Below are 72089 nucleotides of genomic sequence, written 5' to 3'. Positions count from 1 at the left end.
TATTTTTCAGCAGAATATTCCAACTCAGCCCTAACTCATTAAACGTTTTGAGTTTTTTGTTTTTACCCTAGGCATATAAAAAAAAAAAAACCCTAACCACGTTTTTAGAGTTGCTCCAATTGAGTTGTTGCTGATACTTTGCTGTTTTGTGTAAATCTCTTGTGAGATCTAGAGGAGCTTTCCTTTACAAAAAGCTTAGGATTTTCAAGGTAGAGATTACTTCAACATCTTGATGATCAACTCGGTTGCTACCATTGAAACTTAAAGAATATCAAGCATGAGTGCTTGTAGCTAATTGGAGAATCCAAGAAAGAAGGAGTCCGTGGATTCGGAGCTTGCACATGGTCGTGTCAGTAAGTTCTACTGGTTGGTAGTATTAGGAAGTCAAGCGGGGAGCTTGTAAGTCTTTTTGTATGAACTTCGATTCTTTCAGTGGATTCAGGTTTGCCTTGAGGATAGGTGGGTTTTTATAGTGGATTCAGGTTTGATCACCCAGGTTTTTACTGTGTAGTTTTCTGGGTGATCATATCATTGTGTCTTTTATATTTTCGCTGCTTTATATTCTTGATATGATTATATGTTTACGATAACCTAGAACTGCATAATTTGACTAAGTTAATCACTTGGCTAATTAACTAGGTTAATCTGATTGGTTTAAGGAGTCTAAATTTCTAACAAGTTGTATCAGAGCGAGTAGCTCTTTGTCTGTAGATCTTTTGATCTCTAAGCTGATCCTTGACTTCTGTTATCATGAATAATTTAAAGTGTCTCTCTGCTCATGTTTGTGATGATTTGAATAAAAAGAACACTATTGTTTCTGTTGATTTTTTTGATGCTTTTGAAACTCTTCTTAAGGAATTATCTAAATCTTTGAAAATTTCTAAGAAATTCAAGGAAGAGTTAAAATTGGCTAATCTTACAAAAGAGGAATTGATTGTGAGATTGGATGAGTCTAATAAAAAGAATGAATTTTTGAGAAATCAAATTTCCTCTCAAGATGAAAAGATGAAAAGCTTGGAACAAGAGTTAGTTGAATCTAAAGCTAAAATTGAAACTTTGACTAGTACCAAGCCTGCTGTTGATAACATAAGTGTTTCTGTTTCTCTTAAGTCTAAAACTAAGAAAGTTTATATCTCTCCTTTTAAGAGGAATAATAAAGAGAATGCTTATTTTGCTAAGTTAGACAAAGGTAAAAGTTCTGATGTAGACGCTGAAGTTTCTAAACCTAAGTCTAAACCTATTGTTAGAGAGCACAATAAATCTGTTTTTGTGCCTACTTGTCACCTTTGTGGTATTGTTGGTCATATTAGACCAAATTGTTCTTTGTTGAGGCAAAAACCAAAATCTGAGACTAGATTTGCTGTTAGGAATACTGATGTTCCTAAATTTGTTCCTGTCTGTCACTTTTGTGGTGTCCATGGTCACATTCGTCCTAATTGTCATAAATTAAAATTTAAGCATTCTGTGTTTCAATCTAGGATATGTGATGATATTTCTCCTACCATAAGTCCAAATAAATTATTTCATATGCTTTTGAAAAATTTGAGCTTGTTGGCTTATGAAAGAAATTTGTAGGATTTTAGTCTTTCTCAGAAGATTGGTGTAATTCCTTAAATACACTCTGCTTCTTATGGATTTTCACCTACAAAGTCGAAGACTCGTGCTAAATGGGTGAGAAAAGATTCTCTAAGGTGAGTGTTGCTGACTTGTCCTTGATTTAATTCTTTCAATTATTTGTGGACATGTCTTGTTTCTGTTTTTGGTTGTTTTATTTTTTAAGTTTTTGTTTTTATTTTTAAAAAAAAATCCAAAAACATTGAAAATTTTTCAAAAAAACAAAAATATTTTATTTTGTGTCTAGTTTTTCCTTTTGAGGATTACATGAATTATGATATCTCTCTCTTGATTTAGACCATGCTTGACATTGTGGAGAAACTTGAATAGTATACTAAGCTATTTTTGATTTTGTGTGAGTATGTACTAGTTTGTACATGTACTCAAGGGTTAATTAAGAAATTGATATTTCTTATTTGTGTACCATCTATAGCTTAGTTAAGCATTGTTATGCATTGCATTTGCATTTTTAATCATTGAGCATAATGTATGTTTTTCGTTTTTTGTCATAAAATTTGTTTTTAAACCAAAAAGATTTTTGTGTTTTGTATTACATATCATAGATTTGAAATCAAGGTTGGTCACCTTATCTTAACATAACAAGTTTATGTACCTTGTTTAGTTTTGATGAGCTTATTTATTGCACTTGACTAGTTGAAACTTTGTAGTGCATGTTGTGTGAAAAGATATTTATGGTATTTATCACTTTGTCTTAATCTTGAAGTCACATGTTATTTGACTGTCGGACTTGATTCTTTTGAGAAATACATAAATAAGCATTTCACCACTGTTCACTAGCCAATCATGAACACCTTAGTGTATATCATAAAATTTTGTGCTCGAGAAAGTGTAGCACATGCACAAAAAGAACATAAGGTGTAGCCTCGGTTTAATTGCTAAATGCTTAAAATTGGTGTGTACTATTAGGCTTGATGCCAAATCACATAAATTAAAATTGGTGTGTATATTATGAGGCAAAATTTAAGAAACTTACATGATTGCAAGCTTATGTTTTAGGAGATGTGGGAGTTGTATGATGTAACTCTTTAGGTGATAGTCTCTTTTAAATTCTATGTGATGAATTTTGTAGACTTTGTGATTAATTGCTATTCACATATCACCTCACATGTATCTCAAGTTTTTGCTAGTTGCACACACTACACAAGTTACTCTTTGCTAAATTTGGTACATTATATTGTGTGTGATTTTATTGTGGTCATCCAAGATTAAAAGTTTCTTGATTTTAATGCAAAATGTGTTTAATGTTTGTGCTTTGAGGACAAATTGATTGAAAATCATGATTTTGGAAGATCTTGATTGAATTCAAGTATTTTTGAAAAACTTTTCGTCTCATACTTATACATTTTTATTAAAAAATGTGCTTTGAGGAGTTTCTGCATTAAAATGCTCTGTTTTTCAAAAATCTAATTTTTCCAAACTTTTTATCAATCAAACCTATTTTTCAATCAATCAAAATTGCGATTAAAATTTTTTGTATGAGTCTACCTGACTCGATTGATGTTCGATTGATTCTCAATCGATCGAAACTGAAAAATTTTCAGTTTCTATGTTTTTGACTAAAATTTTTTTCATGCATCATTTGTGTTTAGGATTCACATACATTGCATTGTTTTTGTATCCATCTTGCAGTTTTGCAATCATATCTCTCATTGTTTTCACACATAGCATGCATACACTTTGCTAAATTGGGTACTCAACTTGATTTAAAAATTGATTGATTAATTTTTTAGTTTTGTACAGTCTAGTATATACTATTTCTTATGTGTGAATTGTAGAAAATATTTTTCTTAAGAGATATGATGGATAATCAATGTGCAAATATTTTTCTCTACTCATGCAACTATTTATGGGTCACAGAGTGCCATGTTTGCATTTTATTGAAAGAGAGAATATTTTTTTCTTCATGTGTATCCTCAACTTCGTTTTTTTTTTAAACTTAGTTTGTGTCTTTTTATTTATCCCCACCCCCTTTTATTTTTCCCCAAAACTGTTTTTCCTAAAACTTGTTTTGTTTTTCCTATTTTTATAGGGGGAGAAATTTTTTTTAACCTTTGTGGTTCTTAGGGGGATTTGTTGCTCTCCTTAGGGGGAGTTGTCTCTATTTTCTCTTACTCTGTTGCGTATATTTTCTATTTACCTTCTGATTAGGTAGTCTTTGTCAATACGTGACAAAAAAGGGGAGACATAGATGACTTGTTTGTTTTGTTTAGGGGGAGAATATAAAAACTTTTTGTTGTATCTAACTTAAGGGGAGAGTTAGTTTACTTATGTTTTTATTTCTGTTTCTTGTTCACTGCTCATTGATTTATATTTATGAGTTATTCATAATATATGTCTTTGTTTTGTGTTTTGTGAAGTCAAGAATTTATTTGTTGATTTATTGTTTTCTGTCACACATGCGTTTATGCGTTTTGTTTAGTGTTTCAGGAAATAAATAGGTTGATTCAATTGAGCTACTGTCTACACTTGCAACTAATGGATAGTAGTTAGGATTGAATTTTGCTTTTATGGGCATTATTTTTGTAAAGGGCTTTTTAATTGTAAAATTTGAGCTTAGTGTTTGTGTTTTGTCACGGATTGCCAAAGGGGGAGTTTGTTAGGCTCTAAAGATTTAGGAGTTTATGTATTTAGAACTCTAATTTGTATTGTTGACAAACCATGATCAAAACAGGTTGTTTAGTTTTGTTTAGGCTTGCTCAAAGTTGGGTCTTTCATGTAAAGTTGGAATCGAGAAGCTGCAGATGTATTGGTGCATTTCGGCCTGGCTCAATCGATTGAAAGAAAGACTCGATCGATCGAATCTCGGGCAGAATGTTTTTCTGCACAATATTCCAGCTTAGCCCTAATTCATTAAACGTTTTGGGTTTTCTGCTTTTACATTAGGCATATAAAGAAAAACCCTAGCCACGTTTTTAAAGTTGCTCCAGTTGAGTTGTTGCTCATACTTTGCTGTTTTGTGTAAATCTCTTATGAGATCTAGAGGAACTTTCCTTTACACAAAGTTTAGGGTTTTCAAGGTACAGATTACTTCAACATCTTGGTGATCAACTCAGTAGCTACCATTGAAACTTAAAGAATATCAAGCATGGATGCTTGTAGCTGATTGGAGAATCTAAGAAAGAAGGAGTCCATGGATTCGGAGCTTGCACGTGGTCGTGTCAGTAAGTTCTACTGATTGGTAGCATTAGGAAGTCAAGCGGGGAGCTTGTAAGTCCTTTTGTATGAACTTCGATTCTTTCACAGTGGATTCAGGTTTGCCTTGAGGATAAGTGGGTCATATCCTCCCCAGATTTTTACCGTGTGGTTTTTTGAGTGATCATATCATTGTGTCTTTTATATTTCCGCTGCTTTATATTTTTGATATGATTATATGTTTGTGATAACCTAGAACTGCATAATTTGACTAAGTTAATCACTTGGTTAATTAACTAAGTTAATCTGATTGGTTTAAAGGGTCTAAATTTCTAACAGTTATTATTATTATTTGGTTTAAATAAAGTAACTCATACATAGGGGCGGAGCCACCTTATGGGGTGGGGGCCAAAATTTTGAAAAAAATACGTTTATTATTTCTTATAAAAATTCATTGTAAATTTTACATTCTTAGCTCCCCCCACGGGGGAAAAAAAATTATATGAGCTTACTTTCAAAATAAAAAATGTGTTAATTTTTTTTTAAAAAAGAGGTTGCAGCAAATGTGATATCAAATATGAGAATAATACTATAAATATAAGTATAACATAGATACAATGTAAATGTATAATTTTCATTCTTTTTTTTTTTTTTTTGTAAAAAACGATAATATTCATTCTTACGCCTATAAGTTGGTAGATATTTGTCTAAATTTTATTATATGCTTGTTAGGGAGATATAAGACTTTGGGAGACTCTAATTGAAGTTTTAATATAATATATAAGAATGCAACTTAACTCAAAAGCTTAAATCTATATGTTTAGGCCAAAATCTCTTTCAAATGTGAATCATTGCTTTTTATTGTGTAGTTCAAGACCTATCCATTTGTACCACGAACAAGTCTTATTAGTTCCTCCTTATTTATGGGAACCTCATGTTGCATCAATCTTCTTTGGTTTAGCACTATTGGCAATACTATTTTGTTGAATAATTTTCCAAGATAATTTGTATGGCCTTTGTGGGCTTACATTGTGTGATACACACTTGTGTGGGATCAAAGAGAATTAACATTGGGTATGCAAAACCCAAAATTTTTATTCACCTCTTTTTGTGAGCAAAATATGAATTGAATGGAAGAGAAAATAACAAATTTTTATAGTAAATAAAATAGGAAGAAGAAAAGTCAAAATAAAAGGAAGATTAATAGATGAAGGAATTGTAAGGAAAAAATTGCTAAATGCCCTTTTTGGGCAAACTAAGCAGCGTTTTGCCCTATTTTTCAAACTAATTAGGAAAATTCCTCTCTTTTGAAACTCGATTTTCTCAAAATAGAGTTATAAAAAAATAAAAAAAAATTATGGAGCCCTATAGCGGCGTTTTTAAGGACCTATAGTGACGTTTTCAGGACCTATAGTGATGTTTTGTAACTCGACTTCCATTAAATCGAGTTATAGGCAATTTTTTTAATTTTTTTTACCTATAACTCTATTTCATATAAATTGAGTTACAAAACACCACTATAGGTCCTGAAAACGTCACTATAAGCTCCTTAAAAACGCCGCTATAGGGCCTAACTCGATTTTGAGAAAATCGATTTTCAAAACAGGGGCATTTCCCTAATTAGTTTGAAAAATAGGGCAAAACACTGCTTAGTTTGCCCAAAAAGGGCATTTGACAATTTTTTTTCCGGAATTGTAAGGTTAAGATATAGAATAGTGGGGTAAAAAAGTAAAAGTGAGGAATGTTAGAAAAAGTGTAATTGTTAGGCGAAAATTAATAAGGAGAAAAATAATTAAAAATGATTGAGAAAATGTTGGAAATTGGTTGATGATGTGGCACTGATGTGGCTTAATAGAAGTATAGCAATAATAAATGCTACATTTCAACTTTTAGATATTTATAGATATAGATTTGTACAATTTGACTTTTTTTTTTTTTTTTTTAAATACACACACACACACTAGCCACTCTTTTTTTTTTATAAAGGACAAAAAATTTTCATGTATACTAATTCGGGGTGGTTTAGAGAGTGATTAGATGTAGCACAAATAATTATTTCACTCACAAACACATAAATCTCTTACTCCCCTAGGTTTTAGGTTTAGTGTCATAATTTTTCATTCACTACCATGAATGATGTAGAACAGACAGCACATGCCTTCCTTGAACAGCAGGAGCGCAGGAAGTCACAACGCAAGATCAAAGGGGGGGTGCCAGTAGGGGGCATCGGAGTAACAGTGTCAGAATTGCATGAAATTTGGCAGGTTGAAGGAAAACGACGTTCTGATCCATATTCATGACAACTGCCATGAACGTCGCCAAAATTTAGGCGAATTCCTTCATTAAGGCCCCGATAACAGTGTTTTTGCTATTTATAGTAATATTTGTTTTTCCTTAATAACTTTTAGTTTAAAAGTCAGAATAAGGTCCCGTCTGTTTTGGGACGACCTTTAAGGTCAGTAGTTTATGATTCTGCAGTTAACTCAATTTTGCCATTTTTGGTAAAATTCGGTAATTTTGTCCCCTAATCGCTTAATTAGCGCGAATTAGGGTTTTAAAACGTTTTTTCTTAGTATTTATATGTTTTGTAGCCGTCAGAGGCAAAATAGACTATTATCAATAAACACAGACTTTTGTCAAATTTTCTTCTGGTGGATTCCAGTTTTATCTCCTTGTGGATTCAGGGAAACCCCTCGTGGATTCGAGGTTTACTACCAGAAACTAACAGTTTAGTTTCTGTCCATCAAGAGAGCATCGTGTGTGCTTCTCTTCAGGCTTCCGTGACATCAGTTGGTATCAGAACCTTGACTTACCCTGGTCTGATGGCTAACCGGCGAGACGGTAACCACCACACAGATCCTCCATGGGGCTTGTGGAACTGGCAAAGGCATGTATAAACCAGTATTCTGAGATTGACCCTTAGCAGTTTGGCAGATTGGACACTTCCTCACATGATTTCCAACATCCCTCTTGAGTTGTGGCCAATAATACCTCTCTTCCACCAGTGCTATAGTCTTATCTCTGCCCATATGTCCACCCAAACCTCCACCGTGCAGCTCCCTAATAATCTGCTCCCTCAATGAACTTTTAGGGATGCATAATTGGTTACCCGAAAGAGGAAACCATCCTGGATGTACATACTATTGACAGCAGTATAAGTTTGTTGACACTTACCCCAAATATCACCGAAATCCTCATCATTCTCATACAGCTCCTTGAGGCAATCAAACCCTACAACTTCAGTACGTAGGGTGGTCAACAAAGATGCTCGCCTGCTGAGTGCGTCAGCCACCTTATTAGTGACACCAGACTTGTGCTTCAATGTGAAATGGAAGCGCTGAATATAAGCTACCCACCGAGCATGCATCCTGTTAATGCTAACTTGACTGTTAATGTGCTTCAATGCCTGATGATCTGTAAATAATACAAACTCCCTCTGAATCAGGTAGTGCTCCCAATGCTTAAGAGTCCGTACTACAGCAAAGAACTCTAGCTCATAGGCTGACCATTTACTTCGAGCTTCACAAACTTTCTCACTGAAGAATGCTACTGGTCTGTTGTCTTGTGAAAGAACAGCGCCTATCCCGACCACAGATGCATCACACTCCACCTGAAACACCTTATCAAAGTTGGGCAATGCCAAAACCGGGGCTGTGCTCAACTTTTCCTTGATCAAGGCAAAGCTTTGTTCTGCCTCTTTTCCCCAGAGAACCTCCCCTTCTTCAGACACTCAGTGATAGGGGCGACTATGCTACTGAAATCTCGAACAAACCTCCGATAGAAGGTTGCTAGCCCATGGAAACTTCGCACATCACTCACTGTCTTTGGGGTTGGCCATTCTCTGACTGCACGGACCTTGTCCTCATCAACATGAATCCCATCCGCACTGACCACATACCCTAAGAACAGCAACTTATCAGTCAAGAAGCTGCACTTCTTCAAGTTGATATACAACTCATTGGCTGCAACACCGCTAATACTTCTCGCACATGATTATAGTGGGCTGCTTCTGTCTTACTGTAAATCAGGATATCGTCAAAATAAACTACCACAAACTTTCCAATAAATGGTTTCAATACCTGATTCATAAGTCTCATGAAAGTCTGGGAGCATTGGACAATCCGAAAGGCATTACCATCCACTCATACAACCCCTCCTTTGTCTTAAAAGCTGTCTTCCACTCATCTCCAGGTCGGATCCGAATCTGGTGATACCCACTCTTGAGATCCAGCTTGGTGTAACACTTGGACCCACTCACATATCAAACATGTCATCTAGTCGGGGAATAGGAAATCGATACCTGACTGTGATCTTGTTGATGGCTCGACTATCCACACACATACGCCAGCTCCCATCCTTCTTTGGTGTTAGCAGTGCTGGTACTGCACATGGACTCATACTCTCCCTGATCTGCCCCTTGCTCAAAAGCTCATCCACCTGCCCCTGTAGAATCTGACCCTCTTGAGGATTCATCCTGTAATGGGTAGATTAGGTAGACTAGCTCCAGGAACTAAATCAATGCAATGCTGGATGTCACGCATTGGTGGTAAACCTGCAGGCAGCTCTTCTGGAAAAAGCTCTTCAAACTCCTTGATCAATGGTTGAATTGCCTCAGGTATCTCAGTAACCTTCTTTGGCTCACCATCTGTCACCACTACAGCATATACCTGTTTCAATTCCTTACACTCCCTGTCAAATCATCTTCATTGTTCACTATGAGGAGTGCTGGCTTCCCCTCCACTTTAGAAGCTTTGGGTATACTGCCTTCCTTAACAGGACCAAGGACAATTTTTCTGCCATTCTTAAAAAACACATACACATTATCCTTACACTTATGAGTAGCATCTACATCATACTGCCAAGGTCTACCCAGTATTAAATGACATGCATCCATTTCAACAACATCACAAACTACTTCATCTACATAACATTTACCCATAGAAAAAGTAACACGACATTGTTGAGTAACAAGAGTTTCCGTACCTTTCTTGATCCAACCTATCTTATACGGAGAGGGATGCTTTTCTGTTTTCAGTCCTAACTTGGTAACCAAACTCTTCGACGCAATGTTCTCTACACTGCCACTGTCAATGATCAAATCACAGACCCTCTTACTGATGGTGCATCGTGCTCGGAAGATCTCATTCCGCTGATCACTGTATTCCACCCTTGGTGTGAGCAACAACCTCTGAATCACCAAAGACCGCCCTAGTGGCACGCCTTCCTCATCCTCTTGGACCTCATTGGGATCATAGGCATACGGATCCGCTTCATTATACACCTCTTCACCCTCCTGTTCACCTTCTACCTCACCCTCTTCTGCCACCACCAAATTCACTGCGGCTCGTTTAGGGCAAGTACTGGATCGATGTCCTGGTTCTCCGCACCTGTAGCACTTATTCCCAGTTGGCCTAGCATAGGGGTTGGCATTTGCTATCGGCTGGGCTGCGGAACCTGCTACTGCCACTGTGGATTGGTTGACACCACTATTCTCCCTAACCATGGGTTGTGACCGTGGTGTAAACATGGGCTGTTTACCTTTGTTGGCAATGGAACTAGAGGACTCCGAACTGCGATTGGAAAACTTCGAACCTGTCCTGAGATGCTGAAATTCTATTTTCTTGGATAAGGTTACAGCCTCATTCAAAGTATATAGGGTTTGTAAGGATACCTGATCTCGAATGGAAACTCGTAACCCGTGTACAAATTTGGATATCCGTTGGTCTTCAGTTTCCTCCAAATCATTGCGATTCGCCAACCTGTCAAACTCCTCCATGTACTCATTAACTGTCCGAGTACCCTGCCTACAATCCTGGTACTGTCTGAACAACTCCTGCTGGTAATCGGGTGGTAAGAACCGATCTGCCATTAACCTTTTCATCCTCCTCCATGACCGTATTGGAAGCTTTCGTTCCCGAGTACGGTTTAATTGAACACGATCCCACCAGGCAGATGCTCCTCCCTTCAATTTGTAGGCCACCAAACACACCTGTTTGTCTTCTGCTGTACCCATATAGTCGAAAAACTTTTCAACCTCACTGACCCAATCCAGATACTCTTCAATGGAGACATTACCATTAAAAGATGGTAACTCTATCTTCATCCGATAGTCCCTCTGCTCCTGATAATCTCGACCATTATCCCTTGCGGGACCACGATGATTTCCAAGGACTCTCTCTGCATACTCCTCATCTTCACTATCTTCTTCGTTGTAGTCTTGCTGCCTGTTCCGATTTGGACCCCGATAGGGAGGGCCACGCACTCGGTTATCACGTCGCTCTTCATTAACGCGATTAGGGTTTCGGTTAAGCAAAGTGGCAAGTGCTTCTTGAATCTGGTCCAGAGTTTGCTGGGTTGAATCACGAAATTGTTGATGTTCATCACGAAATTGTTGAGTTTCATCACGAAAATCAAGGAACTCAGCCCTAGTGAGGACTGGGTTGTTGACGTCGTCACCGCCGTCATTGTCNCTTGTACTTGGCATTTGTAGCTTCAAGTTTCTGCCTCACCTCCTCTTGCATGGCTTGAATACGATTAGCCATATTTTTTGCTGCTTGACTCACTCCTGGAAGCTCAGGTAAAGGTACCAAGTCCAAAGCGTGTTTTGGGGCACGCAGTAGACGATGGCAAATGGAGACTTACCAGTGCTTCTACTGACTGAGCTATTATATGCAAACTCTGCTTGGGACAATGCAAGATCCCACTGCTTGGGCTTCTCGCCTGAGATACACCGGATCAGATTCCCCAAAGTGCGATTAACCACTTCTGTCTGGCCATCAGTCTGTGGATGACTGGTGCTGCTGTAATTCAAGGAAGTGTCAAAACGCTTCCACAAAGTCCGCCAGAAGTGACTAATGAACTTGGTATCCCGGTCAGAGGTGATGGACTTTGGCACTCATGCAAACGCACAACTTCTTTAAAGAACAGATTGGCCACTCGAGTAGCATCTGAAGTTTTCTTGCATGCTATGACTGGAAGCTACAAATGCCAAGTACAAGGAAGCTGCTGATAAGAAGAGGCGTGAGAAGATCTTCAATGTTGGGGATTTAGTGCTGGTCTATCTCAGAAAGGAGAGATTTCCTGTTGGCACCTACAACAAATTGAAGGACAAGAAGTATGGACCATTTCAGATTACTAAGAAGATCAACAACAATGCTTATGTGGTTGCTCTTCCTCCAGACATGAGCATTTCTTCTACCTTCAATGTTGCAGACTTGTATGATTATCATCCTCCTGATGAACCAGATAGTGGGAACTCGGGGTCGAGTTCTTTTCAAGTGGGGGGGACTGATGTAGAACAGACAGCACATGCCTTCCTTGAACAGCAGGAGCGCAGGAAGTCACAACGCAAGATCAAAGGGGGGGTGCCAGTAGGGGGCATCGGAGTAACAGTGTCAGAATTGCATGAAATTTGGCAGGTTGAAGGAAAACGACGTTCTGATCCAGATTCATGACAACTGCCATGAACGTCGCCAAAATTTAGGCGAATTCCTTCATTAAGGCCCCGATAACAGTGTTTTTGCTATTTATAGTAATATTTGTTTTTCCTTAATAACTTTTAGTTTAAAAGTCAGAATAAGGTCCCGTCTGTTTTGGGACGACCTTTAAGGTCAGTAGTTTATGATTCTGCAGTTAACTCAATTTTGCCATTTTTGGTAAAATTCGATAATTTTGTCCCCTAATCGCTTAATTAGCGCGAATTAGGGTTTTAAAACGTTTTTTCTTAGTATTTATATGTTTTGTAGCCGTCAGAGGCAAAATAGACTATTATCAATAAACACAGACTTTTGTCAAATTTTCTTCTGGTGGATTCCAGTTTTATCTCCTTGTGGATTCAGGGAAACCCCTCGTGGATTCGAGGTTTACTACCAGAAACTAACAGTTTAGTTTCTGTCCATCAAGAGAGCATCGTGTGTGCTTCTCTTCAGGCTTCCGCGACATCAATGAATGATAAACCAATAAATGTATAAATCTCATAACGCTTCCAGGTTTTTTGATAATTAAAAAATGCATAAATTCAGAATAGAGATAAAAATAAAAAATAAATAAATAAAGTAATATTAAAAAAAAAATAGAAAAGCTTTATTTATGGTTACCATGACAACAGCCCAAAGAAGCTAGAAACACAATTGCATCACAAAGCTTTCTGCTAATTACTGGAATGTTTATCCATAATACATCATAAACAAATTAATATCATCAATTTAAATTAGTACACTGATATAAAACTTTAAATATCAAATGACCCCATTAAAGCAAATGAAATTTGCTTCTTATATGTCACCTGATCTTCCATATTGTCTCTCTCTCTTTTTATTTATTTTTATTTTTTACAGCAATGTTTGCTACCAATTTTTGAAGGGACGGCAAATGCAAACTAGTTAGGTATAAGAGTGTGAGCATCTATCGACTTCCTTGTTCCACTTTATGATCCCTGCAAACATAGAGCCAAAATATTTACAGGACATCAAACATCAAGATGAAGTTAGAGCCAGAACTTCAATTTGAAAATTTCCATTTTAAGCTGTATTTTCACTCTCTTTGTTGAATTCTATTGTGTTCATATTCTTGGGGATTGGAAGTCTATGACTCACAAACTAGTTTTGCCTAAAAGGTAATACTTGTTGATCCAAACCTTAGGTACTAAAATCTTGTTAATCTTCCAATTATATAGTATTGTTATTTATCTTTCTGATATGCTAGTAAGGTTAGGCATCAATATATACAATTCAATTTTGAATCCACAAATGTATTCTTGGTGCTTCGACTGAAATTGTCTTTAGCTTGATTTGTGGCATGGCTACTGAAAATGAAACCTTCATCATTTTTTTTTTTTTATTGGGGTGTCTTAGTCATTTTGATTCAAATCTATGAATTTGTACCTGATTTGTTGTATTTACCATTGAGTAAAAACTGAAATGGCACATTATGACTCCAAATAGTAAAACCAGCCATATATAAATGGCCAATACAATTTCGGGCCCTCAGAAGCGGTATTTTTACAAAATAAGCATATTCAAGTTTCAACCAACCATCCTTGCTGAATGTGGGGCCTTCAATAAACTTTGCACTTCGCAGTTGGGGGCTTGCTCTTCCAATTCATGGCATAGCAGAAAAATTTTGATTAGCAAATTGGCCATTAGTAGATGCTTGATAATGATATTAAGAATCTAAATGGCTGGCTGGTACTTTACATAAAATAAAAAATAAACAATAAAAAAAAATAAAAATAAAAAAAGGATGATGTGAACTATTGATTCAACTGATGCTTTGTGAATTCTACTTGTGGGGTATTAAGCAGCAAATAAACGGTTGGTGCAAATACAATGGTAATAGAAATAACACGAAGAGAAACTAAAAATACTTTTGAATATTATTAATGTAAAGAGAAATTACACAACACTATTTGGACTGAGGCGCGGCACTCGCTCTCTTTACACAAAGTGTTGAGGCTGATTCATTTCCAATTTTGATACCTCCACTCTTCACCTCCCCCTTGGGCACGTATCTAGCCCAATATCTGAGTCAATACATTTTAGCCCATTAATCACCACAATTAAAAAGAATAAAAAATTCTCTCTCCTTTTCAATGTGGGATTAAACATTTTTTACTAACTCCTCATCTCTCACATCTTTACATTTATTTATTTTAATCATTCAATATTAAAATGCTCCAACAATCCCCCACTCATTTTAATATTATATTTTTTAGTTAAAGAGAGATTACCAGGCAAAGACGGGTCATTATGCATCATGAAGGTGTGCTCTGTATTGAACCTTCACTTAGTAAAACAACGATCTCAACTCCAGAGTCGTAGTGATCTCCGACTTGAACTAGGACTGTTTTAGGGAAATTAAGTGTAACTGCTTACACATAATAACCCAGGTGTTGACATGAGCTTTTATAGCTAGCACTTTACGGCCGTGTGCTGATCCCGGTTTCATAAATGTGTTTGAGACTAAGTCCAAATCTCATAGGGAGCGGCCCTACCCCCACACTCACATAGGTGAAATTTTGTCAAGGGTGCTCCTGTAATTCTAACACCCCACTCATACGAGCTACAAATTTCATTAAGAGTTTTTTAACTCATCCTCTCCACATTACAGGATAAATACACTTACATCATAAGGATGAACAATTAAAAAAATTATTTACAAAATAAATAATTAAGAAAAATAAATTGTGCATTTCTTACGACCATTGTATGATTCGTTTTTCCCATTGAACCCAATTCTCAAGATTTCTGGTCCTTGGGTTGGGTATCCTCATACATGGCTCATGATTCTATGGACTTTAGTCCCATCCCCCTCGTTGTATCATGATTCTATGGACTTTAGTCTCATCCCCCTCATACATGGCTCATGATTCTTCTTATAGGTCTGGATTTACCGTTGTAGTAAAAGTTTTTAACTCTACCAATTGCAGCAGTACTATCACAATGAATTAATATAGGTGGAATTGGCTTTTCCCAAAGTGGAATTTCATATAACAAATCTCTAAGCCAATTTGCCTCTTCACTAGCTGAAGCTAATGCTATTAATTCAGCTTCCATTGTTGAATTAGCAATTATTGTTTGCTTTTTGGATTTCCAACAAATAGCACCACTACCTAAAGTAAAAATATAACCAGTGATAGAGAGAGAATCACCTGACAAAGTATTCCAATCAGCATCACTAAAACCTTCAATCACGACAGGGTACTTTTTATAAAATAAGCCATAGTTTTGGGTACCAATTAAATATCTCATGACTCGCTCAATAGTTAGCTAATGATCTTTACTAGGCTTGTTAGTAAATCTGCTAAGCACTCCTACTGCATATGCAATGTCAGGTCTAGTACAATCAGTAGCAAAACACAAACTACCAATGATACTAGCATAATTCTTTTGATTAAAAATCTCATCATCATTATTCACAGGAAATAAATGAACACTAAAATCAAAAGGAGTAGCTACACTTTTGTGATCATGAAAATTATATTTTCTCAATATTTTCTCAACATAATGTGATTGATCAAGATATACTCCATCACATGCTTTTGTAATTTTCATGCCCAAAATAAAATTAGCCTCATCAAGATTTTTCATATCAAAATGGCTTTTAAGAATATTTTTTGTTTCATTTATAACATGCATATTTGAGCCAAAAATCAACATATCATCCACATAGAGGCTAATAATAACATGTAAATTATTCCATGATTTAGAATAAATACATTTATCACATTCATTTGATTTATAACCATTCTCAATTATGCAAGAATCAAACTTTTCATGCCACTACTTAGGTGCTTGTTTTAAGCCATATAGGGATTTAGTTAGCTTACATACCTTGCTTTCTTGTCCAGGCTCTACAAAGCCTTCGGGTTGATCCATATAAATCTCTTCCTCTAGGTTCCCATTTAGAAAAGCAGTTTTTACATCTATTTGATGAATTTTCAAATCAAAAATTGCAGCAATAGCAATTAACAATCTAATAGATGTAATTCTTGTTACCGGAGAAAAAGTATCAAAGAAATCAAGATCAGCTTTTTGTTTAAAACCTTTTGCGACAAGTCTAGCTTTAAACTTATTTATTGATCCATTCGGTTTCAACTTTTTTCTAAGGACCCATTTACAACCTATGGTCTTACAACCCGGGGGAAGATCTACTAATTTCCAAGTTCTATTAGAAATTAAAGATTCCATCTCATCATTTACAGCCTCTTTCCAAAATATAGCATCAGGTGCCGTTAAAGCCTCTTTTAAATTTTGGGGACTTTCCTCAATGTTAAAAACATAATAATCAGGACCAAAATCCTTTTCGACTCTAGCTCTTTTACTCCTTCTAGGTTTCATTTCAAAATTTTCTTGATTTTGTAAATGTGAAGTAGAAGAACTAGGTTGTGACAAAATATTTTCTTCACCCCCACTATTTTTCAATTTAAAAGGAAATTTTTCTTCATGAAAAATTGCATCACCAGATTCAAAAATTATTTTGTTTTCAAGATCAAAAAATCTATAAGCTGTACTATTAATCGCATAACCAAGAAAAGTACAGGTAGTAGCTCTTATACCTAATTTAGGCATTTTAGGATCAGTAAGCCTTACATAAGCAAGACAATCCCATACTCTCAAATATCCCAAATTTGGCTTATGTCCTTTCCACAACTCAAAAGGTGTGGTGTGTGACTTTTTATGTGGCATCCTATTTAAAACATGATATGCAGTTAAAATAGTTTCACCCCAAAAATGTAAAGGTGCACCAGATTCAATTAACATGGCATTTGTTAACTCAATTAAAGTTCTATTTTTTCTTTCAACCACACCATTAGAAGTAGGTGAATATAGTGCAATAGTTCCATGGATAATTCCCAAAGACTGAACAAATAAGTTGAATGCACTTAATTCATACTCACGGCCTCTATCACTTCTTATTCTTTTTATTTTTCTACCGAATTGATTTTCAACTTCTTTTAAAAAATCTTGAAATTTTTCAAAAGCATCACTTTTATTTTTTAACAAATAAATAGTTGTATATTTTGAGAAATCATCAATAAAAGTGATAATATATCTATTTCCTCTACGAGTTAAAATTCCCTCAAATTCACATAAATCGGAGTGAATTAACTCAAGCAATTCAGTATTTCTTACAACATTTTTATGAGGCCTTTTTGTAATCTTAGCTTGACTACAAGTTTCACATTTTTCAAAATCTTTTGACAGTCTTAGAATTAATCCTAAACTACTCATGATTCCCACATATCTACTATTTATATGACACAAACGAGCATGCCAAAAATTAATAGAAGAAAGCATATAAACTGAACTGGTAGATGCTTTATTATTCTCAACATTCAATTTAAACATTCCATCAGTTTGCTTGAAGCCAGCCTTGTTAAGCAAAAAACTTGACATCAAATTCTTCCTCATGGACGGAGTGTAAATAACATCTTTCAATGTTTGCACGCGTCCAGAAGTGAATTTCAATTCAACCTCACCACTCTCAAGAACCTTGGTTTTGCTAGAGTCACCAAGCATAACAGTTTTTTCTTCTTCAAAAGGAGTGTACAACTTGAACCAATTTTTGTCATAGCATACGTGCCTATTAGCACCAGAATCTGCCCACCACCCTTCAACATATTGCACCATATTGATGTCTGTAATCATAGCCACTAAAGGCTCTTCGGTTACATTAGCCTGCGAGACAGATTCACGTTTCCGAAATTTGCAAAATCGAGCAATATGCCCACTCTTGCCACAGACAAAATAGGATCTATTAAATTGATCTTGTGAAGGGGGTCCTTGGTTCTTATTGTAATTTTTATTCGGGTTTCCCCTTCCTTGAGGTCTATTATTATTTTTAAAGGCTCTCTTTTTAGGCTTCAATTGACTATTTCTAGGAAAAAGATTTTTGGGTATATTATTATTGGCTGAAATAAAGTTTACCTTTGTGGTGGAATTACCATTGCTCTCTTGTGTCATGAGTGTATCTTGTCCTCTAACCTCCTCCTCCACACGGATGCGTGTGATCAAAGTCTCCCAAAATGTCTCCTTTTGTTTGTGCCGCAAAGTCTTTTGGAACTCCCTCCAAGATTGTGGTAGTTTGTCAATTATGCCAGCTACCACCAAATTGTCTCCAATCTTTATGCCTTCGGATATTAATTCTGCAACGATCATTTGGAAGTCTTGTGCTTGATCCACCACCGATTTTCCATCCACCATTTGGTAACAGAAAAATCAGCTAGCAGCATACTTCTTTGCACCTGCCTCATCGGTATCATACTTGCTTTGTAAAGCTTTCCAAATTTTCTTAGCAGAATTGTAAGTTTTATCATAATAATCATAAATGATCGGCAAGACAATTCAATAGATAAGAGCGACAATTATACTCATCTTTTGTATACTTATCTATTTTTTCTTGGTGGAGAATATATTCTTCATCACTCATCTCATCGGTAGGAACTTTTAATGGATTCTTATCAGTGAGAATGTAGGAGACTTTGAGAAGACTCAAGTAGAAGAGGACCTTTCCTTTCCACCTCTTGAAGTGGGCTCCCTTAAAGCGAAAGGGCTTGTTAAGATCTCCAACAGGCTCACTTGGTTTCTCTTGTGTAGATTCCATGTGATTGAATCTCCTTAAAATTGTTGGTGCAAATACAATGGTAATAGAAATAACACGAAGAAAAACTAAAAATACTTCTGAATATTATTAATGTAAAGAGAAATTACACAACACTATTTGCCCTTGATTGGCTAAACTTTGTGACTGGTGCAGACCTTCTATGACTTGTCTCCCCCAGGATACAATAGCCCAACAAGTGTCGTATGGCTAGAACAACCTCTGCACAAAGTGTTCAAGCCCAAATCTCCACCAGAAAGAACATCCTTCCTTGCCAAGAATCTCTCTAATTTTTTTTTTTTTTTTTTGTGTATTGTAATTTTAGTAACTTGGATTGAATCTGAATGAGTATATTTATAGGCTCAATGGGCCTCACGAAATTACTACCCAATTTATTCTGATTAATTAGGTTCATTGAATGAAAAGGCCCAAACGAATAGTCCATTAAGTGGGTTAATGGCTCTTTATTTTCCATAGTAAAAATGGAGTATTAATTCGGGCCAACCTCCACTCTTCACCTCCCCCTTGCGCACATATCTAGCCCAATATCTGAGTCAATACATTTTAGCCCATTAATCACCATAATTAAAAAGAATAAAAAAGTCTCTCTCCTTTTTAATGTAGGATTAAACATTTTTCACTAACTCCTCATCTCCCACATCTTTACATTTATGTTATAACATTTATTTATTTTAATCATTTAATATTAAAATGCTCCAACATAAACTTTGTTTGGCATCACCACTTTTTTTGTTTTTTTGAAGGTAACTTTTCAGTTTATTTGTTTATGTATAACTTTTTAATGCCTCATTTTTTCCGAGTATAATTATTTTTTAATAAATTTTCAGCAAATAAACAAATAAACTTCCAGTAAAAATCTGCATTTGAAGGCACTCTAATCACCACCAAAAGCACATTAAAGAAACAATAAAGGAATCCAGTTTCTACAGGGAAAATTTCAAATTGTATGACACCAAATGCATAACTTTTGATGCTTACTAGGGTCCATACCTACAAATCTGCGCTTAATATTTTAAGAGTAATTCCAGATTAGTATATTCTGGCTATTCTTCGCTCTTCTCTTGTCTCCTTTATCTTCTTTTGTTTCAAACATACTAGAATCTATGATATTTTTAAAGGAAATCAATAAATAATGATTTACTCTTAAATTGATAACTTTCTGACTAACCGAATGCATTTGCATTATCCTAGTAGAATACTTGTAAATACCAACTTTTAGCCATGACCACCATTATCAAAACGATGTAAATAGTTGAGTTGGACCTTACTCAAACTGTGAATCGCAATGTCCCTGTCCAAGCAGAAGTAGAGGCGATTTGAAAATGCAGTTTACATGGCTATGCATTGCAACCTAGTCACGTTATGCATAGAAAGTGATTGCAAAACTTGTATTCAATCCTTCTAGGGCTATCTTCATGTGTCATTGTTCCTTGGGAGAATTGTAAGCATTATGGCTGAGATCAAAAGTTTAGTAAATTGTAATTATAATAGACCTATCTCTTTTGAGTGGGTCCCTAGAGTTGCTAACAGGGTTGCCCCATATATTGGCCCACTGGTCTTTGCTGAATAGCATTTTTGGTTTCTTTGGCCCATGCTCAGCTCCTCTGAATCTTTTGGATGTAATTTTGGAAGATGTTAGTGTTGTTTCTCAACTCTCTTTCTTAATAAAATTTTTCCATTCAAAAAAAAAAAAAAAAAAAAAATGCAAACTCAAAAAAGCCATCACCTGGATAATTCCAAATTAGTTTGATGATTGTGGCAACTAACTGGTTGGAACTTACCCAAGGCCAACTCCAACATTTTTACACTACTACGATACAAGTTGGCAGTCAGCATCATGCAAGAATCTTCTTTGAATCAAGACACGAAATTTGAAAGGGTGTCAAATATCATACCACAAAGAAGTGCTTTTCCCATCTCCAATTTTTAGATCTTTTAAGTGTAGTATTAAGATCTTCTTCAAGACTAAGAACAATACTTCTTCTTCTTGTCAGTTGCAGACCATAAAACTCTCCTAATTTTCTTCCAATATATTGCTAAACTTGCCTAGGATGCATGGAATCGTTGCAGCAGAACACTTGTTACTAGCTGAATGAAACAGTCTTGTTTTAGTTGTAATAAACCAGCTAAAGAAAAATTCTTCTTCTTACTCCAAGAGAGTGAAGAAGTATGCTGGGTAGTGAGAAATTGAATGATGTATCAATGAGTCATAATTAATCCCATTTTTTTAGAAAACATTCCAAGGGAAATGCAATCACAACATTACTAACGATTAAGACTTGACCAGGACCTAACTAAAGGAATCACATTCTAAAAGAAGTGCTTTTTTAAGTATTGGGGACCTTGATAGAAAACATGGTGATCATGCTACACCTTTTATTTCATAGTCACTTAGGGGCTGTTTGGTTTTTTTTTTTTTTTTTTTTTTTTTTTTTCATCACTCATCACTTCTCACTCAATTTTCGTTACTTATCACTCATCACTTAAAATACCCCAATTTCCTATACCCACCCGTTTGACACATATCACTCAGTTATGTTTTCAACCAAAAAATCTAAAAAAATGGGACCCACACACTAACCCATGTCATAAGACTTTCCTCTTTCCTTTTTTTCTTTTTCCCCTAACTCTCATCTTTCTCTACCTCTCCCCTTCATTTTTCTCTGCTTTTCTTTTCCCCTATTATTCTCCCAAACCCCTCCACGAACCCAGTGATGGAAATCATGGTCTGGACTTGCGGCGCCGATCTCCATTGTCACCCAGCCCCTTATCCGTCGCTGTTATGTGCTAAAAGACCGATCTGTGCCCGTGGAAGTTCCAATCATCATCGTTCCTCCGTGGGTATGTCTTCTTCTTCAAATATTCCTCTGTGGGTATGTTTTCTTGATTTTTTTTTTTTTTTTTTTATGGGTCTAAAATGAGAAAGGCCAAAAAAAAAAAAAAAAAAAAAAAGAAAAGATATGATGCTTGCAGCGAAGAACAGAGAAAGAAAAGTTTGTTTCCTGATTTTTTTTTTTTTAATTTTTTATGGGTCTGAAATGAGAAATGCGAAAAAAAAAAAAAAAAAAAGATCTGATGCTTGCAGCGAAGAACAGAGAAAGAAAAGTTTGTTTCTTGATTTTTTTTTTTTTTTTTAATGGGTCTGAGATGAGAAAGGCGAGAAAAAAAAAGAAAAAAAAAAAAAGAACGAACTGAGAATGTGTTTGGCGAAAAGGAAGAAAAAAAAACGAACTAAAGAACAGAGAAAGAAGAGAGACAAAAAGAAAGAAAAGTGGGGAAAAAAAAAAGAGAGGAGAGAGAAGTCAAAAATTGCGCCTGGTGGGTCCCTCATTGTGTGTGTATTTACAAGATTATCATCATAATTCTGTTTCTATAACTTGAAAACACCTAAGATGTGTTTTCAGTTTCCATAACTCATCACTCAAAAATTAGAGAATTGAGTGATGGAAACAAAAACTGAAAACATCCCCAAATAAACCATTCAGCCATGGGACCCACATATTTTGAGTTATGGGTGATGGAAACAAAGTTATGGGTGATGGAAACTGAAAATCCAAAAAGCCCCTTATTATCTCAAACTAAAAAAATAAAAACTCACAGTACATTAGTTGGTGGTAAACACTAGTTTGTCTTAGGTCTTTTTAAAAAATAAAAAATAAATAAAAAATTGTCTTATAGTTTCTGTTAATAGGTCTTTTAAAAAAATAAGAATAAAATTAATGAACAAAAAAGATAAGAGGGGCACCCATTAAGATTGAATTTTATAATACAATTGATTTTTTTTATTATTAGTTTTTGCTATTTTCCAAATGCAGGGAAGAACCTTTTGAAGCCTCCTTAATGAATGTACAAAGATACCCGTCAACATAAATCTATCTCAATTTAAGATCATATCATCATCCAAATAACAACAACATACAATGTAGGAATCAATAAATTAGGGACAAGGATTTTCATTTCTCTTAAAATTTTTTTTTTCAAAAATTTTTATATTATAAAAGTCATATTTTGGTGACTATTTTTATAATTACAACTATCATCTTAACAAGTAACAAAAAAATTGTGCTTCTAGTGTTTCTTTACTAGCATAGGAATAAGGATAATAGCTAAAGGAAAAGGTTTCTCTTTAAAATGCTTCTCCTCTCCATTCATGCAATTAATAAGGCTAAATAGCTTGCCGAATAGCTATTATGCCGAACTTGGACGTTCTAGAGTTATATTGTATATTGAGAATCTTTGCTAAGAAAGCAGCTAAGTACTGAAGATCAATTCTTAATTTAGGTGAGCCTCATGGGAGTATTTGAATTGCAGTGGCAAATCAAATACTTGAACTTGGAAAATTAGTGGTGACCATAAAATGCTATTGCCTACTCAATAATTTGTAATCAAAAATAAAAATTTGGAAATGTACAAATCAGCCACAGTTTTCTTGGCATACATGGTGCATGATGTACAAATCAAAATTTCCTAGAATCTATACAAAATATAACATGCTTACTTATTTATCTTGCCTAATGCATAATAAATATTTTATAGTATTTTTTTTTTTTTTCATTGATAGGACCTAATGCATAATTTTTTTTTTTTTTTTTACTTGCTAATGCAAATGTAGAACTTAGAATAAAAATTCTCATAAAATTCTTTACTTTCCTTCCACTTCAGATATTTTCATCAGTGGTTTATCCCTTGGCAATGGACAATTCTCTCTTCCTCTGTAGTTTCAATAGGAAATAGAAAACAAAAATTCTAGTATCACAAAAAAATACACAATTTTTACCGCAACTTTTCATTTGGTTGATTGTGATTAGTGAAAAATAAAATGATGGGTCCACATGAAAGTGACAAGAAATCAATCACAATCTGCCACGTAGAAGAATTGTAGCAAATGTTGTGAATTTATCTGTGAGAATAGAATAGAATAACTCAATAGAAAATTGATCTAACAATTTTTGTCCTTTCTCCCTGCAACCAATTTGAATCTGATAAAAACTAGAACTCCCAAATAATAATTAAAGTTTTTGATAAATTTTCAAATAAAATTATTGTTGAAAAGCATGCAATCTTAAATAGAATTACAAAACACAAAGGATAATTAGACGGATATAGATCATAGGCAGTATGCTTATCTGATCTATTTCCAACACTAACACACTCAAAAAGACTTCCTAATGATGAGGATAAACCCTTATTCAAAACAGTAACAACTGAAAACAAAAGATAATTAACAAATAACAAAGGCTAAAGTGATCAGCAGAACTGCTGCATATCTGTCACCACTTAGTGGACTTTAGAGAGCATACAGTTTGTGTGAGCGTGAGAAGCAGAAGGATAATAGCCTTGACATCACAACAATGTTTGAAAGTTCGAAGCAACAATTCTCAATTGGGGGTTTGATTAGTGTTCCAGATCACCTTCGCAAACTAGATGAGCAAGCCTTCACTCCTCTACTTATTTCAATTGGCCCTATTCACCGCTCCAATCCAAAATTACAAACCATGAAAAAGTGTAAAGTACGGTTTTGTGAGTATTTCATTGAACGAGCTAATATAAACTTGCAGAATTTAGTACACACAATAAGAGATAAGGAAGAAGAAATTCGCTCTTACTACGCAGAGACTGTTGTGTCCAGCATAAGCAATGATGATTTTGTGACAATGATCGTGGTGGATGGGATGTTCATTCTTGAGTACTTCGTGAGACAATCTAACTCACTTTTGGAGGAGGACGATCCTACAATACCGGTATGGATGCATACAATTTTGCAATCTGACTTGGTATTACTTGAAAATCAGCTTCCCTTTTTTGTTTTAGAGATGCTGTTCCAGCAAGCAAACTTTCCGGCTGAATTAGAGTTAAAACCCCTTTCTTTAAGGGAACTTGCTTTTGATTTCTTTAGTTGGTACAACTTTCAAAGGATAGCCCTTGAGGATTTCAATGCGAAAATAGAACACTTCACAGGTCTGGTTAGATTCTTTTATCTAAGTGAAAGTGAACAATTACCATACGTAAGACCTGGAGGGGCTAAACTGTCATACTCTGCAACCCAACTACATGAGGCAGGAATCAAGTTTAAGGTGGCCCCGGAAAAATATGGTAGACACTTTCTTGACATAAGGTTCGATTTAAAGAATGGAGTTTTGGAAATCCCATGCATTACATTAAATGATGAGAAAATACGTCTTATTCGAAACATTATTGCATTAGAGCAATCCCATTATGTAGGGGATGCATATGTTACAGATTTCTTTGCCATCTTGGATTTCCTTATCGATAATTCCAAAGATGTAGATTTACTTTGTGATAAGGGAATCCTTGTTAATTACCTTGGCGACAGCAACGCTGCAGCATTAGCTGTCAACAGTCTTTACACCAATATCTTATGGGATTATACGAACCCTGAATACTCAAATATATGTGAAAAATTGAATGCATTCTATAAGAAACCTTGGCATAGATGGAGGGCAACGTTATGGCATCAATATTTTAGCACGCCTTGGAGATCTACTTCTACTTGTGTTNCCCCCCCCCCCCCCCCCCCCCCCCCCCAAAAAAAAAAAAAAAAAAAAAACCCTTCGTCATATGAAGTCCTCACATTCATAATTGATTTCCAAAAACTTAAATTATTTTGCTATAATCAAATATTTGCCTACTTCCTCCTTTTAAGTTTAAAGGTTTACAATTTAATTTTATTTTTAAAGTATCTATTTTTCAATCATATCATCAATACAAGACTATTTTTTTTCAAAGTAAATCAAGAGTTATGTAACTTAATTAGTAAGCACTTCTTGCTACTTTTAACTGATATACTCAAAATTCAAATACTCCAAATTATCAAATAATTAAAAATTAAAATTAAAAAGAGGGGACAATGTTAGCTTTAAACAATACATTAGCTTACAAGCTCGCTTCTTTTTTTTTTTTTTTTTTTTTTTTGTTTCCTTACTTTTCCAAGACTAAAGTATACTTTAGAAGTAAAAATTTCAACAAAAAACTATACCTAACCTTCATTGTGTTATTACATATTAGCAAGATCTAGAAGTGGACCATATCAGCTCTACCTAACCTTCGGAGTTCAGAGTGCTGGCTGGGTGAAGTTGATACAAAAAAACAGGAGAAAATGTGACCGAAGGCCACGGAGAGTAAATGAAGTAATAGTTGCAGTGGTCTTTATACTATTCACAATCTCAAAAGCCCTCTCTCATTTCCTTTTGATTCTTTTCCCACAAATCGCATCTCGGTCCGGAACTCCTGCCTCTCCCTTGGCTGCTAGTGCAGTAGTACTGCTACACAAACAATATGTCAACTGAGGTATGCTTTAATAATATAATATTTCCTTCTTATTTAAGTTCCATGTCTATCTACCTATTTATTTATCTTGCCGAAAATCATCTCTTTTTTATACTAAAATCTTCATAAGCTGTTTCCATACAACAATTATCTGCTGAATTTTCTGTCATTTTTGTTATAATTATTTTTAAAATATGAATCTAATGCAATTGGTTTTAAAAGGGTAAAGACAAATTGTTTAGCCAAAAAAAAGTAAAGCCAAATTGGTATTTTTGTAAATAAAGATGGGTTGGTGTTTGTAAATAGCACCTTCCAACATGTCTCTTTCTTCTTCTTTTTTTCTTTTATTTACCCCACCATTAGATCCACTGTTTCCTTCTCTTAGTACGAGCAGGTATAATATAATTTTCGCTATAGTACTGGTTTTATCTACAGTGATCCATTCTTTAAAAAAAATAAATAAATAAATAATAGTGCTTGCACTACAGTACTTCGGTTTGTTCAATATCCACCGTTACGCTGAACTTGCATATGTAATAATAATAAAATATTAATAAACAAGTTTTCACAATATTTTCATAATTCTTGAGAATTTGAGATGTTAATTTTTATAAAATAACAAAATATCATACTAGAACTAATCACAGCTAAAAATAAAGGTATTGTAAAGAGAAAAAAAAAGTGATATATCCACAATATTTTCATAACAAATCTTAGGTAGTAAATTGTAATTCTAATTTAAACTTATCAATGAAATAACTTTTTTATCTACTAATAATAACCTGTAACAATTTACTACTTATAATTTGTAATGAAAATATTGTGAACATAGTATTTCTCTTATGAAAATATTAAGACATCTTGTTGTCATCACAATATTTTTACAATTGTTGAAGTATCAATTCTTTACAAATCAAAGTAAAATATAACAAAGTTGTAAAAGTATTATGAAAATATTGTGTGACTTGTGTCATTCTTTGTGTTTTTAGAATTTTCTTTTTTATTAGTCAATTTTTGTTAAGCCAAATTCATAGTTTCACATACAGTTTTCTTGGGTTGAATTTTTGTATTTTGTTTTGTATTTTTTTTCTTTATGCACCATTTTAAGTAAAAACACATAGTTTTATACACACACAAAAAAAAAAAAAAAAATCTTATATCAAGTATCTGTATAATTTTTAATACTTCTGATTTGCTTATATGTTAAGGATTTAGTTAACACCCATATAAAAAGTTGTCAAAAATATTAGTTTTTTTTTTTTTTTTGTATAATTTTTTTTTTTAAAATATAGCCTACACTAAGCCCTTAGGGCATTTGATAACTTTTCTCATATGTTAAAACTACTTTCAACCTAATTAAAGTTACTTCTGATTTCAAAATTCTTCGAGATTTCTAGAATTTAAGTCAAAGTACAAAGACTAACTTCAATGGGAAATTCATTGAACAATACCATATTCCCATTAAAAGAAAAAAAAATTGTGCCTTTTCAATATATTTCCAAAATGAAGAAATTTTGATAAAAAATTAAAAAATTTCATAGTATCACAATAACAAAAATTGTAATAGGAAGTAGAAAGTATGTATATTAATATATCAAAAAGTACTTTTTTTACCTACTATAATGAAACAATTCAATCTAGCTATTTAATTACTCTGTCTCTATCATACTAACAATGAAATCATCTATTTAAAAAAAAAAAATGAAATTAAATGATTTAATTAGTACCAAAATTATTTGTTCAATTAATTATTGTTTCAAAAGAAATCATTTTAAAATTATTCATTCAAAATTATTATTGTCATCCAGTTAAAATATTTGCAAATCTTTTATGTGATCAGCTTTACAGGACAATGAAAGAGGATGATTAAATTAAAATTTTACAAATGATTAAATTTAAAATGATCATTATTCTTGTAACACCAGTGCATGCATTTTAACATATTAGAAGATAGTGGCATAGAATGAACTTTGAAGTCAAATTATAGCGTGTGTACTTTACATAGGGTGTGTTTTTAATCTTAGTGGCTCTTATCTTGATAGATAGTAAGCTCTTCAACTGCAAAGGGAAGTGGAGATTTGGCACTTGACATCACAACAATGTTTGAAAGTTCGAAGCAACAATTCTCAATTGGGGGTTTGATTAGTGTTCCAGATCACCTTCGCAAACTAGATGAGCAAGCCTTCACTCCTCTACTTATTTCAATTGGCCCTATTCACCGCTCCAATCCAAAATTACAAACCATGAAAAAGTGTAAAGTACGGTTTTGTGAGTATTTCATTGAACGAGCTAATATAAACTTGCAGAATTTAGTACACACAATAAGAGATAAGGAAGAAGAAATTCGCTCTTACTACGCAGAGACTGTTGTGTCCAGCATAAGCAATGATGATTTTGTGACAATGATCGTGGTGGATGGGATGTTCATTCTTGAGTACTTCGTGAGACAATCTAACTCACTTTTGGAGGAGGACGATCCTACAATACCGGTATGGATGCATACAATTTTGCAATCTGACTTGGTATTACTTGAAAATCAGCTTCCCTTTTTTGTTTTAGAGATGCTGTTCCAGCAAGCAAACTTTCCGGCTGAATTAGAGTTAAAACCCCTTTCTTTTAGGGAACTTGCTTTTGATGGGGGGAGGGGGGGCTGGTGAGGGGGAACTTAACTTGTTTTAATATGAAAACCCAGCAATATCAGCTAGGACAACAAGAAGTAAAGGTGGGGGAACATTCCTCATCCACACAACAAAATTTGAAATACATAAAACATATCGAACTAAATTATAAGCAACCTTATTACCTTCTCCCTTAATATGAGAGTAATGTAATTGATTAAAAAACCTAGCATTAAGTCTTATATCCTCAATTAACAAGCCATTTGAAGACAAGAAAATAGTGTCATTGCAGAGGGCATTCACCAAGACTTGTGAATCGGACTCAATGACAGCATAAGTAAAAGTCCGAGGTAAATTGTAGTGTTGTTGATTCTACCATTGCTTCAATCTCCAATGGGGTATAGGCCTGATGTAATTGCTTAGAGAGTGAACCTAATACCAAGCCAAGGCTATCTTGGATCACCACCCCAATGCCCGATTTTTTCTTGTCAGAAAAAATGGCTCCATCACAGTTCATCTTCACCACTCCTTGCAGTTGATTCTGCCACCGAGACCGTGTCAAAAAGGGAGTACAACACGTAGGTGGTGCGGGAAGTTGAACCTCCTTAAACTCAGTAAGGTGCTCTTTTGCTAGTGAAGCAATCGAGTGTGGGCTGCTACTGGGTTTGTTTAATCGAATCTAATTCCACTGGGTCCAAACTGACCATGCCATGACCGAGAATAACTCCAGGTGATGCTGGTTTGTGATGAGCCATGATAGAAGCTCCTTAAAGTCAATGAAGGTATTTGTTCGATGGCAGTTCCAAAGCGAGTCATCTTCCCATACCACATCTAGTTCGGTACAGGACCAGAAATCATGGATTATCAATTCGGGTGCAAGCTTACATCGATCACAAACTAAATTGTCGATTATGGTTCGGCGCAGCAAGTTTTCTTTAGTCGGCAATGAGTTTCTGCAAACCCTTCATATCAGATTTTTAATCTTGTTTGGAACCTGCAGAGAGCAGATTCCTTGCCAAAGTGATCTATTCCGTAGAAATATGCAGATTCCTTGCCACAGTGGGTCTTTGTTAAGTTTGAAGCCCAATTTGACATCTTGGTAAAGCCCAATTTGACATCTTTGGTGTGGCACCTATGTTGCTAGATTGACATGGCAAGATCTAGTGTCCCTGACATGGCACTAATGAGAAGGTAGACATTTTGGTTGGTATGATAGAACTGTTGAAATCGATAAGATCCTGTGTCAATACCTTGCATAGAATTACACCACTGAAAAGACAAGCTATATGTGATAACCTTGTAACACTATTGTGGTTGATTTGTTTTGTTTTTTAATGATAAAAAAATAAAATAAAGCTTTGGACATGGCCATGAGTCCAAGAGGGACCAAACGATGGGCCACTTCTTGTAATCCTTACGTCTTGGTAAAGTGGATCTTTGTTAAGTCTGAAGCCCAATTTGACATCTTGGTAAAGCCCAACTAATGTATGCTGACCAGTATTTTTTTTTTTTTTTTTTTAAGATAGAAATTCACATATAGAGGTTGATGTGGTTCAACCTACATCTACAATGAAGCCCTAGATAGCTATATATTACAGTATATTAATCACTTGTGTTATAATGAACCCAATGTAGGATTATTAGTTTATATACTATAGATTAATATGCTTGTTCTCACTTGGACCAATAATATGTCTAGTCTAACACAGCAAATGGCAGCCTCCCCACATGGTTGGATCAAGATTAACGTTGATGAAGCTACGACAAATTCCCTCACAGTTCTAGCAGCCGTAGCAAGAGATGATAATGGCATTGCCATCAAAGTCTGGTCGAGAACACATCACATTTGCTCACCCCTCCAAGCCGAAGCTACTGCCATTATATGGACAGCAACTCGCAAAAATTGAGAGATGGGAGGCATATTATTGTTGAGGGTGCTGCCAAGTCTTGCTTCGACTCATTAGCCTCGCCCGCCTCCACACCCGATTTCTCCATTTGCAACATTATCAGTAATATTCTATGTTTTAGAGAGTTTTTTGCTGGTTGTATTTTTCTTAGGGTCAAGAGAGACTGTAATTTAGCTGCACATGCAGCAGCTAAATTCTTTCTTAGAACTCTTCAGTCTTCCAGAGGCTCTTGCAGCCGCTTGCAAGGTAGACTGCTTTCCTTTCCCTTCTGAGTAATAATAAATTGAAGCTTATCAAAAAAATAAAAATAGAGAAGGCCAGACGGAAACACTAGACAAGAATTTGGAACTATTCTTGGCGACTGACAACTCAATAGTGCGGACTGGTCTGTTCTCTCTCCTCAAAAACCCAACATTCTCACCATCTCTATTTCATTGATGGCTTAAATCCAATCTTAAGTTCCCTATTCTTACCTCCATCCAATCTTTTTATGGACCCAAGTTTTTCTTACTGTCCTGTTTAGTCATTTGAATTAATCTTTTCGGATGCATTAACTAACTTAAGTTATGGAGCTTCTTGACTCATGCTGAACCAAGGACATAACTTTTTTGATAATGAAATTGTCACAACAAGTGGGGGTAGATACAAACTCATATTCTCCTCGTATAGGAGACTAGGCAATATCATTTAGCTACTTTTTGACAATAAATAATTTAAGAAGGCCATCCCTGGCTGAAGAATGCAAAACCAGTTTATAATAAACCCCCCTATATGTTACTTCCCATCATCCACCATGTTCTTGAACTGCAAGATCATAATGCAGTAGCTGCTAGATTTGCTATGCAAATAAAAATAACCAAGACTGAGAAGTTTGAGCAGTTAGAAATGAGTTCAATAACATCTAGGACGGACAACTAGGCATTCGTTCGAATGATCTAAGTTAAAGCTGTCATATATCTTTGGGGGTGTTATTACAGATACGAATAATATAGATGATGATAATAAAGATATTCGGTATAACCATGTAGAACCCTGTAACTTTAGAGCAACTTCTGGAAACACAAATATGGTGAGTCTCTAAATGAAATGCTATTCTTAAATTCTGAAAGGCCAGTATATACCAATTGTCCAATAGCTTAATATTTTTTCTTAAATCAGTTCCCAAGTCCTCTCCACAGTTTGAACTAGACCCTCACCCAAGAAGCTTAGTAGCACACAATGGTTCACCAGAGTATCTGATCAAGCCAGTTTCAACAAAACCCAATTGGCTAAGTAAACCAAGACCACCTATAATCTGTCATAGAAAATTACCAAATTATGCCGTGATCATCATTCCATCACTTACTGCTTCCCTAGTTTCTGCATAACTGTAGACTTAACTGTGAGAGGGAAGACTTTCAATAATACCCGCTTGCCCTTAACTAGGGGTGTTCATGGGTCAGGTTTGTGCCCAACTAGGACCCGACCCAACCAAATCGGGTGTGTAATTTCCAAACCCTCCGCCGACCGGTGAAGGACTTGGGTCAGACTGGTTGGGTTTTTGTTGGGCGGTGGTTGGGTCAAGGAGGAGGAGATTTGGACAGAACTCGCTGGATTTGGCCGAAACGGTCGAAATCTAGCTGGATCTAGCCGAAATCCGGTCGAATCTAGTCGAAATCTTCTAGATCTAGTCGAGATCTCATCGGATTTGGCAAGATCTGACCGAATAATGCTTCAAACGACTGCGAACAGTGGGTTTTTGTTGGTGGAGATCTATCAGGTTGGTTGGAGTCAGATTTTGAAGCAACAATATGCCGGAATCAATTTTTGGAGGTTGGAACCTGCCGCCGACCGTCACAAGCCTTAGATCCGGTGGTTTTCAGGTTGGTTTGGTCAGTCTGGGCAGGTGGACAGGTCTGGCAGGTCAGTTGGACAGGCCTACCCTTAACAGAGCAAAAACACCATCCCCTGTTTCCTTGAGTTGCCTTGACCCCAATGAACTTCTTTTTCTTGAGTTGACAAGTAAACAGCCTATTTCCAGGCTCTGTGCTCTAGTCTTGAGGTGGCTTCTTTCCAAAAAAATAAACAAAACAGATGGCTTCTTTCAAGCCATTGCTACTACATTACCTGTGTTCTGGAAAATGAAATTTGATAGAAGCTTAAAAGCATATGAAACAAATCCATCAGGGAGAAATTCAGGGTTGGCAATTTAATCAGAATTTTTTTTTTTTTTTTTGTCACTGGGAGGCAGAGGAACTCCTGTCCATTCTATCAAGTCCAGTCATATCAATCAAATTAATGAGAATTTTCTTTTACCTTCAGCAGTAGAGAGGCCAATAGGGTCGGATTGCAATGAGAAAACCATAGATATCACCTGTCTGTCTTCAGGGGCCCAATTATTTGTCCCATAACTTGTGGTTCAAACTTCAAAGGGACAAAGGACTCTTGGAGACACTAGTTTCATATTCTTGGTGACTGACTACTCCAAGCAATCACCCCTCTCTCTCTCTCTCTCTCTCTCTCTCTCTCTCTCTCTAAAACCATACATTTTTTATTTTTCCTAGCTCTTTTTCATTAAGGGCTTAGGTCAAGAAAGACTTGAATCCAATCTTTTATGGATTCAAGTCTTTCTTCACGTCTTTTTGAGCCATTAAAATCCAATCTATTCTGCTGCATTAACTAAAGAAGGCATGGCGCTTTGAGACTCGTGACATATTGAGATTGATCAAGGACTTAACTAACATTTAAAAGAGGCCTTCCTGGGTCAGGCAACCAGCATGAGATGACTTCAAGAAAATCTAGGACAACCAGTCATTTGATTAATTGTTCTAAGTATAGCCGCTATATATCTTTGAGGTAGATATTATAGATACCAGTAGCATAGATGACAATAATGAAGGTAATAACCATGTAGGACTTGGTAACTTTAAAGGAGCTTCTGGGAACATAGATATGTGGAGTATCGATGAGATAGTCTTCCTAAACCTTGTTAAGGCCAATATAAACCAATTGACTAAGCCAGGTAATTTTGTAAAAAATGTTTTAACCAAATATTGTCAGCCAATCATCCAATAGCCTGATAGTTTTGGTCAAAATTGTGTAAGATCAATTCCCAAGCTCTGCACAGTTTGAACTAATCCACACCCAATAAGCTTAGTAAACAATAGTTCAACAAAGTATTTGATCAAGCTAGTTTCAGAAACACTCAACTAGCTAAGTTAACCAAGTCTAGCCAACAATGTTTTTCTCCAATATGTGTAATAGAACATCACCATCCACGTCGGTACAAGGGTAAGTCTAGCCAACATTTAAATGTGATATCACAAAGATAAATTAACAATAAGGTCAACAACATATCTAATCCAGGAGTAAAACTAAACCTAACCAAGCTAGCTGATTATCCAAGTAAAAGTTAACTCATTTGCTAACCAATTAAGAAAATTAAATTAAGTAATACTTCATATTGATGAGGAAGATTCTAGTATAGGTTGGATTCCGACCAAATCTTATCATGTAAATGTGTCAAATGGCAGATCAAGTTGGTCAGGCAATTTAAATAAAACTAAGCTGATAATGGGTTGCAATAGACATAAGTTAGCTAATTATTAACAACAAGCTCAATTGGGCACAATTTCTAACCAAAACACTTTCCAGGACTGAATTACAGGCTAATATTAATCCCCATTGGACATATGTGCTTCTTCATTTATAACAAATGAGGACTCCAAAACAGCACTAGTCCCAATAAAATCTTTAAAAGGGGAAGATATTGGTACCAATATACAAACTGATCAACAAATTATTAGTACTAGTATATAATCCAGCTGACTACAATAAAAGCCAACTCCTTTCCTAACCAATACTCTCATATTGATGATTAAAATTATTATAAAATAGATTTTGAGCTGATTAAGTGAACATCCTATCACATTGATAAAATTCTAACCAAATCTAATCATAATATAAGTAGGTCAAATTCCACATCAAGTTAGTTGACGTCCAAATCAAACTAATCTTATCCTTAACAAGGTGTCAACAAACAAAAGTTATCTATTTACCAACAATGAGCTCAACTAGGCAAGCCAAGAGCCTTGTAGCTCAATAACATTGTCCGATCACCTTTATAAGTAGAACCAGTGCTTGAATCCCCTCTCCCCCACTTATCATGACAATAGAATTATAAAAAATAAGCTCAATTAGGAACAATTTCTAACACAAATACAAGATATGCAGACTAACATTTCCTACATAGTTAGAATTTCCCATATCATAGAAATTGAGACATTCACACAAATTATAATTTACTTGTCAACCAAACAACCAAATTTTCATGAATCTTCAAGAATTAACAATTCCCAAATTTCCCATCTCAAATTCCCCCTTAACCCACACAGCCTTGCCCTCATTTCAGTTATAACCAATAAGGACCCTCAAACAGCACTAGCCAGGTAGGCGCGGCACAAGTAGTAAAAAATAAACATAGCCATTGATCCTCTCCATTTCACATGAAATGGAAAGAGTCCATTAAGATTTGATTTCCTAGATCTAACAATCACAGACTGGCACATAATTTAATTTTTAATGATATGGCCGTTTGTAAAGATCTGTAATATTTTACCCCAATCATAAAATGGATCCATTTAAGCAGAGAGATATACTTTTCCCAAAATTTTGGGGTCGGCCATATGTATTCTTTTCCGCACACAAATATACAGACATTAAGTACCAATACATCATTTTGAAGCAATAACAACAAGATCAGTGCAAAAAAGCATAAATAGCAGTGGAAATATAAACAATAAGAGCAGAAGAAACCAAGACTAGCAAAGCGGCCACGGCATGCACAGCAGATTTACTCCCACAAGACAACATCCCCAACCTGATCTGAATCACATTCACCATTGACAGCATCAAAAACAAGCACCCCATTACCGACCCAATAGCCGATCCCATCATTCCAAGCCTCAAAACCTTCAAATTTATGTGGGCCCTGAAGGCCTCATCCACATCTTTACTATTCAACAAGTTGATAGCCAGCTTAAGCCCCTGTGCCACCAATGAAGAAAACAAGAAGAAGCTAAAAGAGACAACCTCAAACACCAAGAGTTTCCTCGCCACGTCAATGCCAGCATCACAGGCTGAGTTTGGTTCAAGGCTGCGTTGATTCGGTGTTGTTAGAGAAAGACCCACAAAAACTGCTATTGTGAAGAGTGAGTTTACATTCACTAGGCCATCCAAGGCTGTCACGTGTACACTTGTTGTTGTCTCTGTGATAGAAGTTGATGTCACTCTGCTGTAGTCTTTTGGAGATCTGCAAAAGAGAAAACATATACATGAGCTATAAAAATTTGATTTTTTTGTGATTAGAACAGAAAAAAAGACATGGGTTTTGTCTGAATCAAAGTTAGAGAAAGCAAGAGAGAGAGAAAATACTCATCCATGGACATGGTGGTGTTGTTATATATTGTTGCTTAAGGGGTTTATGTGTTTTTTGTGTGGAGAGAGATAGAGAGGATGTTGATGAAGGAAGGAGGTGTGATTTTGTTTTGTTAATTGCTTGTTGCTTGTAGGGTTTATGATGGTTTCTTGGAAGGAAGAAGAGAGAGAATACTTTGCTTTTTGTTAGTGGTTTGCTTTTGGTTTTGCTTTGTTGGTGAATTTGGTATGGTCTTTTTAAGGGTGTGAACTTTGAAGCAGTGAAGGTAGCAGATGGGGAGGACTGTTTCAAAACAAAAGTACAAATGTCTAAACCTGATGTTTGACAAAGACATTACAATACAAAATGACTGGAATGCCCCAAATTGACAATAAATAAAGTGCCTCCCTTTTCAGGAAATTTTTTTTTTCTGATTAAAAAAAAAAAAAAAAAAGAAGTGTACTCTTTTCCCTTTGTAATAATATCCGGTTTATAATAATTTTTTTTCTTTTTGTTATCCAATAAAAAATATCACTCAATTTTTGATATAAAATCAGAGTCATACTCTTAATTTTAAGGCACATACCAATTATCTATTTTTAAAAAAAAAATTAAAAATTTGAAAAAACTGCAAAAAATTTAATTAATTTTTCCCCTTTTCATTAAAAAAATTTCTAAAATAATTTACTAGTTATTACTCTAAGGGCTTACATTAATAAAACTCTTAAATAAAATTTGAACTTTAAATATTTTAATTGAACTAAATTAAAATTTATTTATTAAATAATCATTTATTCATCACCTAAATCAAACCATATTTTGAAAAATATCGGAAGTGTTACTCCCATTACGTCAGCCAAAAATTTACAAGTTATTAATTTAGCCAAAAATTTACAAGGTATTAATTTTGACATGACATTGTGAATAAATATATATATTATAAATATTTCAAATATAAAATTACAATATTTTAAATTTTACAAACATATTTTATTAATAAAAAGCATATTTCAGTCTCTTATTTTATTTTATTTTTGGTCAAATAATCATCTCCACTACCCTAATCATTAACTTTTTGTTGGTTTAGACTTTAGAGGTCAGTCGGCATATAGAGATATATATAAGTTATTGTGACATACATATAAAATTTTAGTGATTTTTTAAAAAAAAATTATTATATCATACATTTTATTGGCTGAGTTGTTATATCATACTTTTAGTCCAAATGACATGATGGTGACCTGAATTTTCCACCGACTTTCTATAAACTGAGGTTTCTTCTGGACCAAGATTCTGAGGGGGAAAAAAATTGAAACTTTCAGCCGAAGAACACGTGGCTGTAAATATTTTTCATTGCTTTCACACTCTCTCTCTAAATTACAAAATTCACTCCACCCCACCTAACATTCTTCTTGCAACTTTGCAAATATATTTCTTTGGTAAAACGTAAAAGTTTACGCGTTATCACACTTTTATTCAATGCTTAAACTTTAAAAGTAATCTATACATTGGATGAGAAAAGATAGCCAAGTTTACAACCTTTATTTATATATAAGGAAAAATTTACATCTTCCAGATGTACCAATAATAGCCATCTTCACATTTATAGAATATTGCAAATTTCAAGTTGAACAAAAACCAAGTTTCAAGTTTTTTGTGAGTTATTATTAACTTAACTGATAAAGTTTCTGATAGTTTTCTAATAAATATGAGGCTCAATCCCTATTTATACTAAAAATTGATTGATATTTTAGTCTGATATCATCATAAACAGACACCATGAATTAAAATTCTCTCCAAAAAAAAAAAAATCCTAATTTCACATCCTGAAAATAGAATATTGCAGGTTTCAAGTAGGACAGATTACCACACTCACATATATGGTTGACTAATTGCACATCCATAAGTCCGTGTTGTATTGTTGTTGGCATAAAAGTGTAGAGCTTTCAAGAAGCCATTAAAGTGAGCTTCCACCCAACTTTGGTCCCTGAAAATATCTACTTTAGGAAGATTCCTTTGAAATGTCTTATAGCAAAGCCAATACCATATCCAAATTCCTCTATCTTTGTCACATGGTTCTAACTTTTCTATATGCCTTTTCTTTTTCTTTTTTTAAATCTTTTATATGCCTTATTCTGTTATTCATAAACCATTATCTGCATAGTCAAAAGAATACTTATTTAAACTTTAAAGTAGATTTAGGATTAAAAAAATTATGAGTTTCATTCACTCTTTTCATTTCTTACTTAAAAAAATAATTTAAAATGTATTAATTTAACGAGAGCCAATTGATAATATTGGTTTCCCTTATGCACTTTTGACTACTTACAATTTTTTTTGGGAGAAAGATTGACTACTTACAATTGATTGGCCATAACATCAATTCGATGGAGAATATGATGCTTGATCCAAACTTTTTGTTGTTGTTGTTTTAATAAAATATGAGAGGATTTGTTTCTCAAAAACAAAAAATGATAGTATTTAAAACATGTGACATCATTTTTTTTAAAAATTATTCTTGATTATCAAGTTAAAGTCAAAGACGCCAATAGATTAGATTCTTTTTTAGTGTAGACGGAATTTGAATTTACATCCTTAATTTAACAACAGGAGACACTCCAAATAAATTAACTAGAACTAGAACATACAATGTTTGGCCCAAACTAATAAGTAAAGGCTTGCAGTTTTTGCTCATAGACAATTGTCCATAAATTTTCTTATATTCCCAATTCATCAATTGATCTGTTCTAAATAACATTGCATAATCTTCAAAAATCCAATTATGCCTTATTAGAATAAATTTTTTGATCCAACCAGATTAGAAATTAAAGTCACGCACTAGCATCCTTTTTCTATGTTCGCCTGTTAATACTTAAAACTAAAACTTAATGGTGTTTTTTGGAAAGAATTGCGTTCAGTTTATGGCTTAACTCATATGAAATAGTGTCTGCGGATCTCTCAATTGAGACCCTCTATCTTGGGTCTATCTAAGCTTCTTAGATAATTGGCTTTATAGTTTATAGTAGGGAGGGAGCTACTATGATTACCTAATGGTGTTTTGGGAAGAGTTAATGGTCAGTTTATGGTTTATCTTATATGAAAGAGTGTCTCTCATTTGAGACCCTTCATTTATGGGTCCATCTGTACCACCTTGAATTTATTGAATAAAAATGAAGTTCTTCTGTAGTTTACCTCCTAAAAATGCAGGCAACTTGGTCAAGAAGTTTTAACGTATCTACAAGAGTGAAATCCCACAAAAGAGATTAGTTACCACTATCATAGCAAGATTTTCAAAGACAAATCCCAACCCCTTTTAGTTGCCCACAGTATGTAAAATAAGATAGGCAACCAATTCACAAGGATATGCATCTCCAATTTGTTCACTTCTTGGGTGAATCATTTCCTTTTTTCTACCATTGGCAACCTCATGAACAACTATTAAATGAGAGAAAATTACAAGAAGGTTCTATATGCTTGCTAACACCTACAAATCATATAGTCACTCTTGACCCATGGCTTCAACTTCTTTTACATTCTCAACTATTTCTTGAACACTTTTTGTAAGGTGGTTTGCATGTTGTTCAATATATTTCAAAATTATTTTTAGTTGCTCCTCGCACTGTGCTATTTGTTGGTTTGCACGACCGAGCTCCGTGGACAGTTCCCGTATTTTCTTATCTTTCTCATCCTGCACAGAACAACCATGCATAAACATAATTGTATAGCTTTGGCTAAAGCTTAATTAAGCCATGATACCTCCAAGATTTGCCATTAGAATAAAGTAATAGATATGGAAGGAATTACAGTATACAAACAATGATTAAAAATCTAAATGTTGACAATTAAGCTCCAATAATTTTGTAGAAATCATTTACAGCCCAAAAATTATAATTAACTACTTAAACAAAAGCAGTAGCTTTAACTATTTTAGTTGGGCGTGATATTAGCCCCTTTTTTTTTTTTTTGCTGGAAAAAAGTACCATTGAATTAATGGCAATTCTGGTGATTTGATGAATGAGCCCTAGATCTATTTATATTATGAGAGAATGGTTCAAATTAATAGTTGATAATAAAGAGTTAAGATTTACACAAATAGTTCACTTCAAATGACAATTAAATATGACACTCTTCTTAAGAAAATTATAGATACCTTTAGATTTTACTACTGTCATTCATTCATGTATGGAAAAAGACCTAAATTGAGCTATTTCATATATATATATATATATATATATATTTATTTATTTATAACACCAATATTGTAATAGTGAAAGTTTCAAAAGTATAAATTACAATGTCTTACTTAGGAAAATAAATTACATTAATTGATAGTTAACGTCCAATTACTTTTATAATAAATAATAGTATTCATTTTTCTAAGAAATCATATGAATTATGGGAAACTTATTGAATACTCCGGAAGTACCATAAATGCGTACTCCCCTCCTTCTCACATGAATTTCCCACTTTTCAGTAAGATTACTGATTATAATTGCTAGTCTTATGACAAATGCACAATTGCACATTGCTCACAACTATATTAAATAAATAGTCATCCACCAACCAGTACAATAAAAATGCCAAAGATATAAACATTTAAAATCAAATTGGCAACACAACAAAAAAAACTTGCATGGTCAAATTTTATTAAATATTTTGATATTTAGATAGTAGGGTCTACTCCTCTTTCACCCACATCAATTTTCTGTTCTTTAATCTAATCTATTTATTTTAAATTTGTAAAACCCCTAATTTTCAAGTAAAGTTTCATAATTAACACAATTTTTTAAAGTAGGTGGCACTTAAGAAAAATAATCTTAAAATTGTAAATGAACCTATAAGATTTTCTAATTTCAGTGGGAACAATGCCCTCATTGATGACAATGTAGCTCTTGCTCTGCCCCCTGTGGAAGGCAGCCTATTTTAATCAGTGTCAGACACGTTTCTTAAACTCTTAACAGACCACAACAGAATGTACTTCTGCTGAACATATTAAAATACAATTTCCAAAATTTTACCTATAAAAAAAATAAAAATACACCAAAATAATCGTAAAGAACAGCTATTAAAAATTGTAAAAACTATTTGCAGGCAAATGCTTTCCATGTAAACAAAGCTGAAATGAGGGGTTTTTTCCCCTCCTCCAAAAACACATCATTCCTTTCATTACAAATGAGGTTGGCAGAAAACTGATATGCCAAAAGCCACTACTACTTGTTTTGAATGACTTAACATTGATAATGAAGCTTAGCCACACTCACTGTTAATTCTACAGTGAACAAAAAAGTCATAAAAATTTACTCAAGGCTTGTGAAGTAACAAATATAGAAAAAATCCCAATCTTCTTATTTCACATTCTTATTTCACATTTTAATGCATTAGTTATGACAAGAAATAAGGTTTAGGAGCCTTGGAGTCAGAAAACCATCTGTTTCATCTATCCATCCCTCTTTTCCCCTGTTGGTGTAAATTTGCTATTACGGGCAAGAAAGGAAAATTGCAAGAGGTAAAATTATAATCAACAGAAATGCTCTCAAAAAAAATTAAGGGCAAGACTTAGGTGCTGTTCTTTAAATTCTCCTCTTAAAATTCAGCTTCAGCCATGTGGCAGTACTTAATTAAAAAAACACTTCATCCCATGAGAAAAAAGTCACATGGCTGAATTTTAAGAGGGGAATCTAAGGAAGAGCACCTAAGTACCGTACCTAAGTTTTGTTCAAATATTAAACCATCTTTCCCATGATGCCATTCCTGACTCCAATACTTTTGACCACCCCCATTAGTATGCAGCATTGTCAAATTTGAGGCTTGATACTTACTTACTTTATTGATACCTTCTTGAGTGCTTTGATTTAATTCTGGCCCAATTGGCACAATAAATAAGAAAAAATTGACTTACAATTCAATGAAGAAATTTTTATTAGAATATCTGGGTGCTTCCAGCACATGAGTTCCAAGAAGATTTCTCCTACCCTGCTTCATTAAGATGGAATTTCTAACAAAGTTGCATACCCTAGGACTTCCTAACTCATTACCAAATAGATCTTCAATGGAAAGTCCTTTTCGAATGGTTGGCAAAAAGTATTCCTTTTCTTTGTATTTTATGGAGCAAGGACAAACACCACCTAAAAGTTTAAGCAATCAATGTGATCTGAAAAAGGAGAAAGAGCAAAGAAAAAGTCTATCATCCATGCAAGTGAAAAGGGAATAAAAAATATAATTGTAAGGAAAACTTACATCTCTTCAAAGACAAACTACTTACTTCATTCACAAGGACCAAATCCAGCCTAGAGGTCAGACTATTTCATTTTTTTCCATATAGACAAAATCATCCATAAGATCAAGTATCAGGCCATATACTCCAGGCCAGCAAGCATCTCATAAATTTGGATTAAAAAATTATCCCTCACAAATAATAAATTAAGATTTGAAGGTACCAAGCCAATTCACTGACTAGCTACCTCTTGATGGATTCTGCAGCAACTAAAAAGAGAGTATCTTCTCTAAATAAGGTTTAGTAGATAAGAAATTTTGGTGTTTGTGGGTAGTACAACCAGGGACACAGGACCCAAAAGAAAAAACCTTTGAAGGGACCCCATGAGAAGAAACTTCCACGGAAAACCTAGGCCCAGGAGCCCTCTAAACCATGTAAAGGGGACGACCACAAATTGTTGACTCTTATTTAAAGTCCAGGCCACCCCCTTGCCCGCTCCCTAGCCCCTAGAAAAATACATAAAGCTCGAAGAGATAATCCAATTCCTAATCATAAAAAAATCTTATAAGTCTATGACTGCAATAAAGTTGACACCATGCAAACAACTTGGCAGCAAAAGCATCATCCTCATTGATATTGAGCAGAATAACAAAGAAAGGCTTCATAACTTCCTAGACCAATCACATTGCTGAAAACACTCTGGATTACTATCCTTAATCTTAATAGTTTAGAACCTAGAAAAGAAATCTCAGCTGTCCTTATATCTCTCCAGAGACGTACTACATGAAACATCATGCCTGGTATACAAACTTCCAAGTCCAAACCCCCATCACATTAAATCTACATTATGAACAATCTCCGCAAAGGGCAAGAAAAAGCACTACAATCTTTCCATCCAAGCAGTGACCTATAATCACAACTCTTTCACCTAAAAAATTCTTTCTAGGACACCATTTACATGTCTCTTGAATTTCTTCAGATATAAAAAAGCACCTAGTGCAGCACTAGATACAAAAGGGTATCACAGATAAATTTTATTTTTTACTTTTCTTTTAATGCTCACCTCCATGGGTGAGGGCCTTGTCCATAAATAGCCCATTATCATTTAAATACAGAGATAACAATTTATATTGTTTAAAGTTTAAATGCATAGGCATCCAAGATAAAAGTTGATGCCTTGCTTCACTGAGGCAAGTGTTTTATGGAGCCATGCACCTCATCAGTTTGGAAACCTTAATTCCTTGAAGGCATTTTCTGCATTTCACCACACTGCTTGTAAAGTACTTTAGGTTGCAAGAGGACATTGTGCATGACCAAGAAACTCAAATTACTGGAGAACTTTGGACTGCACTCATTAACTTGATGGGTATAAAGTTGAAGTTCTCTACAGCCAATCACCCTTAGACAGATGGCCAAATTTAGAGCATGTTTTAGAGGAAATACCTATAAAAATTGGGTTGCAACTCATAATAATTGGGAAAATCTGTTGGATCCAGTGCCTTTTTTCTACAACCTACATTGATCCTCAACCAGGATGAGTGCCAGTACATTGGCAACCAGCCAAGTAGCCACTTACTCTCCATGAGTGGCAGTGCAGTGAACTGATGAAAGTGCTTCGCAGAGTACAGGTATATTCAGTCCAAGATGGAATTACTACTGGAAGCTTGAGTTAGCTTCACAAGAAACAATGCATGAACAAATTATGCTAATAAGAGAGCATGAAAAAGTATGCTAATAAGAGAGAATGATTGTAGGAATTGCGAGTTGGAAATAAAGCTTTGTTTAAACTTACTCCCCAAATCTAGAAAAAAGTTCAAATGGAATGTGGTGCACCAAGAATGATAACGATATATGATGGCCCCTTTCAGTTACAAAGCTAGTAGGGAATTACTCGTTGTGAATCAATTGAAAATCTGGCCTACTTTTCACTCAAATTCATCAAAACCTTGACTGAAGATTTCAGGGACCCTTCTCAAAGGAAGTTAAAAAGACATTTTCTGCCGCATTCATAAGGACCTGGACCATGACAGAAAAATATCAGTGCTGCAGGGTACTTACCACCAGTTCACGATTGGCCTATTGCAAACTCAAAGGAACTCATCCTAATTGCTGAGCATTAATTTCGATTGGGAAAATCACATCAAATCAAGCAATTCTATGACAATTCGTCTAATAGCAACATCAGGCCAATTGTAGTCACATGATGCCACAGGCATTCACTTTTTACACTTACCAAGCCATAAACAGCACCAACTATTCAGTAAACTACACATTGAAAACCAATATTACTTAGTCATCAAAAAAAACACAACTACACATTTATTTATTTTGTTGTAACTACATGTTTGCATGCACTTGATCTAGCCACATTTAATGTACTTGATCCTGCCAGGTAGCAACCTGTGCATATGATATATTTTTCCAATATGGAACTGAGTAATTATAACAAAGAAGAAAAATTTTCTAATTCTCAGTTGTATTCCACCATAGCAACCAAATAAGTGAATGGGAATCACAATTTATTCTTAGGGATACCAATTCCTATTCCAGTAATTTTGTGTAGCAGATTTCACCTAAAATCTTGATATATTCATATAATTAAGAGAAGACACAAAAGTGGAAGAAATTTCCTCTGAAAGAATGGAAAGAAACAAAGAGACATACTGCATAGATTAAAATAGCATTCTATGATTTGAACACCTAACGTATTCCCTAAACATAGTAAAATAGATGACCACTTCTTGGCTAAAGAAGGCATCAAAGTCAAGAGATATCCGTCCTCCAGATAAGACGAATCCATGAGATTTAAAAGGATAAATCTTGGCAAGAAAATTCCAGCTAGGAGGATTAAAACATTCAATTGAAAATGTATACAAAGATCAAAATATTGTTATTATGATTAATTGAATAAAATTAGATTCTAGTAGAAACCAATTAGTAGGCAAAGGGACAGAACAAATTTTCCTCTGCTCAAGATTTATTAGACAGAAGAATATTTTATTAAGGGAGCTGCATGGTAGACAAAGAACAGAAGACGACTTTATATTCTCCACTTGCATTTGTTGCATAAATCCTTTCATAAAAAAATCTTGTTTCAAAAACTATCATCAGACCAGAGCAATATAAACTAAAGTAACTTGGCTATTGAACCTCTTGAAAATTTCATGGGAACTGTGCAATTCAATTTAATAATTTGGAGTGGCATTGATTTTATTGTATATTCAACTATAGTAGATCAAAGCAGAATGATAAGGAAAACCACTATAGTTGCAATGCATCTGTTGAGTAGAATGGAAGCAAAACTACTTCTATTTATTATATATGACTTATTAAAATCAGCATCAAGATAAAGTACTATATGCATGTACACACATGCACACATATGACTTTATCATAAAATTATAAACAGTTTATGTGAAACTAACCTGCGGTCTGGCCTGAACTGTACACCTACGACCCTTGCCAACAGATATCCCCATTGGGTGGTTATGTTTTGTTTCAAGCTTTGTGACAACCCATTTTCCTGTCTTCTCTTTCCTCACCATAATCATAGCCTTGCAACCCTCCCTAGTAATCTGCCTTGGCTTCCTCACTTCGAGACTTCTTGTATTTCTTGTCTTGTTATTATTAACACGGAAACCTTCTTTGTTACAAAGAAACCTTCGACTGATAACTGATCCTTCACGACCTGAACGATGGCAATTACCAACTCGGATAATGAAGCCCAAACGCTTAGCATATGCATCATAATACATCATAGCTGCTTCTTCAGATTCAAACTCCATCTCAACATAAGGTTGCACATTAATATCTATTTCATGTATACCTAACTCTCTCCCCTCATATAAATCAAGCATTTCTCCAGCCTCGGTAACACAAATCTCCCTTCCAATTGAGCACTCTACTATCTTGCTGCCCAAGTCCACATCAAGTTCCATCATGTACTAAACCCAGTGTAAGTATTAGACCAAGATATATAAATGAACACCCTTCAAAAAAACCAAACTCTTTTAGAAGTACATACAAATGTAAGATTCCAAGAAAAGTTCATGCAGAACAGAAAAAAGTCAACTATTTAACTTATGGTGAAACCGAGATATTTTATTTCTGTAAAGCCCCTGCACTGTTTTCTGCAGCTAACTAGTTTGGTACCTAGCTCCTTAAAATAATGCAGATTTCCAATTTCGCATATATTTCATAATGTATTTAGTCATTTAAGTAAAGTCTCCAAAATAAATTATGGGTTAAACATTAATCTTTGCTCCTTCTTTTCCTTGAAACTTTCTAGATGAAAACAATGATGGGAAACTGTTTATAGATTTTCTTCCCGGGTATTACCTCTTTTTCTTGATATGCCTCTTCAGTATTTCCAGCCTTCATGCAAACAGCAAACTGCATGTGTAAGATTACAGAATATCATTGCAAATCAATAAAGGTGGAGATAGTACTTTAAGTACTTGCAAAAACAATTCTTGAAATAACAGCCCTAAAAGTATTGGAGTAAGCTTCCAAAAGTTGAGAGTTTTTTAAGCAGTCTTTACTAGTAGGGTATATGTTTGTAAGAAAAGTAAAAGTGAGATAATTGAAATTGGTGAAGCAAGCAAGCAGCCATAAACCATTTGATGCTGTAACAAAAAATTAGCATCATCCAGATGATTGTAGTGAAATTTCAAAACTTGAGTTAATTAATGATCTGACAAGCTAAATTTTATTGTAAAGAGGCTGTTAAACCTTCAATAAATTTCCTTTGATTTTCTTTTGATCTGGAGCATGTACTTCAAAAGATAAATAAATGGGAAGCACAAAAGCCCAAAGACACAAAAAAGCAATGCTTGGTCATTCAACTGTTTAAGGGGTGAAAAGCACTTTACAACGGATCAAAGGTCATAATGAAACATGCACAATACAGACTTCATCGGTGCTAATGTGCAAAGGCAAATTGATACAACTGAAAGTTCAAAAATCAAAGAAGCTAGAAGGCCATAAACCTCCAACCTAATTTAATACTGTGACCCTCAAATGGATGGAAATTTTCAAAATCTAAGGAGTATAGGTAGAAAATGAACAATAAATAACTTTATCATCTAACTCACTACTATCAATTATAATGGAAAAGGTTTTATTCGTATTACATATGCAATGCATTCCATTACATTTATTTCCTTTCAAACCAATTTGAAAGGAGGCTTGTTTTGCAGGTCATTTGATGCCCAATACTCAAAAAAAGTATTACAGAAGAAATCATTTCTTTAAAGCTTTCTTACAAACCTTACTAAATAAAATTGTTGACATAAGTTGACATGACCTCATTAGCTCCCATTCTTGACAGTCAGTGTAGGGCTGAAAGTCTCTTACTTTAACAAGTTTCAGTGACCAATTGTGCTGAAAGTAACATGTTAATTGATTCCATTTGTACATGAAATCACACAATTTAAATTGAGTTCTTTCTTGTGATTTATTTTTGCATCTACTGAACAGGAAACTCAAATTTTCATGGGAAACACTTTAGCTTGCCCAAACCCAATTTGACCAAATTATAAATTCAGTTTAATTTTACCATTGACGATATTATAAGGTCTAGCTTTAATTGGGATTAGTATCCTCTAGAGTTTTTAGGAAACTCCACTCTATGAAGTTCTTAAAACTTATTTATCCATTTTGCAATTAGTGAATTGGATTTGGCCATATCATCGAAATTTTAAATAGATACCAAAATGACGATAGCCAATGTTTTACATTAATGACGTGGTAAAATCTAATCTACTCATTTCAACAAAAACTTATCAATATAAAAAAAAAATGAAAAAATAAAATAAAATTCAGTTTGTAATCATCTAATTTATATAATTGTTTAATGATTTGTTATAGCAAATAAATGCAACAGGTGCTCAGGGCAGATATACATTCGGTTTACAAGATTGAATGATACCCATTTTGTCAGGCAACACAACAATTCACTTTGCTTTGAAACTAAACCCACTAGTCCAACATTCCAAACTATAAAATTAAAGCAAACTAAGCTAAGTATTTCAAACAGTTGGACAAAATAATTAAAACCCATCAAGGAAAAAATCGTAAATTCCACAACCAAAACCCCGTATTAATCTAAGCAAGTTTTATAATTCTATCTTTACTCTTTAGAGAGAGAGAGAGAGAGAGAGAGAGACTCACATAGCTTCCTTCTCACATGATGATGATGATGATGATGATGCCCTCCACTCTCTCTCTCTCTCTCTCTACAGTGAGGAAAGTTTCAGTTCACAAGATTCTTTCCCTGTTCTAGGAAATCCACTGTCCACTCGCCAGACTCCAGTGTTCACGCAGGCAGTTGAGTTCTCCAAACTGTTGTAAGTTTGTGCAGAAAAACTTTTTGTTCTTTTTTTTTCTCAAAATTTTAGAGTACACTTTCGATCATAAAAAATAGGCTGTATTCACTTTGGGCCTTTGGCCCATTCATTTTTTTTGTTCGGATGTATTTTTGTTATAAATTTTATATGGTGAAAATTGACATTATATGGGTGATATGTCTTAATGATCGTTGATGATAGTTATTTGATACTTAGTAATCATAACTACGTGGGTGATTTGTCTTAATAAACAACACATATCTAACACTTAAAATCAAATTATTAACAAAAATTGACTTATATGGGTAACAATAGTAAGCATTTATTTAGCACATAATGGTCAGATTATTAATAAAAAACATGAAAATTGAATCAAACATAAAAGACTAAAATGAAAATAATCTCAAATTGTAAAGGGCCAAAAGTATATTTTCCTTTCTTTTTCATTTGGCTGCAATAACCAATGTAACACAAATTTATTTTCTAATAAAAATTAAATTGGGAAAAATGTTCATACACCCTCTAAACTTTGGAGTTTGGACCAAGGGAGTCAATCTCGTACCGGTGGTTGTACCGGTTTGGCCAGCGGAACGATATATTTCGGTACCGGTCAATACCGGTGTACCGTTTCGGATTTACCGCTATTTTAAAAAAAAAATTATTTGTATATATTTTTAAAATAAATAAATATCATTTGTATATTTATAACTTTAATTATTTGGTAAAAGTTAATTTGTTAAGCAATTAAAAGTATAAGGCCAAAAGATGAACAAAGTAGAAGGCTGGCCAATAAACTATTTATAAGTTTATTATAAAAAAAAATGAATAAAGATAAAAGTATAAGGCCAAAAAAAGAGAAACAGTAGGTGAGAAATGAGATATTACGTGTGAGGGGATTGATAGAAAAAGATTAATAAATAATTAAAAAAACTAAAATAGTGGGTGATAAAAACAAAGAACTCAAAATTTTTTCTCTCTTTCAAGTACTTTTTGTCAACTTTTTACCCCCACACACGTTAACTTACTGAGTCACTGACTAGCACAACTTCCTATTTCACACCATTTAAATTTTAAACTTCCTAGACTCTCTCTTTCTCACGTGAATGCTCTTCCCACTACACATATTTTCAGATTTTTCTCTCCAACACGAGAGTATTTCCCTTCCATTAGCCAAAACAAGTTTTCAGATTTGATCTCTCTCCCTCTTTCTTTGATTAGGCATTCAACTCCGTTTCACTGCTTCAATGCCGGTGCCGTTGTTCACTGCCAGCCAGATTTGCTATCACCAGTGTGAGGCCAAGGTGAAGAGATCCCAAATCGGTATCTAATTTCCGGCCGAAATCAACCTCTTTTTCTTTCTTTTTTTCCAGTCCGGTATCTAATTTCCGGCCGAAACCCGATATATATCCCGGTACGGGCGAAACGGGTCCGGTACGGCCGGTATGTAAACCGGTACGAAACACCATCGTTTCTGTATCGGTGAACGCACCGGTATGAAATATACCGGCCATACCGGCCGGTACGGTATGAAATTGTCTTCCTTGGTTTGGACTAGTGACCAAGACACCCCTTGAAATTTTATATTGGCCAATTTACTCCCTCAACTTTACACAACTACCAAATCAATACTCCAATTACTCTACCGTTAATGTACTAACGAAATGGTCATGCGAGACTCACATGGAATTTAAAAAACAAACTCAATCCCATGAAATTGAAACCCAACGGAGAAAGAAGAAAAACTTAAGTTTTAACCTACAAAGAGAAGAAAGAGAAAAAGACTTCAGAACCATAGACACCATGGCATGGCACCAAGTTCTTTCTCCTACATTTGTCTCGTTGTCCTTATCTGACCTTGCCCTCACGGTCCCATCACGTCATTTGATAGCCACCATTGTTACCACCTCTCGCCATTGTTATTTCTTTTACCATTGTCATCATTGGATTGTATGTTCTTTATGCCTCTTAACACACATGTCAAATTTTGTGTCAATCATATGATATATGCTATATGATTTACAAACTTATTTTTTATACATAATTTTAAACTACAAAAACTTTAAATTTAAATAATTGATTAGTGACATAACTATTAATCTTTGATCTTTTGAAGATTTTGCAAGCATAGAAGATATGAGAAGAAAATGCAATGCAACAATGGATTTGTCAAAATTCACCTCCAATCAAAAGATATTGAGTAAAGTTGTGGTTTTAGGTTATGATTAGGGGTGACAATTTTTAACCAAACTCATTAATCCACCCATGACCCATCTAATTTGGGTAAGTCATGACACCCAACCTAATTAAACATTTGGGTTAAATGGGTAAAAACCTATTGGGTAAACTGGTTAAATGAGTCTTAAATGGTAAATCCACTAAGTCGTGAGTTACCCATATACATTAAATAAAACACATTATTCCCAGTCGCCTAACCTCCTTTCCTCTCTCCCTTTTTCCTCTTTTTTCTTCTTAATGATTTTCTTAGGTTTTGCTCTTATTTTCCCACCTCCCAAACACCAAGATCCACTTCTTGAGCTTTGTTCCTAGCTATGGTTTTGGCGTTGCTAGCCACCTCTGATGAAGATGACTACTGTGATGATACCAGATTCTAATTTGCTACTCCCCCTCCACCTTTTTCCAACAGCAATGATATCGATCTCTCTCTCATTGTTCATCTATTGAGTACTCTTCTCCTTCATGAAATCATTCCCTCTTTCCTAACTCTCCCAATCTCTTGCTCTCCTGTTTGGTTCTTGAGAAACCATAGGAAATTAGATGAAAAATTTTCAATGTAGTTGTTGACAATTGATTTTGTTGTGATTGCAAGAGTAAATCAATTAATGATTTTTTTGGCTTTGGGCTTTGCTTGGTTTTTGAGAAAACCTAAAAAGAAAAGAAATTTTTTTCATATTTGATTTTCTTCTTAATTTCTCAAACTCAAAACTAATGCAATCTGAAACAGTTTTATGAATTTTTCATTTTTTATAAATAAGATACCACATTTTAATTTGGACAAAGTTTAGTTATAAAATTAGTTGTAACTTTAGACTACAACCTTAATCAATATTTTTTTTATTGGAAGTGAATTTTGACAAATTCATCATTGGATTATATCTTCTTCTTACATCTTTCATGCTTACAAAATTTCTAGAAAATTAAAAATCAATAGCTATGTCATCAATAAATTGTTTAAATTGCAAGTTTTTGTAATTTAAAATTATGCATAAAATATAACCTTATAGATTGTATAATAAATAATATATACTTGACACAAAATTTGAAATGCGTATTAAAAGCGTAAATAACATGCAATTCAACAGTTAGATTTTCAAAATATGCAGTAATATTTATTTTATTGAGTAATGTTGTAACCTTAGGCTATATTAAATTTTGTAGCTAATCTTTGTCATTTTAATTTTATGTATTTTTTATTTATTATGAAATTAATTTGGTGTGTTAGCACTTTAGCTTTAGATTAAAAAAATAATCTAAATAAGTTTTTATTTTTAAAGGAGAGTATATGTGAATTTAATAAATGGATTAAATGGCTTAAAAAAAATATTAAATGGGAATTAAATAGGTTAGGTGGCTAATGAGTATTTAATTTTTATTTAACTTGGTAGAAAATGATTAATTGAATAATTATATACCTAACTCATTTATGATTCAACACAGAATCTACCAAACTCGTCTAACTGCCCCCTCTAGATATAAATAATTTTGTACCCAAACTTTATGAGTTTTAATTAGTTTGACAAAAAAATTTGTCAATAAGTTAAAATTTGATTGTAATTATCAGAAAATAATAATTTACTGGCTAAGAATCATTGGGATGCGGTGTGATTTTTGTCATATGACTAGCAATAATGACGTGTAAAATTGTCAAGTGCTCTTGAAAGGGAAATAACGAGACAGCTTATATAATTTTGTAAAACTTCTCCAGAGAAGTCAAGAAATTGCCAGCCGTATGCAGTAATGTACTGGGTATGGCCTATGAAAGAGATATAAGTCACCAAAACTGGTAGCCGATGTCATGTCAAAAGGGCTCTTAGCTAATTGGCACTTTCATCGCTCTTACATCAGTAGTAGAATAATCAATAAAGTATGGAAAGAGATCAAAAATCATGACAGTAAAAGTCTAGACCACACGGATATTGACAATAAATGTCACAATTGCTAGTACTCAAAGTTATGATCAATCAAATCATCCTCCATGTGATTCTCAAAAAAAAAAAAAAAAAATCATCCTCCATGTGAAAAAGATTATGACCACAAATATTTATATAGCTTTTACCATAATTTTAACGTTCATAATTTGTGAGTTGCGACAACAATCATATTATTATCCGTTACGTCCTAATCATCATCAAAAGGAAGGACAAAGCCACACCCACCAGGGCGACCACAGCCTTGGTTGGTGCAAGACAATAATTGCCAACTTCCACATGCCATACCATGTGCTGTACGTGGTACTAATTGCTGCATGGTGTCCCAATTTTGTCACAAATGTTCCTTTATGAATTACAAACATTCATTTTTATATATGAATTCATTTTTTATTTTTCAAGTATACTCATATTTAACCACGTTCAAATTATACCAAAAAGTTTTTGAACTAAAATTGTATCTTTATATTTTCTCTTTCCACGCAATATTTTACAATTTGTTCAAGTAAGAAGTTTTGATGAGCAACCTCACTTTTATTGTAAAGAAGAATTGTCGCTATACTTGTTTTTCCAATATGGTCATGTGTCCTTATTAGCTCAAATCAAATGTGAATTTTTATGTTATTGAATAAGGGATGTTGGTTCAAATTCTACTTATGCCTCAAAAAATTAACTTTATTAATGTCTTAACTTGATGATAAAATGATTATTATGGAGTGAATATTATAGATTTCAACTACTATGTGTATATCTGAAGTGTTTTTATTAAGCTCCGTGGCGAATCCACATGGATGCCTGAGGCCATGACCCCAAACTTTAAAAAAAAAAAAAAAAAAAAAGTGATTACTTATGCTAATATAGATATATTTACAAGTGATATTTGAGAAAAATAATACTTGCCACCTCAAAAAATTTCAATGTTTATATTCTTGTTAGTATTAGTATATTTATAGACAATACCCCAAAAAACTATATCATAATCATCTCAAAATATATGTCAAAGTCCTTATATTGTTAAAATCACATTTTTACAAGTAAAGAATGTTTTAATCACGACCTTTGTTTAATATGTTATCAGTAAATTATGGGTCCGTTTGAATTAAACTTATTGTTGTTGAAACTGAAAACTGAAAACACTGTAGCAAAATAATTTTAAAACGTGTAAATAGTACCGTGAGATCTATTTTTAATATTTTTAAATACATGAACAGTGACGCTACAGTACATGAACAATATTGCTACAGTGAAAATTGTCTCTCGCACAGTACATCCATGTGATTGTACTGTTCATGTGCTAAAAAAAAAAAAAAAAGGGATAGAAACGCATATGTGGGTTTGGAAAACGTGGTATCCAAACCCACACTATAAAGAAAATTTTAAATTATTCACATGGCTTATAAATCATTGACCACATTATATGTGATTTATGAAAAAATATATTCACTTATATTATTTTCTTTAATATTTAAAAAAAATCTCAAAATAAGAACATAAAAAAAAAAATGAATCATTTAAATAATTCTAAATATAAAAATAATAATGATGATGACATCGCATACTTTGATTTGTAAGTACATTGATATATCAATGGATGAAAGTTGTGTGATTTAAATAAATCATAAATTAAATGATTCTAATAAAAAAAAAAAATAGATAGTTTCAACTTATAGCGTCTGTTTCTAATAATAGATTTTTATTATCAAACTAAGACATCAATTAATTTTTGGTGTAGACGGGGATTAAATTACAGATCTCTTATTCAACCATAAGAGATTTAACCAGTTTTTTTTTTTTTTTTTTGAGAGGGAAATAACTTGAAATGCATTAAATTAACCCAGCTAAATCAGCTTGTAATACAGCTGTAACATGTGGTGAAACATCCTTCATTCACACAAAAAAATTTGAAATATCAATTGCATATCTTATCAAATTATGAGTAACACTATTACATTCTCTCCTTGTATGAGAGTATAGTAATTGAATAAAACTATTAGAATAGATCTTAGCATCTTCAATCCAATGGCCAATTGAGGACAGTGGGATGTCGGGTTCAGTTAGTGCTTTGATAACAACCAGCGAGTCACCCTCCAAGATTGCTTTGTTAATGTCAATATCAGCAGCGAATGACAAAGCCGAAGTAGCAGCTAGGGCTTCAACTTCAGTACTGCTAAAGGCTTGTTGAAATTTCTTGGAGCAAGAAGCAATTACTAATCTCGAACTGTCTATAATTACCACACTGATACCTGACTTGTTTTCACCAGAGAAGACAGCCCCGTCGAAGTTAATCTTCTCCCATGTCCGCCTGTGGAGCTTTCCAGAAATTTCTGCTTTGTGCGTCTCTCAGTCGATGTAGCTGTCATTGTTGCTTGGTAGACTAGGAACTCGGCATACTTATCTTTGGACAGTTGGGCAATCTAGTGGACAGCGCTGGCAACTTGGTTGAGCCGGACTTGATTCCTTTGAGTCCAAGTCGACCACGTTATCATAGCAAAGAGCTCGGCATTGTTTTGCTGCTCAATCATCCAAGATAATAATTCTTTGAAGTTAAGGAAATGAACCTGCCTTCAACAACACCATAGTTCGCGATCATCCCAGACCATATCGACCTCCTTGCACAGCCATAGAGCTTGCAAAGGAGTTTCGTGAGCTTCATGGCCGCAGTCACAAAGAGGATCATCAATGATTGTTCTATGCACTAAGTGTGTTTTTGTTGGTATAAAGATTTTACCACTTGAACTAACTAAAATCACATTAAAATATTAGATGTATGGAGTGTGATTAAAAAATAATCAAAGTGGCAATAAAATATGTATATTTTATTTCATTTTTAATATATTATAACCATTTTTTTTTTTTTGAGAAAATATATTATAACCACTTAAATACTACTCCATACAAAGAGATTGTTTTCCAAGAATAAGAATATACATTGCAAATAGTTTAACGGAACAATATGTCATAGTTCAATATGATTTTTTTTTTTTAAATGAACTTTATTTTGAGAATAATTATCTTTTAATGTTGTGATATTTATTCCTTTTAGATGTAGAGTTATAATTAAATTCTATTTATATATAGGACAAAATTTAGCTATAAAATTAGTTATAACCTTAGACTACAAACTTACTTAATATCTTTTTATTAGAGGTGAATTTTGACAAATCTACCATTGGATTACATCTTCTTCTAATATCCTCCATGCTTACAAAATTTCAAGAAAATTAAAGATCAATAGCTATGTCATCAATAAATTTTTTAAATTGCAAGTTTTTGTAATTTAAAATTATGCTCAAAATATAAACTTATAAATCATATAGTAAATTATATCCGGTTGATACAAAATTTAACATGTGTATTAAGAGCTTAAAGAACATGCAATTCAACGGTTATATTTTCAAAATATGTTGTAATATTTATTTTATTGAGTGAGTTTGTAGTTTTAAGTTACAACCAATTTTGTAACTAAATTTTGTCTTTACATATAAAATAAAAATTAAGAAGAAATATATTCATATAGTTTTCAACATTCAAGGAAAAGCGTTAGTACTATACTCCAAAATAACTAGTCTAGTCACAATTGAGATTTATTGAAGTTGTTTATAAAACCCAAATTAACCCAGTTATACCTGATGTGGGACTCAACACATACCCAAATATCACACACTTAACTAATTCAATTTCAAACGGGTATATCACATTATTATTCGATAGGATATTTTAATTTAACAAAATATTTATTACCTAAGTTTCAAGAAATTAAAAATTTTAGTCCAACTAAAATTCTATTAATCTTTGTCTCTAGAAAAATTCAATTTTTTATCATTAATTGTTAGTTTTATTTAGGTAGAACTATGATATTTTAGTTTCAAAAAAAAATATTTTACAAATTATAACTATCATAATAATTAGTGAACCACTTGAAATTCTAAATTTACTATCATGGTACATTACATATATTGAGTCATTTGATGCACGGACAATATGTAAGGTCCAAGTTTTATGATATTAAAATACAAAATTCTGATAAATTATTATAAAATATATTAAATATTAATTTAGGTTTCTTGAAATTTTTTATAATAAATTTTTAATTGGAGTGGAATTAATTTTTTTTTATATATATAAATAAAGGTTTAGATTTATCCATGTATCGTATGGAATACTACTAATATTTTAACCAAGTACTAAAATGGTAGCACTCAAAATTTTCCAATGAAATTTTTATTTACAAAGACCAAGAAATTCAACAACTCAAGCCAAGGTTTTTATTATTTTCTCCTTTTGTCCTTTTCTCTTTCAACGAATCCTGTTCTTTTTCCTTCAAAATGAAAGATATCTTTGCCTTGCATACCATTCGAATTTCATGCCTCTTTATATATATATATATATATATGTGGGGCCTGTTACCTAAAAAAGGTATAGTAGTCCTCAGAATTGGGCTCAGGGCCCAAAGGCCCGATCCGAGAACACACAGTTGTCCGAGGACAGCCTAAAGAAGTTTTATTCACGTTATATAGCTTAAAGAGGCGTCGGAGAAGGTAGAAAATATCTTCTAAAGTCTATCACCTCCTCATTAAATGCTGTCCACCTAACACTCTGGCCGCATTAATGTGGAGGTGATACCTGAATAGTAACTAAGCAGCTTTATGACCACTAAGCTGAAAGTTCCGGTAGGGACTAGATGGGACAGAAAGGAGCCCCCAGGATAAGAACTACACGTGTACAAAGGAAACAAGAAAAGAAACGAAGTATATAATGTAGAAACGAAGAAAACAGGAGGGACTTCTGACCAAAAAAGAAAAAGGAGAAAGAGAGAGAGAAGAACAAATCAATTGAAAGAGGGCCGAGGAGAGTTTTTCCTCATAGAGCGAATCAATAGTATCCCTTATTACTTGATGAGTAAAACCCTTCCTGAAAAACAGTACTAGTTCTTGAGCCCATACTCTATAAATTTATTGTTTGGGCTTATTGGGCTGAAAACCCAACACTCAATTCAAATTGGGTCCTTACAATATATATATATACACACACTAAATTACATTTTTAACCCTTAAAACTGAAATGGTAGTGTGGTACATTGTGACTCTAAATAGTAAAACAATAAAACCAGCCATATATAGAGAACCAATACAATTTCAGGCTCTCGGGAGCTGTATTAAACTTTCAACCAATCAAATAGGTTCCAATTGATTCTCAAAAAGAAAAAGAAAAAGTAGGTTTTAGTTAGCCTAACTAATAACGTCTCTTGTCGTTAAATAAGAGATTTAGTATTCGATCCATGCCTACACCAAAAACCAATAGAATCTATACTTAAAATCTTGAAAACCAACCCTCTCGCTTTGGAATCAAATATTTTTGTCCTATTCTCCCTACTCCACCCTATTGACAAACTTACATGGGTTCCAAATTCCAATCATATTAATACTCAAAATTTGCCCAATAAATTACGTTGCTTTAAAAAAAATATAAAAACTAAAATAAACAATAAGAATAACCTTATTATAATATAAACAAATTAAATTCATAAAAAAAAAATGCATTAAATTTCTAAAGGTAAAATTCAAGTAAATTTTTTTTGTGATAATTTGATAGCTGGGAGAAGAGAGATTTAAACTCTAAATATCTTTGTTAAAAACACTAGGAGGAGTAAGTTGAATAAAAAGACTCTTGATTCAACTACAATATTTCTGTAGGTAATATATCTTAGGTTTTCCAATTAACTTCAACTACGTGGTTGTATTCATATTTAATTTTTTAGTGAAAATTATAAAATTGGTTTTGTTATATATATCAACACTGAAAGCTCGATTATGTGTATAAACACAAGAGCTTATTTAAATCCCCAATTAAAAAATTATGGCTAGATTGCTTTTACTCTAACTTATCTAAGTGCGGAAATAAGAATAAATGAAGCGTAATCAACCGATACTACTCTAGTGCATAAACATGAACAACAATCAATAAAAGTAAAGCACAAGAGTAAGGGAAGAGAAATGCAAACACAAGATAACATGACGATGTATTATCGAGGAGGAAACCGAAAAACTCGGTGAAAAACCTTTCCACCGCCCTCCAAACGGTAAATCGATCTACTAGACAATAAGTTGGGATACATGAATAGCAAGAGACCCTCCAAGCCTAATTTACCCAATGCACCTAAACCCTCCAAGCTCCTACTCCAATAAGGCTTCTCAAAACCTTGTCTTGACTAGCTTTCTAGAACCCGCAATACGCCTGATTGCATCCGCTGAGCCTTACTGGCTTCTTTTGACAAATCCATAAAACTTCCCAAGCTCCAAAACATTTTTTACACTCTGAATAGGTGTGGGTTGTGTTTGGGTACAAATCTCATCTCAAGGTATAACAATGGGAGAGGGAAGGAGAAGAGGCTACAATAATTTCTTACTAAAGATGAGCAGCTCTCTCTCTAAAAGATGGGTGTGTGTGTTGTAGAAAACTTATCTATGGTTTTTCTCTCTGAATGACCTTCTTTACATTTGTAGGCAATGAGGGTATATATAGTATGGGTGAAGGGTAAGAAAGTCACACTTAAAATCCTTCAGGCAGAATGTTTCGTGACTACCCCTCGCGAGAAGGCCTTACCCGTGAGATACTCGAGAAACTAACAGCCTGGCATGATTCTTTAGCTTCCAATCATGTGCTTCTCATGTGGCTACTTCGCGGGTTAACTTCTCGTGAGCTTCTCGCAAAATCTACTAAATCTTCAATTAAGTTTGAGTCTTCACCAACTTGATACTAAATCCAATACAATAAAATCCCACAAAATACAAGGAACAAAATTAAAACAATTACAACACTTTTTGTCATGGAATAAAGCCAACATAAAACATAATTGTAAATCACAACTTTACAAACACAATTTTTAATAAGCTTTAAAACAAAAAACCAAAAAATAAAGATAAAACTCTAGTAAAATCTTTTGCCATAGAATAAGAGATTTGGGGTTATTAACTCCCTACTCAATAATGTAAATTCTCCTCTGAATATTTCTAACAACATCTTTAGGTCTTAGATACAACTCTAGCAATTCTGAAATATTTAGATATTCCATGTTCACAGCAACGGAAACAAAATAGCTTATGTTCTAGCCCAATATGCTAGTGACATTTTTTATTTTGTCACTCTTTTTTTAGAAGGACCATTTTGTCACTTAGATAGAGGAAACTCCACTTATTATTAAGTGTGAGTTTGGGAAATGCATTTTCCAGCGAGTTTTTTTTTAGTGAGTCCTGTATACTGTTCACGAGACCTACAAGTATTTTTTTCAGCAAAAACAACTTTAAAACTAGGTCCCACTGTACTATTCACACATTTAAAAATTATTTTGTTACAGTGTTTTAAGTTTTTAGTTTTTATCAATAAGCAGTATCTAAACAGACTCTAAGCGTATAATTGTTCAAGATGTATTGTCTTTTATTCTCATTTAAATGAAAATTTTTAGTTTCTTATAAATAATAAAATAAAGATTTGAACTTTATTTTTAGTCTGCACAAAAAATTAATTAGCGTTAATATTAAAAGTACTATCTCTAAAAAATAAAAAAAATAAAAAAAATCCAATAACAATGATCAATATGTATAACACCTAAACTAAAACTGAGTTTGGATACACGCCTACACGCATTTATGTTTGCATTTCAGCATTTTTTTTTTTACACGCGTTTTCTTCTTTTTGAGACAAAAACACTGTTTATAAACAGTGTGCACCATGTTCACGCACTGTTCATTAACACTTTATTAAAAAAAATATTAAAAATGGGCCTTACAACATTATTCACACATTTAAAAAATTATTTTATTACAGTATTTTCAATTTTCAGTTCAGTAAAATAAGTTGTATTCAAACGGATCATAAGTTATCAGAGAGTCTCCCAAATTCAGCAAAAAAAATAAAAAAAGAGTCTCCCAAAGTTTTTTTTTTTTTTTTTACAAAATAGAATTTTTACTCTAACCTAATCTAAGGATATATATGTGTCAAACTCCCTCCTGAAAACTAAAATCTTGGTCTTTACCCTCACACCTCATAAACACTTTATATTTATGGAGTGACCATTACACCAAAGATGTGTAGTCATAGTCTTCCAAAGTTTTTGAACATAATTTTTTTTGTCCTTTTTTACCGTTGTTCTGTCCTCGTAGAGTGTGTGGATAAGTATATTAATACCACTGTATAGATTTCAAAAGGACTGAACCCATTATTGTACTTTTGGTCCCCAACAAATCTGTAATATAAACCTCTCTCCATAGAAACCAGAAAGTATTCTCTTCCTCTTCCCATAAAAAAAAGAAAAAAGAAAAAAGAAAAAAAGAAGGGGTGCCCTTTTCTTTTCTTCTATAATTCTATCTTCTTCGTTCTTCCTTCAAATCCCCATTATTTTCTCTTGGGGTTGACTGTTGAGTTTATACTTCGTCTGAGGATTCGGGTCTAGATCTGGTATGGTCGTGGATATGTCATATATAAAGGTTGTTTTTGCTAATATTTTTCTAATGCTATTTGAATCTTTCTTTATCTCTCAAAAAAAATTATTTTTTTCCTGGTTTCATTTCTTTGCGTTTTATGCTTTTGATTATTAATATTAATTCTATTGTTTTATCATACCTTGTCTTTGTGACTTTATTTGCTTTAAAGGGTTTTCTTTTCTTGGATTTCTTGTAGTTGTTTTGTTAATTTGTTTGGGTTTTTTTTCATCAATATTTCAAAAAAATTTGGACTTAAAGCACAAGGAAGCCATATAAAATGATGTTGGGGGGGGGGGGGGGTGACATTGAAAAGGTCAGATTTTTTTTTTTTGAAAAAAAAAAATTTGCTTTGATTTGTCTATTAATCTCTCTCTCTTCACAACAAAAGACGAACTTTAAGATCTCTTTGGGCTTTATTATGTAACACTGATTTGTTTTTTTATTTAAAAATGAATCCTTTATTTTTGGATGCAAAATATTTAGATTTTTGAAGAGTTGGTAAGTATATTCTTTTTTCAATATGCGTATAATTTTTTAGCTTGTCTTTGAGTTTATTATGCGGTTCATGGTTGAATTGGTACTGATAATTGGCTTGGATTTCTTGTTTTAAGCTTTATGCTGGAAACATTAATTCTGAGATATCTGGTTTTGGTTTTCTACAAGGTTTCGAAGGGTTTGGTGGTTGGTTTTTTTTTTATGATGATTTACTTTAGTTGGAGGCTTGTATTCGGTTAAGATGGAGTCTAGTCTTTTTTGGTTGTTTCTTTTTTTGGTAGTTTTGGTTATTTAGTGTTCAAGATGTACTCCTAGTTTGGAGTTTCCAGGGTTTTGGTTAAGGTTTAAGGGTTTAATTGCATGTGATACTTCCTTGTACATGTTTATGGCCTAGTGTTAGAAGGATCTTGTTGTTGAGAATGGAATACTAGCATGGGATAAAGTCTAGAGTAAGAAGTGTTCGGATTATGACCCTCTAAGCAACAATTTCAATCTTTAATCTTTGAAGTTGAAACTTAAAATAAATTGATTTTTACTTGAGTTTGGCATTATAACATAGTTAGAACATCAGGCTTAGAAATGATCCATTCTTAATGTACGAAAGTAAATAATTCAGTAGTTGAAGGGAAGAGTTATCAAAGTGGAACAAAGGGAAGAAACAGTAAAACCCAATTCCGGGAAGAAAAAAAAAGAAAACCTTGTAAGTTAGGATATGAATAAGTTTAGGGATTAATTGAGATGCTTGGATTTTGTAAATTGGATAGAATAGGTTAAAACTTGAAAGAGTAGCTGGGGACTTGAGGGAATAAGTTGATGACAAAGAAAGTTATACTTATGGCTGGGTTAGAAGAGTCAGTTAACTGCTATATATAGGCTGTAAATTTTGTGGGCTTAGGGTGTTAGAGATTTACAAAGTGGAAAGGAACACCCAAATGATCATTGCTTTAAACTTCAATTTAGGACACCCAAAACTTAAAAACGTCTAATAACATCTGAAAATATTACTTGCACTTTTTCATGTTGTAGTAGCTTCTGCGTTAATAGCTGGCAAGGCTCCCAATTTTCTAAACAAAGAAAGAAAAATTGTGCTAGACTCCAATAAATTTTAGCTTTGCTAAGAAAATTTCTTGAAATGGTGAAGACAAGATTCACACACTTAATTACTATTATAAGTAGAACATATGTTGGTCGAATAGATTTGGTCTTTACTTGAAAAGTTGATAGTAGATTTTGGAAAGATTATAAGTTGATTTTATGAGAGCGAATAACCTCAACACAAATTCATGGTACTAGACATTTGTAGAATAGCATGGAAAATAGGAGATGTTAGATAGAGGAACTTAGGATTTAGGTGGTGGGATTTGAAGGGAGAGAAACAAATGTTTACAGATTTTTAATTAAAGAAGGCAAGTGTGGAGTCTAGACAAAAGTGTTGATAAGATGCATAATGAATGACTAGCATTGAAAGGGGGCTGAAGAAGCACTTGAAGAATCAAAAAGATTTAGCCAACTAATTAAGGAGACTTGGTGGTGGAATGAGGTGGTTTAAGTAGGAGAGAGAGAGAGAGAGAGAGAGAGAGAGAGAGAGTCAAAAAGGCTAGATTTAAGGCTTATTGTGGATTATAGAGTAGGTTAGTGACGATGGACGTAGAAAAGAATATAGAATTGTTAAGACAAGGGAATGAAAGCAAGTGACTTGAATGCGTTCAATGCATTAAAAATGAAGATCAAAGTTTGTTAGTAGTAAAGGAAGAAGAGATTAAAGAGAGATGGGAGACTTATTTTGATATATTGTTTAATGGGAGCCACACAAAAGATTGGAGCACACCAAGTTTTACCCAACTGAGGATAGAAATTGTAGGTTTGTTTGAAGAATTAGGATAATCGGGTAAAGGATGCATTAAGGACGATGAAAACAAGAAGAATTGTGGACCTGATGAATTAACCATTGTTGTTTGGAAGTGCTTGGTTGATGAGATGAAAAGATCTTTAAGTGATAACAAAATGTCTAGTGAGGGGAGAAAAACAGTCAAATATCCATATACAAGAATAAGAGAAATAATCAAAATTGTACAAATTAATGTGCAATTAAGCTTATGACTCACACTATGAACTTTTGGGAGAATAAAAATATTGGAGATTTACTTTGATTTTATTCCAAGGTGATCTATCATAGAAGTTATTTTATTATACGTCTATTGGAAAAATGTAGAAAATGTAGAGAAGCCTGTAAAGATCTTTATATGGGTTTTATTGACCTAGAGGAATAGAGTACCAATGAGAGTTTTTGTGGTGGGTTTTAAAATAGAAATGAGTTCTTTTAGAGTAAATTAAATTGATTAAGAACATGGAATTAATTAAGTTTTATGTTTGATGTAGCTTAAACTAGTTATCTCATTGGATGAATTCAACATGAAGTCTTTTTGTGTATGCCTTTTGTAGATGATATAGTTTTAGTTGATGAAATTTGACATGGAGTTAATGTCAAGTTAGAAATTTTTAGAGATGCTTTACAATCTAAAGTCTTTTAGAAAAGTTAGATTACATGGAATATATATGTCTATTTGTTTTAAGTGTAGATATCTTTTGCTGTCCCTTATTTTCTTGGTAAAAATGCCATAGTAGTTGGATTTATTTTGACTATAGTCATTTTTGATGCATTGCTATTATATGTTCTCTCTTATCTTTTATAGATTTCTTCAAGTTTTGACATATAATTGCTTGACAATGAGAGAGAGCACGCTTGTAAGCATTCATGAAACGGTCGTGACTGTGTACATGCGTGCTCTTTCTCATTGTCATGCAATTTCCCAGCTGCAGCAGGTTTCTTTGGTCTGTATACATGTTATTGGGCATTTGGGTTGGAGGTGGGTTTGATCTCTTATGTAGACAAATTCAAATATAGAATACTTATAACTCTAGGTCTATTGAACCTATATGGAAATTAAGAATGTTTATGTGAATATACAAATTTAAAATATAGAGTAGTTATAAATTTATATCTATAATGCCTTCATGGCAATTAAGAATGTGTATATGTGTGTGTTAAGTTCATGTTATACCTAGTTTAAGCTTTGTTAGTGTTAAATTACTTTTTATTGTATGTTATTTTTGAAAAAAAAAAATCCATCATTGGATTACATTGTTTTCTTATACACTAATGCTTGCAAAATATTATAAATTATCAAGGTGATTAAATACCAATAACTCTTTCATCTATAACCTTTAAAAAAAAAAAAAAATTATACACAAAAATAAGTCTATATATGCTGACTAACCAAGCTCTCTCTCCCTCTCTCTCTCTCTCTCTAATATTATTTTGAACTTATAAAAAAATGAGGTTATATATTAGATAGTAAATACTATTTGGTTACCAAATAATTTTGGTGTACATGCTAAGTACGTAATCCAATAGTGGGGTTTGAAAAATACCAATTCACTAAAAAATTATTTAAGTGGTGTAACATTAACAAAATCAAAATGTTACTATAGGTGTAATTAAAGATCTTAGAGGGATTTGAAAAATATCAATTCAATTTATGTAGTGTAACATTGTCAAAATGTTACTTTGGTGTAATTTGATCTTTACCATATACATATGGGCTTATGTAAGATCACTCACACCCAAGTGGCATTGAACCCACGGCCAAAGATGAAATCTCATTTTGGGCTACCGCTTGTTAATTGAGTTGAATTTTTCTAAATATTAATGTGCATTTTGTAGTTTATTTTGTTATTTTCATTAATTTCATAGCTTTTGCATTGCACATAACTTTTTTTGTTGTTCATAGCCTTTTTATATATTTGAATAGGCAGAAAAAGTGTTTTACCTGGTGATCCTTTTAAGAAAGATGCATGGATTTTTTAACACCACATTCCCACCCCCGCCCCCACAACTCCCCCTCCCCCCCCCCCACACACACACACACACACAAAAAAAAAAAAAAACTTTTTTAGCTTGTTCTTGTGGTGGGTTGGAATTTAGGTAATTTATGGTTTAGAACTTCAAAAAGAATATTTGATAGAAGGTTTAAAGGGCTCTGATATCTCTTGGGTTTTGCCTTAATGGTTGGACTTTATAGAGGACACACTCACACACATTCTCTCGAGCCATGCAATGTTTGTGTCATTATAATGTCTAACTACTCTATAAAGCATTAGATGGGCTTTGTACAGTTTACAAACACAAGGCAGTTTTTTAAATATTTTATTTTTAATATTAAGTGATTGTTTGGATCTGGCTGAAAAAGCCAGCGTGTCTGCGTCTGGCATTTTCCTTTTTTTTTTCTTTTTTTTTTGGATGCATGCGTTTCTGTTCACTCACACAAAGTTACTGTTCACATACTGTTCATGCACTATTCATGTGACCCACAACTACTTTATTCAAAAAAAAAATTAAAAATGGGTCTCATGGCACTATTCACACATTTAAAAATTATTTTACTATAGTTTTTTCAGTTTTCAGTTTTTAGCCAAATACGCTGTATTCAAACGGACCTTAAGAGTTTACTAAGAAAGCGCAATTGGGGAGGGCACAACTAGACATGGCAAAATGGGTCAGAATTTTTTGACCTGACCCGATCCGAAAAATACTTGACCTGAACCTATTTTTTTGACTCGAAACAAAAATAGGTTGACCTGTGACCCGACCTATGTTTTTTGTGGGTCAACCCGACTCGAACCGAACTCGAACAATTTTTTTTTTTTTAAATTTTGGGTAAAAAAAAATAGTAAAATTAAGACAACATTAGTTTAATTGTTTATTGTGAGTTTTAATGAAACAATTGATACATTTATATAACTTTACGCAAATTAATTAAAAGATAAATGCATGAGGTTGAATATTTTGTAATGAGTAAAGATTTTTAGATACCAAATAGTAAAGTACGTACTAAGATAATTTGTAGAGTTAAAAAGATAGATTTAAAATTGTAGACATGTGTGAGAAACATTCACAAGGGTGAAAATAGTGAAGCCAAAGTATCAAATTAGCATAAATTATGAATGCTTAGACCTGTTTTTTAACAATTTATGTCCAAAATAAACGGCTTTTCAAAATAAATTGTAATATTTCCTAGAATATGTGATGCTTAATAATGATATGATATTTATAAAAAAGACCATGTATAAATAAGTAAGCAATCAAACTTTACTGTATATCTCAAATTGAAATAGAGTATAAACCACAATTGATAATAGATTATTAAATTAATTTTCAAGATTGTAAATTTTTTATATGTTTTTATTCTTTATCAAATGAGTTATCCAATAAGTCATTTGTAATTTTGTTTTATGTTTTGGACTGTTGATATTGTGTAGAAATAAAAATTGTGTATTTGTTTTACTTATCTTTGTGTTATTTTGTTTTAGATAGCAATGTTAGGATTTGTATAATATTAAAATTGTTGAATAAGTATTAATAAGTTTAACTGAGTTCATTCTTGATATAAGTGGTGAATTTAAAATAATGTATTTTACATCAAGTAATTTGTTGCATAACTTTTTAAATGGCAAATACATGTTTTCTTTATTAAAAATAAAATAAAAAATCATGTGAAAAATACGGGTCAACCCGACCCGACTTGCCTGTTTTGCCATGTCTAGGCACAACCCATGAGGTTCAGGTAAATTTGAAAAAGAATATTCTCTTGTGACCTACTGCATTTTTTGCCATGTCTAGGCACAACCCATGAAGTTCAGGTAAATTTGAAAAAGAATATTGTCTTGTGACCTACATCTAGATAAGGATCTGAGGAATAATATTAGGTCGATCTAAAATTGGTTTTTCACATTGTTTGAAGTTCTGAGTGTTTCCTTTCCTCCAAATATGCAAATGAGATAATGAGGGATTGCAGGCAATGAGAAGCTTTCAAGTTTTGTCTTGCCTATAGGGTTCTCTATAGACATAAGGCTTTGTTTGCCCATATCCTAATATTTACTACCAGACTTCCACTGTTGTTATATTGATTTTTTTTCCATGTTTGTTTCTGTCATAGAATTGTTTATGGACAAATCTTTCACTGTTTAAATTCCTTTTCTTTTTTCCTGTTGTTTCTGCTAGGGCATATAAGTGGTATATATATTAAACATTTGTTTTCAAAGTGTGGGTGTTGGGGGCAAGAAACACAACAATTTCAAAGGGGAAAATACGAGTCATGTTGAAAATGGTTCTGTTTGAGATTTAAATACTAGTATTAAAACTTTGGGGAAGGCTGGGGGTGGCACATCCCCTAAACTTGCCATTGTAACTGTTGATGGTTTTAGTCATTTAGATCATATTAGATTTGTTATTTAGTATCTAGAAATCTATCCTTTTCATCTCATTTCCAAAGTCCTAGCATGTAAGAATTATTTCTTTCTAAGTTGGTTGACATAACCTTGTAGATACTCTAGGTAGTGGTGCTGGTCACTGTGACTCATTTGCATCATAGAAGTTGCTGCATATGCAGAGCTCAGAAATGATTGAATAAAATTGTCATTGAGGTAAAATGAAGCCAGTTGTTATGTGAGTTATTGAAAATGGTTGACACAATTAGAAGGTGATAATCTGTTTTAGAGTGCAAATAATGGGTTTCATCTTTCATCTTCAAAGGGAGCATGCAATAGTGAGTGTGTAACAAGATTTTTGTATGAAATAATTTATGAAACATCATAAATGGGAAATAGTTTTTCTTCTTTGGGGGTGGCAACAATTTGAGCCAAACTGTCATAGATTTCCTTTATATGTGCTCTATTCAAGTGAATCTTTTGTATATCATTCATTTTTCTCTAGTTAGATTGGCCATTCTACTTGTTCTATGAAATGGTCCATATATTTAAGTAATAATTTTATTCTTCTTTGCATTCTCAAATTGTATATCTTTACAATGTTGAAATTAATATATTCTTACTACTCATAGGGAAAAGGTCTTGTGATGGTATGATTAGCTACAAGAGTAGCAGGATGCCAGTTTTAATTATAGGGAAGAAGAAAATAAAAATATGTAGAGCAATTGAACATTGCATTTTCCGAACTTTAAAGTAATATTTAGAAATTTCTGTGGCCTTTATTAATTGATTATAAGTAACTTTTTTTTTTTTTTGAGAAACAATTGATTATAAGTAACTTGATTGTCTCATGGCCTCTATGCATCAACTTATTTCTTTTCATTGGTTTAATGGTTATAAGATTAACTGTAGGGTTCAGTTTCTTTACGTAAACCCAAAGACAATTAATTTATAGAGTATGGGTCAAAGAACTAGAATTAGCAAGGGATTAATAACAATGGATCGTAGCCCTTTCAACTGTGCATTGATCAGTTTGTATATATTGATAGTCTTAAACACTCTATTGTTTTTCTTCTCTCTTTTCTCTACCTCTTCCTCTGGGGGTCCCATTGACAGGTGCTCCCCTCTATTATATATTCACTTTTACCCTCATCTCCATCGTCCACGTGCTCCCCATCCATGAACTTGCCCAAATACCTGTCACGTCAGACAGCTTCTTTTCATCTCTGTGTGAGTGGTGGTAGGTTAGGATGCACTGTTCAGAGGTCTTCTCCACATAAATGCGGCCAGAAAAGCTGTTGCAATGCATTGAATACGGTGGCAGCAGCCTTTTCCTCAGATATTTCCCCATCCTTATCGTTCCTGAATAGGCTTTGAGCTTATCTTGATCAGGTGGAGTCCTCGAACAGTCATTCAGGCTTTTCCCCTACTCAATTAATCTCCGATATCATATCAGAGCACAACATCCTCCTCGAATAGGAGATGTCCTCCTCGGACTGGAGATATCCTCCTCGGACAGAGATGATCCTTCACCAAGAGGATTCCACTCCACTCTGGGCCTTGTCTTCTCCGCATCCCTCTTTTCGGATGTGAAACAGTCCTCTCGTGGTCATTCGGCCCATTAACTTGGGCCTGACCCCTTTTTCCCCCACATTAACTATTCAGGATTACTGTAAATGGTTTCGTTGCTAATTTATTTGCACGAGATTATTGAACCCACTATCATAAATAGTTGACTACTGTTTATTGCATGTTACAGTCGTGCATTTCCATAGTATTGTATTAACAGGAATTAATCTATTAAGGACTGTGTTTTGTTTCGTGTTATATTTTAAATTCAAATAATGTTGCATACATAGCTACTATTTTAATTAAATCCATGTTTTATGAAAGATGCTTGCGTGGTTAGTTGAGATCTTCAAGAACTTTGAGAAAATGAATGATTGTGTTGAAAAGATATCAAGCTATAATCACACACTTAGATGGATAATAGCTATGAAAATGACAATATGCAATTTTTATTTCCGTTTGAGGAACAAACTAAATGATTACATGTTCATTTAATTATTAGTAACTTGTGTAAGTCATCTTAATTATTGTTGTCCAATCTGTCTTGCTATTTTATTCAAATCTATCTTCGCATCCTATAAATATTTAACTCTTGTTAATACAATTTAAGACGGGAATGAATTGCGCGTCTATGTTATTCGTCCACGTTTTCTGTTTTTTTTTTTTTACGCGTTTTGCTTTAGGGGACAATTATCACTGTTCATGTACTATTGCACACTGATCATGTACTGTTCACAGGGCCTACATCTATTTTATTAAAAAAAATATTAAAAATGAGTCTCACGGTACTATTTACACATTTAAAAATTATTTTGCTACAGTGTTTTCAATTTTCTGCAAAATAAGTTGTATCTAAAAGGACTACCCTTAGTAGAATCTATAAATGGCTTTTGAATTACTTGAAACTTGAAAGTAATGCTTTTTTGTTTATGTTTGTGGCAGCTCCATTTTGAATGGAATACACCTTTTCTAATCTCTCAAATGGTATTTGTTGAAATGCTAGTTTTGGCTTAGCTATCGATAATTTGCTTTGACAGCAACAATAGTGGTGGACTTAGCCTCATGGGAATGATTTATGACTTTCAATGTTATATGGTCTACCAGTCACGGTCTAAGTGGAATGGACTTAGCCTCATGTAAGAGTTGTTTCATGTAATGGTTACTCATAATACCACCTCAGTTTTCAATGCTATTATATTTAAAAAATTTCTCTTAAGTATTTAATTAATGAAAAAAAAATTGAAAGATAATCTCACATAAAAATTTTATATTAATTTTCTAAACTATTTTCAATTTAGAAAATTATATTTATAATAACAATTTTTTAATGAAATTGGACGAACATTGTATTCACTGTTTTATTAATATCGTTATTTGTGTATTAATTTACTTGTTTTATTTTAAATCTTAACATTTGTGCTTACACAAGCCAACACACACACTCTTTCAATGCATAGGCGATTATAAAAATTTTCTAACAAAACCTAATTAAATTTCTTGATATTTCATTATGTATATACAAGCCTTTTAAAAAAAATAAAATTAATTGTAACCTTTTCTTCATTTCTGGATCACAAATGTAGGAAATATCTTTACTTTCCACAATTTTCCACCGATAATATATTAATGTATATTTGTATGTTTTGGGTTAAAATTATATAATTTATCGTTTTGTTATAAATTCTTTCGAGTTGACTGTTTTAGTTCTTATTACTTTCCAAGCAGAATGTAAGTCTATGGCCAAAAAAAAAAAAAAAAAACAATTAATCCAAAAGAACTAAGATTTGGGACACTGGGTTATAAACTGGGACGATGTTGGTCAACTGCCCTAATAGCAATAGCCATTAGGCAAGATTTGACTTCAAAATGGAAAAAATGTATAACTAACGAACGTCTATCTTCATAAACATATATGTTGTGCACGCTTTATAAATACTTAAGATCAATTTGGACAATAAAATGTCACCCATGTAAATATTGAGTAGTATTTTTATATTATTAAACTCATTAAAAAATAACATATCAATTATATTATGCTCATTTGTTTAGAATTTTTAATATACAAATACATAGTGTTTATATTTTTCATAATAATATTCCACTTATAAGTTAAGGCTGTGATTTTTAATAATTAAGAGAGGTAAAATGCCTTGACATCCCCTGAACTTTGGAGTCGTTGTATTATAAAAACAATTTTAAACCAAGAGCTTTGTAGCTAAATTGACATCTCTCTATACACAAAGTACTTGGGGGTCTGGAGGGAGGGAAATGGTTTAAGGTGTCAATTTTAAACCATAGACATAGAGTAATCATTTGTTTGTTTGAACCTTTTGAAGTTAATTTAAAAATAATATCAAAATTATGGTTTTATTATACAATTAATGTCAAATTTTATTAATTATATATTCATTTTGACGAAAATTAACAAAATAATTTATAATGAATTTAAGCTTTTT

General features: G+C 33.5%; 5 protein-coding genes and 1 long non-coding RNA gene across 9 annotated transcripts; 3 read left to right on the top strand and 3 right to left on the bottom strand.

The window, feature by feature from the left end:
- Window positions 1–9236: 9236 nt before the first annotated feature.
- Window positions 9237–11251, bottom strand: LOC136071463 (uncharacterized). Its single transcript, XM_065782788.1, has 2 exons — window positions 9585–11251; window positions 9237–9456 (listed from the first exon to the last, which is right to left on the bottom strand). Exons 1-2 carry the CDS (start codon window positions 11249–11251, stop codon window positions 9237–9239), a joined length of 1887 nt encoding a protein of 628 aa, XP_065638860.1.
- A 12988-nt stretch (window positions 11252–24239) lies between these two features.
- On the top strand, window positions 24240–26031 carry LOC136071462 (UPF0481 protein At3g47200-like). Its single transcript, XM_065782787.1, has 2 exons — window positions 24240–25248; window positions 26000–26031. The coding sequence occupies exons 1-2, from the start codon at window positions 24240–24242 to the stop codon at window positions 26029–26031; spliced, it is 1041 nt and encodes a 346-aa protein (XP_065638859.1).
- LOC136071461 (UPF0481 protein At3g47200-like) lies at window positions 25983–28832 on the top strand. The gene is made up of 2 exons (XM_065782786.1): window positions 25983–26196; window positions 28218–28832. Exons 1-2 carry the CDS (start codon window positions 26185–26187, stop codon window positions 28830–28832), a joined length of 627 nt encoding a protein of 208 aa, XP_065638858.1. The 5' UTR covers window positions 25983–26184.
- Window positions 28833–35334: 6502 nt separating this feature from the next.
- LOC112030254 (uncharacterized) lies at window positions 35335–36369 on the bottom strand. Its single transcript, XM_024062944.2, has 2 exons — window positions 36113–36369; window positions 35335–35990 (listed from the first exon to the last, which is right to left on the bottom strand). The coding sequence occupies exons 1-2, from the start codon at window positions 36124–36126 to the stop codon at window positions 35438–35440; spliced, it is 567 nt and encodes a 188-aa protein (XP_023918712.1). The 5' UTR covers window positions 36127–36369; the 3' UTR covers window positions 35335–35437.
- A 2970-nt stretch (window positions 36370–39339) lies between these two features.
- Window positions 39340–48714, bottom strand: LOC112030166 (protein FAR1-RELATED SEQUENCE 5). 4 transcript variants are annotated; one of them, XR_010632752.1, is made up of 5 exons: window positions 48481–48714; window positions 46648–46701; window positions 45735–46253; window positions 44102–44325; window positions 39340–39783 (listed from the first exon to the last, which is right to left on the bottom strand). XR_010632752.1 is itself a non-coding variant. In XM_024062856.2 (4 exons), the coding sequence occupies exons 3-4, from the start codon at window positions 46248–46250 to the stop codon at window positions 39595–39597; spliced, it is 705 nt and encodes a 234-aa protein (XP_023918624.1). In that variant the 5' UTR covers window positions 46251–46298; window positions 46648–46701; window positions 48481–48712; the 3' UTR covers window positions 39340–39594. The 4 variants fall into 4 exon arrangements, 3 of the variants coding, with proteins under 3 accessions (XP_023918624.1, XP_023918641.1, XP_023918637.1); XM_024062856.2 differs by lacking the exon at window positions 44102–44325 and having other exon boundaries at window positions 45735–46298; window positions 48481–48712; XM_024062873.2 differs by lacking the exon at window positions 44102–44325 and having other exon boundaries at window positions 48481–48712.
- A 12322-nt stretch (window positions 48715–61036) lies between these two features.
- LOC112029990 (uncharacterized) lies at window positions 61037–64777 on the top strand. Its single transcript, XR_010632750.1, has 2 exons — window positions 61037–61276; window positions 64491–64777. It is a non-coding gene; the product is annotated as an uncharacterized LOC112029990 (long non-coding RNA).
- The last annotated feature ends 7312 nt before the right edge of the window (window positions 64778–72089 follow it).

The sequence above is a fragment of the Quercus suber genome, unplaced genomic scaffold (assembly GCF_002906115.3).
Source record: "Quercus suber isolate HL8 unplaced genomic scaffold, Cork oak 2.0 scaffold_315, whole genome shotgun sequence".
NCBI classification, from domain to species: domain Eukaryota; kingdom Viridiplantae; phylum Streptophyta; class Magnoliopsida; order Fagales; family Fagaceae; genus Quercus; species Quercus suber.
The sequence above is the reverse complement of the archived record's forward strand: the minus strand, read 5'-3'. Positions and strand labels throughout refer to the sequence as shown.

Excerpts from the sequence above, each read along its gene's own strand:
- LOC112030166 (XM_024062873.2), bottom strand. The coding sequence starts at position 46,689 with ATGAAGGCTGGAAATACTGAAGAGGCATATCAAGAAAAAGAG. Across the intron at positions 46,254-46,647 it reads AGGCATATCAAGAAAAAGAG|TACATGATGGAACTTGATGT; the intron begins GTAATACCCGGG and ends CACTGGGTTTAG. Across the intron at positions 39,784-45,734 it reads CAGTTCAGGCCAGACCGCAG|GATGAGAAAGATAAGAAAAT; the intron begins GTTAGTTTCACA and ends TGTTCTGTGCAG.
- LOC136071462 (XM_065782787.1), top strand. The coding sequence starts at position 24,240 with ATGTTTGAAAGTTCGAAGCAACAATTCTCAATTGGGGGTTTGATTAGT. Across the intron at positions 25,249-25,999 it reads TGCAGCATTAGCTGTCAACA|GAGAAAATGTGACCGAAGGC; the intron begins GTCTTTACACCA and ends ACAAAAAAACAG.